Raw genomic sequence first — 71150 nt, 5'->3', positions numbered from 1 at the left:
CCTACTTTTTATTTTTTTAACTTAAAAGCTACTTTTTTTAAGCTAATCCAAACGGGCTCTTAAACATATGAATATTAAGGAAGCAAAAAAAAAAAAGGATGGGGTGGGGTAAGGGATGGTAAGTACCTAAATTTAAGATGGTGGAAAAGAAGAGAAATTGTGAATACTTTTAACCAAATGAAATATTAGTAAAAAAAACATATTTATAATGAGATCAGATGTTAAGAATAGTAGAAAAGACTCAATTTATTATGAGATGTTATGAGAAGTAAAAAAGACTCATTATATATATACATATATTTATAGTAAGGATGGCATGCAAATATGAATGGAGAAAGTACCGTATAAATTTTGTGTTTTTTTATAAATAGACAGCAAACAATTTTTTGAGTAAACAGTTAGATTAATTTTATAACAATAAAAAGGGAAAAGGAAACAAAAATTCCCTAAAAATCTATATTCCCAGACCTCTCCCCTTTCCCGCCAACAACTGAGCACAGAACTCAGAAGATTCTTCTCCTTTTCTTTTGTGACGAAATTACCCCTGCGATATCCCCAAAACTCAGCCAATAACTGAAAGGTAGAGCCGAAAATATTCCCAAACAGAATAATGGCGAGGGGCAGTCTTTGGTAACAAACTCTGTGTGTATAACGAACTATAAATACAGCTCACGTTCCTCATTCTTCTTCATCAAATTGTAATCGAGAGATTTCTATCTTGTAATCAGGAGATCTACTTGGAATCGATTCATAATGAATTTTGATTTTTCTGAATAGTTTACATGTATTACCGTAATTCTTTCTCATCTTTTGTACTTGCTTTACTTAATTCTTCAGGATTCATGATGAATTTCGATTTTTCTGAATATTTTACATGTATTACCGTAATTTTCTCTTCTTTTGTATTTGCTTATGCTGTTAGTGATAATCACACAAAACGATTGGCATAACTTGTAACTTCCTCTAGCATTTTGAGTAAAGTTTGGTATTGAAACCTTGCTCCCTATTCAGTCTTGAAAGTTGTTTTTGAATAGTTTGGATGAAATTGCATTCAAGCTTCCCAAAATAAATTCGTTTCATATAAATTTTGATGGAGGGATTAATTGTTTCATGCAATTTCTGGTTTCAGCATCTTGTGTTTGATCTTTTCTTTCTTTGCAAAACCTAGTTAGCTGGAGAAGATGCATTTTCACTTCTGCTTCCAAGTATTGGATTCCCCTTATTTCCTGTAATTGATTAGTTTGCTGAAATATAGGTATATCTTACTCTCTTCTTTGCCATGTGGAGCTTTACTTCTGGATCCTTCTCGCACTGGATATGGGAAGCGGGAGGGTGGTTCACAATCCTTTCTTCTGTAGCAAGTTTACTCTGTCTTTACTTTATATCACCATTGAGAGTGGTACGTGATCTGTGTCTTATAAATTTTCTTCCAAGTTGTTGATTTATTATTGAGGTCACTTCTTATATCGTAAATCTTCTGTCTATGAAGAGGACGAGGGTCTTACTCTTGATGATTGCTGCCTTTTCTATCGGTGCTTATGTAGGCATTTTTACCAAATATTTCTTTGAAATAGATCAAGAGTAAGACTAGAAAGATGGCAGATATTTCTGTTGTTGATGTTCTATATGGTTGCTTTTACTGCTTTCTTGTCATATCATATTATCAAAAACCTGATTTTTGTAGTCTTCAATTGTGTACAGAGAAAGGCTTGATGCTGATTGGTATATATACTTGCGATTACTTTATCCTTAATAATTAGATCTACTCAAAATCCTTACTGGAAAAAATGGTATCCTTGTAGAAACTAGTATTGTTTTTCATCTTTAATTAGAATGACTACCTACTCTGGAACTTCTTTCATAAGGACTTGTGAGAACAATGGCATTGGAGTAGATGAATTTGACATTTTGTATCATTCTTGCATGCAGTTAGCTAAAAGTGGCTTCTAGGATCACATAGGTTTTGGAGAACCTGGAATGGCAGGATTGATCACCTAGGTCTTCACAGTTCAGAATTGGATTATACTTGGCATATGAATGAGAAATATTGAGCAATATGGGTGTTGGGATGTTGGTCTGTTGTTAGGTTGTGAGCTATTGTTTTTGGATTTGTAAACGGATGACTTGTAATTACTTATATCTTCCATGGGTTTAGGGGATGTTACAGTTAGAAAATTCTATCTCACCATTAAGTGCATTCTTAGCTAGCAGTATATGTGAAGGAGTTCTGAAGAGTGCTCATAAATGAGTGAAACTAAGAAACATGACGAAATTATGAAGGGTGCACTTAAATAATTTTCCTCTGATTTCCCGAAGTCATTTCTAATATGACACAGATATTTGCTTGCTCTTTCAGTTTCTACATTTTATTGCATCTTAATGATTTCAATAGCAGTTACTTTGCTCCTTCTGTATGTGTAGTTGATTATCTCTTGTTGTTCTGTGTTCCTTCTTTGAAGAATATTTTGATAATTTGAAAAATATCTAACTTCAGAAAGCATTCCTTGCTTTCTCTACAGGCTTGTTTGCCGCCTTTTGGCACCTCCAACACTTGGCATTGGAAATATCTGGTTTGGATCCACGTTTACGAGGGAAAGGAGTGCAATCTACATGGGCAGCCTGTTCTATTCTTCTCTTCTATTTTTCTCCACCTTTAATGCTAGTAATTCAGAATACATTGACAGCCATACAGCGCATCGGATGTTAAAGNAAATAAATAACATAAAAAATCTTTACAAGGGATTAAATAAAAAATACTATAACACAATTACATGGTTAATAGTATATCCCAACATACAGCGCATCGGATGTTAAAGGTAAGCAGTTGTATGCATACAATGTGCTCACACACATCCTATAAATCATTACTTCTGTCTAATGAATGAATAATACGACTGATTTAATGATGAGTACTGCTTGTGTGATAGGTATGCATTGTGTTTGCATTGTTCATGGGATACCTTGTGCACAGTGGCGGAACCAGGATTTTCAATAAAAGAGTTCAAAATTTAAAAAAATAGACACATGAAGTAGCCGAAGGGGGTTCGACATCTACTATATATACCTAAAAAAATTATTTTAACCATGTATAAATCATATAATTTTCCGCCGAAGGGGGTTCGGATGAACCCCTCATTGTAAGGTGGCCCCGCCACTGCCTTGTGGTATATAGCCAAGAGATATTGTATGATGCTCACTTTGGAGAAATTAACTTTGTCAATCGCACACTCTCCATCTTCTTCCGTTTACCGGGTATATTGTTCCATGCTGCAAGACTATGCCTGGGTGCATAAATTGAGCAACACAAGACGGAATCACAGAATTAATGCTGATACACTTGGAACTGTAGAATAAATAGAGAGTAGATTGCAGATAGGAAACTGTAAATGATGAAAAATATTCCTTTGTGGCTACATTTTACTGATTGAATTTGAAATTCGTTAGTCTGAAGCTAAGTGCTTTGAATGTTATATTCCTTGGCAAATAGTAATTGTATATTCTAGCGTTCCCAAATTTTTCACAAAATTTTAGCTACAAATCGGTTAGCTTTATCTTGATATCAGTTTTCGAAAACCCCTTTTCAATCATTTTCAGTTGGTCTATTTTGCATTCTGTTGGTGATAAGCACTTTTGCTTAACCAAATACTCCTTTTAAAACATTTTAATTGTTTTAATAGGAAAACGTATTTTGGCGGAATGACCTAGGAGACTCTTATACTTGGCTCAAATTGTCAAATAGACCCTTCTACTCATGATTTTGCCAATTAAATACTTAAACTCAATGAAACACAATATTTTAAACCCCTCTGACCGTTGACCAATCCTATGTGGCAACTTAATAGTTGAGGTGGAACAAACGTGTGATCTCATGCGTTAAAAGAGCGTAAACAGAAAAATTTGAGACTAAAATTAATTAAAAGAAAAAATGAATAAGAAGACAAATCTTCTTTTCCCCATTTTCTTTTCTTTTCTACCCAACATCACTGTCGTTCTTCCCCCCCGCCTAGTCCCCATTTTTCTTTTTTGCTCCCTTTCCCCATTTTTATAATCTTTAATATGTTTGCAAAAAGTATTTCAGAAATTCTTTTCCAGAAATAGTTGCTTCAATCTTTGTGAGATAAAAATATATGAAGAGAAGCTATTGGGGGAATGGGGAGGAGTAATTTACCGACGGCTAAGTGATATAGATCAGATTATTTTGGAGAGCGAAGAATGATTATTGTATGTTTTTTGTAAAATTAAGTGGAACATGTATATTTATTAGAACATATTAAGATATTTTAGTGTGGTTCATTGGCATTAATGGAAGAAACAGATTCACAATGGTTCAAGTGATGGATGAAGACCTTGGTAAAAAAAATATGGCGAAAAATTATGGACGATGAAAACTTGGAGAACAATGATATTTTTTAGTTATTTAAGGTAGTAATAACTAGTAAGGAATAAGGAAGTAAGATGACAATGGTGTCTTTGGTGAAAAAAACGGAGGGAGATGGTTAATGTAAAAGTTAGTGTGAGGAAGAAACGAAGTGAAAAAGAAAATAATGAAAATTTTAAATAAGTAAAAATAAGTGAAAAGAAAAAATTTAAATTTCTTAAAATAAAGTAAAATAAGTGTGTGTCACTAAAAGTCTGATGTGGATCATGACATGTCATTTTCATTGTGTGTTTGAAGTGCACGTGAAGTCAAAAGGGTTCAAAAGATTGTGTTTCATTGAGTTTAAGTGTTCAGTTGACAATATCGTGACTATAAGGGTCTAGTTGACAATCCAAGCCAAGTATAAGGGTCTCTCAGGTCATTCCGCCACGTATTTTCAGCAAATACAGGAATGATTTGTTATCTAGCTATTTCACTTTCGAATGATTTATTATCTATTTCATTTTCTGGGAAAATATTTTCTCCATTGTCAAACACAACCAAAATACATGTCGACTTTCTTTACAATGAACTGAAATTCATTATGGGTATATTCGAGTTGAAAAGTATAACAATCAAATTAGAACTTACACATATTATTATTGCTAATAAAGTTAGAGAAAAAACACTTGTTCAACAAATTTCACCTAAGTCTTCCGTTGAGTAGTAAGCTAGGCCAAGGGTTCGCTTGGGGCCAGCAATGGTTCTCGATTGTCAGTCCCGCCCAGGATGTAGGCTCGGAGCGTGACAAATATATTAATATTTCAATTTCATACCTTGTAGTCTATGAAAATCTTGTAAGTAACATTTCATAAATATTAATTTACTGTAACACCTCGGTCTGAAAGAACTAATTTTAGCAACCAATTTGGAAAGAGCTAAATCGAGAATTTTGCAAGTTAGTCTTAAATTGTGAGTTTAGGATCAACTTCAAATGTCCATAACTTTCAGTACATGATGAGTGATGTGGCTCATGAGATATCAAATGAAAGATCTTTGAGTCCTCTTTCCAATTCCAAAGAGTTTGCTAAATTCCGAGTTCATATAAGGGAGATATGCCCATTTGCATTCATCCTGTCTGATTAAGGAAATCCATCAGAATTAAGGAGGGGTATTTTGGTCTTTTCCTTATCCCACTTGCTTAACTCATTTTTAATAATATTTTAGGGGTCTAAATTGATTGAGATCATTTTTCACAATTCAAAAACACACTTAGGGTTTTAGATAGAAGTTCAAGATGGATTACCTTAATTCGGATCGATTTCCTTATTAGGACAGGTTGTACAATATGGACCGTAAAGGTGTCTGTAGAATGTTTTTGAGCTTCTCAATCCTAAGTGTAACTTCCACGGAAGCTTCTATGAATCATACAACTTTCCATGGTCTATATAAGTGTCCGTGAAAGACAAGGTTCATGAGTCCTTAGGGGTCTGGTTCACTGACCAGTACACATCCCGTGAAAGCTTTCACGGTCCGTAATCTCATCCATGAAACTTACCTCCAAAAATTCCAGATACTAAGTTCAATCATAGATCCCTTCACGGTCCGTGAATGAGTATGTACAAGCCCTCTTCTACAACATTTCAATTATTTTCTGATTCCAAGGTCTGATATATATAATGAGAGAGATATATGCACTAAATCGTAAAATTGGGGGGGGGGGGTATATATTCCCCTTTTCCATTTAAATAATTTATACATATTTAGATGCTTATAACACAACAATCTAAAATGTTTAGTATTTAAATCTTGAAATAATATTTCTATCAATTAGAGTCAGACGTTAATCTTAATGGAAACAAATGAGACCATTGTAATTAGAATATTATTTTTTAATTATTATTGATAAATCAGCTTTTTCCTAGTCAATATTTAAATATTTTAAAGTGCTTTTCTCGTTTCTCTATGCATTAATATGTTAATGAATTAATTTCATACCTTATAGGCTATATTATATAATATTAATCTGTTTAAATTATTTTGACACACAATTTAATTGATTATAACCTATTCATTTCATTGATTTGTCTTTATATAATATCTTGTTTTTTAGGGAAAAATACATTATTTGAGATTGTCCTTCTATGTAACAGTAAATTAATTGAAGTTATGATAGATTTTCTTAATATAATGATTGTACATAATTTTATTTTACGTAGTTGCCAACAAGGTTTTGTTGAGACAAGCATTCTGCAAAAGCATCAAGCCTTAAAAAAGAGGGATGTAAGTGCAAAAGTAAGAAGTATTTTGACCTTTATGGTCTTAAATATGTAGAAATTAAATCCAAGATTTCAACCCACTTCATTGACCACTTGGTCAAACCTTTGGGTGTATAATAGATCCTACATTATATGGAGAAAATCTACGATCTCAAAATAATTGAAAAATGGCTTGATATACCCCTCAACTTTGTCATTTAGAGTTGATACACTCCTCATTATAAAAGAAGCTCACATATATCCTTACCATTATAAAAATGACTCATGTATATCTCATTGTTAATAAAGCGGCTCACATAGACCCTTTTATCTAGCGATAGTGATTTTTTTTTTATAATTTTTTTATTTTAAAACAATTCATATAGGGGTATATGTGTTCATTTTTCACACATGAATTTTTTTGACCTCTTTCATTATCGTTGTTTGACTTTTTTTTTCATTCTTTATTGTAAAAATACGAAGAAAAAAAGAAGTGTGAACGGGAAAGAGAAAAAAGTAAGAAAAAAACTTTAAAATATTTTATTTGGAATATATAGTAATTTAAATTTTGTATCTATATTAAAAATTGAGGTATTTATGATAAATTTTACAAAAAAAAAGTTAGTGAAAAATACATTTGATCAGCAAAATATTAAATCCAAACTATTCATTGAATCAAACAAGTTAACAAAAATAATAATACTTGTGAGAAGGATCAAATATACCACAAAAAATAATATTATAATTTTTTCAAATTTTTTTACTTCCATTCAGAGAAAAAAAAGGTACATGTGAGCCATTTGTGTAATAATAAAAGTTTATGAGCAACTTTTATAACAAGGAGTACATCAGCTATTAATGACAAAGTTGAAGTGAAATAATTTAAGTTAAAAGGTGCAGTATGTTTCAAATCCATTTAATTATGAATGTTTCTTTTCATCAACATAACGTAATGTATTAATTTAATGTAATGCCTTAAAAATTACTAACATATTTTTGTTTAAGGTAGTAAGCGGATGATTTCTACCTCTTATAAAAGGGTCTTCTTCACCCTTGAGAAATACACACTTGAAGAGAATAAATAAAGCTTCCAACTTTATACTTTTCATCACCATTTGTCTTACCTCCTTGTTTAAGTATTCATGTATTTTGCTCTCATTTTACAACACATTATCATCACGAGTCTCTAACCAATTGAGACCACTTAATTCGAGATTATCTTTTTTTTCCCTAAAAGTTAATCAATTTTCTTTTAGAGTAAGGTATACATTCACGTGTTTATAACATCTCTAATAGGACTTGCATTATTTTTTCATCTATAATTTAATTACTACATATATAACTTGCTTTAGGTATTATTATGATACTTTACTAGGCATAATAATCAATATGTTTCAGGTTTATATTATTATGCTATATATATGCTACTAACTTATAACTCTAAATTAATTACTAAGTAATATGATAGCATGCTAGTTAAAATAACTCGTAAGTATTTTCATACATTATGATAAGTATATTGGTGTGTGATAAAGAAGAATATTATTATATTAAATATAACTTGAAACTCTTATAAATATTTGGCGTTAATATATATTAAAACTAATAATAAGTATTGTACAACAATTAAAATTATAGATTAAATCTATTGTTCAATATGTCATTAGTTCATATGTTTTTGAGACATTCAATGTGCATGCATATAACATATAATATATTTTATAATCATATTATACTTTATTATTTGAACATCAATTTACCATTTATTATAAAGAAATCAACATCATAATATTAACTCTTTTATTTTATGATAGTTTCCATCATGTCAAATTTGTCAAAACTTGAATTTGTGACACTTCACATTTCTGGAAAGAACTATTTGTCATGGGTACTTGATGTAGAAATTCACCTTTGTAACAATCCGAACCGTCGTCATATAGAAAAAGCAAAAACTTCGGGATATTACTGGGCCACTGTCCCGCCAGGGCAAGCCAGATGCCGCTAGGGAAGCGGCGCCATGACGGGGTAAGCTGGCGCCAGAGTGGGATAGGCGAGACAGAATGTAAATAACGCGAAATCCTATTTTCTCCTTCTTTCTAAAATACTTAATTTAGACGTAAACCACCCTAGGAACCCCCAAAAAGCTGCTCTAAGCTTGGGAAGGAAGGAGAAAGAGATTTCTAGCGTAAAGAGATTGATAGATTGTGGATTTTCGGTCAAGATCACCGCCACAAAGTCCGAAAATAAGAATCAAATCCAAAAACTCTGTGCAGCTGCTTGGCGCCTAGGTAGGCTAGGTTTATTAATTTAGTAGTTATAAATCTGTGCACACTGCTTAGTATAATGACAATCAATGGTAGATTCATGCTTAGGCCTTCGTGCACCGAACAAAGAATGATTAAAATCATAGGAAAAAGCCTTAGATGATGAACTAGGGCCAAGTATGGTTGAGTTATTGTTTTAGTGATATACGGTGATGAATACTTCGTTGTGATGGTGGTGATTTCATATTAGTGTGATGTATGCTAGTAATTACTTCGTTACAATGCTTGTATGCAAAACGCTGTGTTATGGATCACACTAATCGTATATTAGAATAATTGAATGAGGTATGCCATGAATCATGACTTGATTGTATGATTATGAGAATGTACTTTGTGATTGTGATTGTGGCTTGTTAAATGGATCGGGTGTTGCGTTTCGACATACTAACTTGGATCGGTTGCCACGTTCTGGCATAAATATTGGATCTGGTACCACGTTCCGGTATGCTAACAGTTTTAGTTTGAGTTTCGTGAGAGGACCAATGACTTGTCGTAACTGTATAATTGAGAACTGTGAAACTGCACTACGTTCATGCATGATAACTGATATTGTATTCCCCGGAATTGTTGAATGATTGTGATGACCAATATCTGATTGTTCTACTATGTTGAGTAAACTTGTTATGTATCTCGTTGTTGAATGAATCAGGAAGGGCCAAGGGCTTAAGAGTATTAATGTTGAAAGACAAGGGTTGTCCGTATGTTGCAAAGGTGAGAAACGGAGGTAATGTACGCGATGTACATACTTGGGTGGAGTTCACCTTGGAGAAAAGGGGGTTTGTGGTTAGTAGTTAGAAAGCTTGATATAATGTCGCATGTGGCAAAGGTTGGGTAATATAAAAGAGGAAGTAAGGGTTTGTTATGGGTGGTTAGTCGGAATGCTTGTAGTTGTATTCATGGTCTCTTCTATGCATTATAATGGTTAGGCTATGATCAAGAACCTAGTAACTAGGTTGAATGAGGAGATGGTTAGTAGTAAGGGCACTAGTGTAATCTGAGGTATTCGAGAGAGGGTAAAGGTGGAGAAGCGAGTGGCTTATTGCATTTTCTCACTAGTTGAGTTCTTATATTATGCGGTGGGCATCGGATTGGCTGATGATGCCTACCAGTTCGTGTGGTTTTGTACTGATACTACTCTTGCTATGCCTTTTGGCATAGTCTGGATGCAGGATCGGTGATGTTGCACTAGGTGAAGACGAAGAAACCTCCAACAGCTTCTATTTTTCCTTCCGCATGGTGGGAGCTGTGTCATTTATTATTATGTCCAGCTTGTACTCTTAGTAGCTCTTGTACCTGCTTAGACTAAATCCTTGGGGTGTTAATTACTTTACAAGTTTTAACCTGAAATTTTTTTAAAGTATTATTTATAAAATCCCGTTATTATATTTATCTTTGTTTCCTCTAATTTTCCACATGTTTTGACTATTGGGATGTGAGGGTTGTCCTACTTAGGTGGTAGTATGTAGGTGCCCGCACGACCCGGTGCGTTGGGTCATGAAAAATTGGTATCAGAGCCCAGGTTACCGTCTCCCAGTACAAGAGCAAAAGGTGGACTAAACTTCTGTGGATTGGTATGTTGACGTCCACATCTAATCTACAGGAGGCTAGGAAACATTCTAGGAAGTTGTTTCTCTTGTTCTCTTCTTCGTGCACGTGTCGCTTGTGGTATGAGTTGGGTCCAATTGGTATCTCAACAAAGTGAACCGGACGTCGTGGTCACGATGGAGGTGCCACAAACAAAGCAAATTGGAACTGAGAAGGTTCCAACTGGTATCTAGCCCTAAGGATTGCGTACTTGCATGGATGATGGGAAATGGTCATCCATAGATGTGAACTAACTAATAATTTGGACTTATATGTGCATTATATCTTGAAAATTGTGAATGTGTGCTTATGTTGTCGAAAATAACTGCGAATGTGAACTTGTAATTGCTTGAATGTGATGAGGTGATTATGTGCACAATAAATGTGTGTCTGAACTTTGATATGTGCAATATGTTGGCCTAGTTGTTGAAGTTATGCAAGTTGTAAATGCTTGAGTATCGTGAAACTCGTGGTGAAAAGAAGATCTTGACTAGGTTCGATGCAAGGGTTTAGATAAAACTACGAGGTGATTTGTAAGAAAGATCTCAACATGTCATGCATTTGCATAATAACCTTGTAAGTGTCTGGGTGTATCATGGGGATGTGTGGGTTGTAGTGCTAAAATAATGAGAATGAATTGGTTCATATATCGTGGGACTAACTTGGGGGTAGACAATGATTTTTCCTAGCTCAGAGAATTATCCTAAAATTTGTTTGGTAAAGCTGGAACCTTTGTGAAATTTAGAAAAAAGAAAAACCCCAGAAAATTTTTGGCCTGAGTTCTGGTCCCGTCTTAGCCGCTGGGCGGGATTATTCCCGCCAGGGCGAGACTGCCACAGTGGGACAGAGCGAGGCAGAACCTGAGCCTGCCTCCTCTGTTTTCCCAAGTTACCCAATAAAAACCCTAAATGGTATCCTAGCTAACCCATGCAATTCAATCAGTGTTCAACAATCGAGAATAGTTTATAAAACTTAGTAATTAACTATTTACTGCAGAAAAACCAGCATCCATGTGCTACAAAAACATAAAGAAAGACAAAAAGATAAAAGTAAAGTTTTGTCCTAAATTACAAGCCCAAAAAGGGGCGAAGAAACAATTAGGGACTCTGGGACTGGAAAGTGTCATCATCAGAATCTAACTCCTCTAGGACACCAGGCCTGTCGCTGCCTCACCCAAGCAAGATAAATGCTGGAAATCCCCCTTCTCGACTACGGGAATCTCCTGTCCGGGGGTGACGCAAGTGAGCATGTTCTTCACCGCCTTCCATAATCGGACCAGAAGACAGTCCCTCTGCAGACCATTCCTCCTCTCTTGGCGCAGCTCACGACAGAGTATCTCAAGCTCTAGGGCGGTGCTGGGGGAATCGGAGTGGTGCCAGCATTAGGGTGCCCCAATCTCCTCCGGACAGCTGCCAAGTCCTCCTCTACCTGTGCACCTGAGAGTGGGGGTTGGGACTGGGAGGGACGTTTGTCGTCGCCTCATTCGTCGTCCGACTCCTCAGTCGCCTTACTGTTGGTAACACTATTTGTCCTCCTCCTCTTGCTCCTAGAGGTAGAACCCTNGTGGTGCCAGCATTAGGGTGCCCCAATCTCCTCCGGACAGCTGCCAAGTCCTCCTTTACCTGTGCACCTGAGAGTGGGGGTTGGGACTGGGAGGGACGTCTGTCGTCGCCTTATTCGTCGTCCGACTCCGCAGTTGCCTGACTGTTGGTAACACTGTTTGTCCTCCTCCTCTTGCTCCTAGAGGTAGAACCCTGCCTAGTCAAAAGAGGGTGAAAGGGGGGATCCATGGAAAGTACCTCGTCGGTGTCTAGAAGTGGCAATCACACCCGCTTACACAACGCAGTCACCAGTCCAGGCAGTAAGAACACCTTTTTATTACCCTGATAGAACATCTTCCATTCTTAAATAATTTGTGCCCCTACATTTAGCTCGATACCCTGTATAGCACACGCCACCACCAAAGCCCAAGAAAATGTCACGTCGGTGCAGTTTCCCAACGAGCGGATCCTCCTGGTAACCAAGTGTAGCCACCTCTTAGAATTAGGTGACCAATATGTGCTAGTGATGCCCTATGTCGTAGCCCAGTAGACCTGATCCCGGCGCGCAGACTCGATCAGAGTATCTCTCAACTAGCCCAGGTCCATCTCTCTCAGCTTGGCCTCATACTCTGTGTTTGATACCTCGGGTAACTCTAGCACCTTATTGAAGGTAGAGGCGTTCAGGGGGATGTCAACTCCCCGGATGCAGATGATGGGGTGAGGGTCGTCCCATTGAACAGTAGACAGGACAACGTAGAACTCCCTCACCCAGGTAAACCGAGTAGCAGGGGGAGCCTCTGTCAGTGGAGCCCAACCAAACTCCATAAGTCGAGTGTGAAATGCAGGCGCTTTCTCTTCCAAATTCAGCAAGTGAAAACCCCGCTCGCAACAAAATTTAGTGTTTCGGTGGTTATGGTATCGTTCCCGACTAGCAGCATCGGGGAACCGGACAAAAGGAAGATTTTCCTCATTGATGCCAACCATTTAAAGAAGCCTGCAAAAAGATTTATAAGCACATTAGAACATTGGGGGATTAGGCAAAAATCTGGTTGGAGGAGAAAAGAATTTTCTAGCCTTAGCGGATGCAGGCAACTAGTTTGACACATCCCGCCACAATGGCCAAAATCCCGCTATAGCAGGATGATGGAGGTCGCCATAGCAGGATGAAGGTCGCCAGAGCGGCCTTCATCTGGGACGAATGCTAGGCACGATCAAGGCGCCTCGTTGTCCTAAAATCCCTGTTTTTGATAGAATTTCAGCAGATCAGAGTATATTAACTACCCTAGGACCTAAATATACATTTATTTTCGCAAATTAACCCCTAAATGACGTCCAAATTTTAGTTTTACACCAAGAGACTTTTCAACTTCCCCCACCTGTTTTGGTACCAATTAAACCATATTTTTACGAAATCCTTACGCCCAGGACGTTGTGGAGATGTCGGGGATGTAAGGAAAGTATCCATGCTACGTTTTTCTAGCAAATCAAGCAACCTATTTTCACAATTTTGAAAACTGTCCCAAGGCTATTCTAATCAATCATTTATCGTCATTCAATCATAGTTAAGTAAGTAATGAAGTAAGACAGTAAAGAGCATGAGTATTAATGTTGAGGGACAAGAGTGTTATTGTTGAGAGACAAGGGCTATCCGTATGTTACAAGGGTGAGAAGAAGAGGTAGTGTACGTGATGTAAATACTTAGGTGGAGTTCACCTTGGATAAAGGGGGTTCGTGGTTAGTAGTTAGAAAGCTTGATATAATGTAGCATGTGGCAAGGGCTAGGTAATATAAAGGAAGAAGTAAGGGTTTGTCATGGGTGGTTAGTCAGAATGCTTGTAGTTGTATTCGTGGTCTCTTCTATGTGTTAGAATGGTTAGGCTATGATTAAGAACCTAGTAACTAGTTTGAATGAGGAGGTGGTTAGTAGTAAGGATACTAGTGTAAGTTGAGGTATTCGAGAGAGGGTAAAGGTGGAGAAGCAAGTGGTTTATTACATCTTCTCACTAGTTGAGTTCTTATATTATGCGGTGGGCGTCGGATTGACCGATGATGCCTACCAGTACGTGTGGTTTTGTACTGATACTACTCTTGTTATGCCCTTTGGCATAGTCTGGATGCAGGATCAGTGATGTTGCATTAGGTGAAGATAAAGAAATCTCAAGCAGCTTCTATTTTTTGTTCTGCATGGTGGGAGCTGTGTCATTTATTATTATCTCCAGTTTGTACTCTTAGTATCTCTTATACTTGCTTAGACTAGATCTTTGGAGGTGTTAATTACTTTACAAGTCTGAACCTGAAATTGTTTAAAAAGTATTATTTATAAAATCCCGTTATATATTTATCTCTGTTTCCTATAATTTTCCGCATGTTTTAACTATTGGGATATGAGGGTTCTCCTATTTAGGTGGTAGTATGTAAGTGCCCGCACGGCCCGGTATGTTGGGTCGTGACAACCTCACTACTAAGGGTCTTGGTGATAGTATAATTGAAGGGAATACGGCATCAAGTCAGGATAAAGCGAAGGCTATGATTTTCCTTCGTCATCATTTGGATGAAAACCTGAAGGTTGAACACTTGACGATAAAAGATCCACTTGAATTGTGGGTAGGTTTGAAAGGGAGGTATGATCACCTCAAGGCAACGATATTGCCAAGGGCACGTTATGAGTGGATGCACCTAGGGTTTCAAGATTATAAAATCGTAATTGAGTATAACCCTACTATATTTAGAATCACTTCCCAGTTGAAATTATGTGGGGAAACTATAAAAGATGAGGACATGTTGGAAAAGACATTAACTACTTTCCATGCCTCTAATATGATATTGCAGTAGCATTACTGTGAAAAGGGTTTTCAAAAATACTCTGAATTGATCTCATGCCTTCTAGTGGTTGAGCAATATAATGGCCTTTTAATGAGAAATCATGAAGCTCGTTCCACTGGAAGTGCTCCATTACCGGAAGCACATAGGATAGAAGCACACAACCAGCCTAAAATAAGACAACCGGGGTAAAAAATTGTTTATTTCTTTTGTTTGTGATGATTTGCAGGCTTCTTCAAGCAAAGCATGAATTTGAAATTCGGGAACAAAGTTTCGACTCTTTTTAGAATGTTCATTCCCTCATGATAGCTAAAATCAACTTCTTCAATGCATCTAGCAGCCTGACCTCCTGACATCTGCTTCATTCAGTTATTGATCAAGGAAACATGCATGCATTTAAGAAAATTTTTAAATTGTCATTTTTAAGAGTATCAAAAGCTCACTCTAAGTGGCAAGTTAAACCTCAAATTTAATTCAAGATCAAGATACTCATCAAAAATCAAAGTGATATCTGAAAGTTGAGACTCAACTGAAGACTCAAGAGAAGCTGCATAAATAGGATCTTGTACTTTTATTTTCTTTGTGATAATTAGCTTTCATTTTTTATGTAAGGATAGGATCCGCGAACTGGAACCTCGATGGAACCTCACTTAACTTCTAACTCATCACTTCATCTTCTTGAACTACACATGACTTGCTTCTCTTATAACCCGGGTTATGTAGGTTGTCCAAAAGAAGAACTCGGTCACATTTTTTCCCTTTCAAATAAGAGTCCGGTCAAAACTTGTCTCGTTGTCTACTTCTTTGTTTGAAAACTCTTCGTGTTTCTAGTCAAAGAGGGGCACACGTAATTTTTAACCGAACTTAAGTTTTACACCATTTTTAGAGCTTAAATATTTTATAAAAATATAAATTAATATTTTGACTTTTACCTTATTTTATTAACTTTATATTAAAAGATTCGAAAATTAAAAAAAATCATGTTTTTGGTGAAGTATTGTTTTCAGTTGTTTAAAGAGAAATGAAAATTTACAAAAAAAAATAATATATGTGTTCTTTTAATTAGATTTAATAAATAAGCCATTATTTCTTAATTATATTTTTAGATTGACTATTTAAATTTTTAGTTCAAAATAATTAATTTAATTTTTGTATGTATTTAATTTGTAGTCTATGGAAATCTTGTAAATAACATTTCATAAATATTGATTTACTTTATATTACCCTTATTTAGAAGTGGGACTTAAAAAGGACCAACACTGCATCTTTTAATTGTACTAAAGGTAGTACTAATTGTACAGTAATTTGCCCCTTTTTCATTGATCAATAAAGATGTGTCTCATTTTCCTTTCACTTTGTCTAGAAGTTTCCTAATATCATCTCACAATTTTCTAAGCCTAATTTCTCTCCTCCTTGCTAAGGTCGCTCTATTTTCTCAACTCTTCTTTGTACTTCTCAACTCTTCAATGGCGAATCCATCTCTTGCTCAGTCTCTTCTGTTTGTCTACACACTTTAAATCTCTCTCTGAAGGTTTCTCAAGACTTCTGTTTGTTTCGGATGCGCTGCGCAGGTACTTCTTCATGATTTAAGAAAAATTTACATGTTTGCTCCATCATTTGCTCTTTCTCTGATTCCTAATTTGTCTTGCGTAGAGCATATTAAGGCATATTATACTGTACTGCAAACTTGTGCTCAATAATTGCATGTATTTGTCTATTGCACTATCTTCATCATCGAACCACCAGAACCCCTCAAAACCGCAAAATTGGGTTTTAGACTTTCACTGCTTGGAAGCTTCGGGTTTCAACGGTTTGTGGGTTTCTCTTTTTTCTATTGTTTACACTTTCAATTTCAGATCTTTGTACTCTTCAATTTTGGGATGGTTTTTGCCTTTTTTCATCTGGAACTGTCTAAATCTATTTCATCTTTAAGTAAGATTTCATCCTACTGGGCATTGATAAATTGATCAAATTTATCCACAATTTTTTTTATTTGAGTTTGGTCTTAACGGACTTAGATGGAGATTCCACCATTGATGTCAACCTGAGTTTTCCTGCTTAAACATATTCTGATTTGTCACATATGTTGTATCCTCACATGTTCGGTATTCAGAGCTTTTATATGTCTTTGCTTTCATTTCCCTCAATAGTTGTCCAAAGAAATTCATTAGCAAAAGGAAAGAAAAGATTTCATGTAATATAATTAATGATTCATTTAATTTGTTCCATACATAGTTGTAACTTATTTCATATTGAATTTCCTGAAATTGATATAATTATAAATTGGACTGTTTAAATATTTTATTTTCTATGGAGAAAAATATATTCAAATATATATATGACATCTCTCTTTGATTACCTTATCATTTCTTTTTTGCCAATTAAATATCTTGAAAATATAAAAGGCATTTACATATTACACTTACATAACAGGGAAAAACTAAATAAGAAAAAGAAGCATTATAATACAAAATATAACTTTCATGTTGTCTGTTGGAGAAGAGACAATTATTATTCAAGAATACATGTGAGTTCTATTTCTAAGCCCTTTAAGTACATTCCAAATTAATGGTTCGTCCTTTAGTTTACTTTTGTTTAGGAATGTGAATTGAAAGGAGGAAGCATTGTTTAGTTGTTCTTTTGTTATTGACTTTGTAGGCCCTATATTCCTGAATAAGGATAGAAAGCTTCTACAAAGTTGGGAAGTTTTGTAGTATCTTAAAATGCAAACTAAAAAAATTTATTGGTTTTTTCCACAGATTTTCTACAACGTATTCCTTTGTGCGTGAATGATACAAAAGGTACATCATTTGTTTCTGCTAGATGTGTGTTGTTTATATATTTTTTTCCCAAGAAATACATTTGAAAGGTCTATCCTTTATTTGCATCTATTTCAATTGTAAGTTGTTGCTATTAGTTTAACTTTGTGTTACTAACTGATTTTATGTCTTAATTGACCTCTGCTAAAGGGCCCTAAGAGATTTAGACATGACTGTACTTCTACTATGAGAAGACTGTTGTTTTTGTTTTTATTTGTTGCTTATTTTGTTTTTTTATAGAACATACAAAGTTTATTATATTTGTGCAGTTTATATGTCATAGGACCGAATAGTAACAGGTACAACTCTGAAGTAGTATAGTTTGTTTGGTCATTTTGGGTCTAGGTGCTTTGTTTGTATGAGATTGTCAATCTTCTACTTTGACATTCTGAAATTGTACAGTTGTATGTCATGATTGAGAAAGAACTAATAGCACATAAATGGTTACGAGATGAAGATGGAAGCAAAAGTTAATAGTATGATACATGTTATGTAATCTTTTATGATTTTGTAATTTATGTTGATTGTTTGTTCTAACTTGCTTTTGCAAGAGTTTCTTAATGCTTTGTTACTAGATCAAAAGCTCATTTATGCGGGTACAAGGTCAATTTTACTCTGCGGTGCTGCTTTCATTTCATGCTTTTTTTCCTTTTGTGTAAACAAATGAAACAATGTAGTGTTTTTGTGGAACTTGATTGTCTAAGTTCAGTTTTATAAGTCATTATTGCTGTAGTTTTGTTTTGGATATGTGCAATGCCTATATTACTTGGGAAGGCATTCTCCAGTGTAATTAAGTACTTATGCGACCTACTTTTACATTAACGTACTGGCTTTCTGTTTTCTTGTCTACAACTTCCCCATTTTTTACATCAAATGAGTGCAAAGCAACTATTACTTTGAAATATTAAATGTTACTTGATAGACTTTTTTTTTCTCATATTCTACTGATTGTTTATGGTTAATGTATGTTCTTTTCAGTTACACAAAAGATATACAACAGAGGTTTCACTTTTGAAGCATTATTTCATTGCATTACTACAAAACGAGGTAATGAAATACTTCCCTAAGTCATTTTTCTATTACAATGTTTTCTTAAGAACATGAATCTTATAAAAAATTTAATCTGGAATGCTATTTTCATCCTTTCTTACAAAAAATTATTACATGTGCATATCAACAATTTTATCTAATTTCCTCTTGCATGTTTGAGAATAAAACTAAATACATAGATCACTTTGGATTTTTTATGCACATAGTGCAACTAGGGAGATTTCTCTGATAATAGTTTGGGTGACTTTCATTTTTTCAGTAGTTTTAGTTCAGCTACTTCGACCTGTTTCGGGGTTAAAAATGAAGTAGAGGAAGGAATTCAACATGCAAATAAAGTGTTTGCTGAAAGTCTTGATCTTTGGTATCAATTCTATATAAGTTGTGGACAGAGGAGCAGGTTAAAACCAAACATTTGCAAGAATCTCTTAAATTTTAGGTTTTATGGATTCTGCTGATTCTTGCAGGTAGGACCCAAAATATAATGATTTATATTCATGCCTCTTTGTTTGGTTCCATTTGGGAATGGAATAATTTCAGAGAATGTCGCGCAAATGTGGATGTTGACCGCATAGTAAGATGTAGGCTTTAACAAGCTACGATAATCTTAGTCTAACATTAGATGATAATGGAAGATAGTCAAAAATTCAGAAAAACCAATTGTAACATCAATAGAAAACGGAGGCTTAAAATGATAAAATTAGTATACAACAGAGTCCCAAATTTAGCAGTATAAGACCAAATGTTTCCACTGAAAGCTGAATCACTTCAACTCTGCTGATGTAGCTTCATTTTGAGAGCTTTACCAAACAAATTTCTACATTAAACACTTATAGTAGTCAAATACTCATGTATATATAGATGCATGTGCAAATGAAAACACATACTTAAAAGGAACATAGTTTAATTTTAGAATTCTTGGTAAGTTCACTGTCGACTTTTTGTGCCTTCCTCTGCAAGTTTTGGAGCTGTGTTTGTCCTAGCTCTACGTGTTGTCAGCTTTCTTCCCAATATTTAACTCATTCTCACCTTCTCCATTTCATTCCATGCAATTCTTTATGATCTTATCTAATAAAGCTCTTCAAATTGTACATAAACTACTATCAAAGTTCTTAATTTATTGGGTTTTGTTTATTTACAGGAAATTAATAAATCTGTTGTTTCTGATTGTTCAAATTTCCCAAAAACAGAGAAAAAGCAAATGCAGTTCAGGTAACAATCTTTTTGAACTTACATTTGAACAATTTATTGCTTTGTTTCTGCCATTCATTCTACAGGTAGTTTTTTCCATTATTTTTTCCATTCTTATGTTTTCTTTGGATTGTTAGGTTGGGTATCATAAACTCTATGTTATTTTCCTATATGCATCTTTGAGAATGTAAATAAATATGTATATAACTTTGCTGTACAGAGTGCATCTATGACGGTTTTTACTGACTGTCCACTTCTACTCAAAGGTCCAATAATAACAACCACAACTCTCACTTCGAATCTACTTTAAACTCTTTCCCATCTTAGTTTCTTTCACTACTTCAAATATGCTTTTGCTAAGTTTGTAAGTCTTTTGTTTTAATTGCTCTGCTGTTTTTGTTCGTTCTTTTTACTGTTGGTTAAGGATCTTTCTCCTTCACTCTTTCAATATTGGATCTGTTTTTGACAAAACAAAGTTAAATTCTTATGCGTAAAATCTCTAATTCAAGCACCCCTTATATTCAATACAACAAATGCTACAATATTGTTTGTTTCAATCATAAGAATCCACAACTTCATCAAATGTCCTATTTGTTTCAATCATAAAAACCCACAACTTCATGTGAATGTCCTATTTTGGTTACAATAAAGAAAGAAGTTGTCCTTCACGTTGATGATTACCAAGAAATTTTATCAATCAAACTAGGAATTCTTTATAGCTATTAGTATAACCTTTTTCATGATTTACACCTACCATAAAAGTAAGATTTGACTATGCTGCCACGATCTTCATCTTTATGTTTAGCTTAGTGTCAATATCAGTCTGTCGCATTAATGAGTTGGGTGAATTGGCTCATGAAAANGTTGTCCTTCACGTTGATGATTACCAAGAAATTTTATCAATCAAACTAGGAATTCTTTATAGCTATTAGTATAACCTTTTTCATGATTTACACCTACCATAAAAGTAAGATTTGACTATGCTGCCACGATCTTCATCTTTATGTTTAGCTTAGTGTCAATATCAGTCTGTCGCATTAATGAGTTGGGTGAATTGGCTCATGAAAACGTTTTCACTATCATATGCCTGAAATCCATTGATGTGGCTACACAACTGTTATAAACAGTTGAAGCTAGAGGTTAGTTATTCTGAATAGTGAAACTGGAAAGTTCGTTACACAGTTTCTTACAATATTATTTCAACTTAACTGTGGTTGAGTTAGATTAACTACATTAGAAGGTTATGAGTACATACACGATAAATAGCATACTGCCAATATTCTGTACAAATACATTCATTTTTCATCCAGGATGTAGGCTCGGGCCGTGAAACAACATTGGCAACAGAAACTACATTAGCCTTACCAAGTATCCTCTGACTTTCTTCTGCAATCACTAGAGCATAAGCCTTGTTAACACTTGGAGCTCATTCTATCATCATAAATTCGCTCCTACACTAGTTCTAGCACTTATTCAATCCCAAAAGAAATTGCATTAAACGTTGGTACTCAAAATGAACAGCATAGGTCTGTCATATAGCACAGGCACAACCAGGACAAGGCATGAGTCAATCATATTCCATCCACAACTCTTTAAGCTTGGAGAAATAGACTGAAACTAATGAGACTCCTTCATTGAGTCTACCAGTTTCCTTGTGCAAGTAGAATATATGAGAGCCATCCACTTTTTCAAATTCTTGAAGCTAAGGTTTTTTCCCCTCCCAAGTGTAAAGGATTACTACTCATTTCGGAATGAAATAGGCTTAAATGAAACGACATGATTATTCAAAACTCTTATATCTGACTTCCCAACTTGCTCGGGTAGAGCAGTATAGCTTTCCCTAGGCCTAAAGTTTCAATTCGTTTTACCTGTATCAATAGTCTAGTATCAAATAAAGGTGCTTCGCAACAAGTTCAGAATCCAAATTGTGCTCTTCATATGGACGAACAATAGTTATGTATTTTACTTCGAATAATATGGAATAATAAAATGTGCATCAAGTCATTTTAAAGTTTGGTTATTCCCATATATGTATTTCTGTTCAGTATGGATAGAACGTTGCAGTAGATAAACTCACTACATTTCTTCTTTTGGTCTCTTCTGTTTCCTGTTCAAACAGAACTTAAAATAAACCTACAAACATTACTATCTAGACAGAGAATATTACTGAAGTGTCTAAAGTTATCAGGGCAGGTTCAACTAAAAGACAACTGAATACAGATCTCAACTTCATTTTAAAACATGACTAATTCAAACGCGAAGTTAAGCTCTACCTTAGGCGTAAAATGGTTATGGCATGAGCGCCGAAAAAATGCATATCATCATTTCAAAATTAAGAATAATATGATATGTTGAACTTATGATATCACATTAGTATCCAAGACAATAACATATCAAAGAAGTAAGGGAAATCTACACAGTTACTTTAAATTTTCAGTCCTTGGATCAAATTTTATTAATCTACATAATCATTTGTCCTAGATTTCATGAAAAGCTTAAACATCTATTTTGTATGTTAAACGAAGTGTTTTACTGACTTTAATCATACTTCTTAAAGAATTTGTCTGTGTGATATGTAAAACGTTCATATGCGAAAACCGTGATAAGTTATTTTATTAGTTTCAATAGAAGAATTACAGTCCAAATATTGTTTATGATAAAGAATCATTGCGAAGAGGGAAAACTAATTTAATTAGCCTTATATAGGATGAATGTGATAGAAGCTCGATGTGATAGACATGTTCCATTCCTAATCTGTCCACCTGTTCACAAAGGGCCTATGATGGTGGCTACTCTCATTCTTCTTTCGATATATATTTATGTCTGTATGTCCTTCAATTTAAGGATAATTTGGTTCTTATCTTGAAATAATTTGCTTTTTAGCTTGAAATTGCTTCCTACAAAACAAATTACACTATTCTGTTTGTATTATTTTCATTGTAATTCTTATTTTCCCAAATGCTACATTGATATATCTCAAATATATGGTATTTACATTATACGCGTCCAACATGTTTGATCATTTACGTGAAAATTACTAACACAATTTTGCTACCTTTTTTTAGAACCTAAATATTCTGTCCCATATCAGTCAGCAACTCAAAAGGTATGTTATTACAAGACAAGCCCAGTCTCTTCTCTATTGTTTATTTTTTGTGCAAAAATATGTTTCAAATGTATGTGATTTGATCCCACCTGTGTTTCTATTGAAATCATTTACTGTTGTCATGATATGTTGGTTTGACTAGATGTGAGACAGAAACGTACACAATTGAAATACATAACATTTTCTCAGCTGCCTATTATTTTGGTTACCTTTTTCACCTTCTTATGCCCTACATTTAAGTTTCCCAAAAATAAGTTATTTAAGCTTTTGTTTGAAAGCCTGCACCAAAGTAGTTTGTTCTAAATTGAAATAGTTAACTGCACACGAAAAATAATTTGGCTTGCTTGCAACAGGGCTGATGAAAATTAAGGTCAGAAAAATTAAGAGTAGATCATTAGACACCATTCCTTAAATTCTGTCTGATAGGAGGTAGAACATGTAAAAAGTTTTCATTTAAAGAAGCAACCTTTACAGTAATATGTGTATTTGTGTGAGGACAGGTCGATATTGCTTGTGCTGGATAGTATGAGTTTTAATCCTACACTGTGAACTGATGATGATATATTGATGAGTTTATCAGTTGTAGATATGAAATTTTTTTCCTTAGCTACATGACTTTTTGACTTGGCTCTGTTAAGATTTTATCGGAGCATTTTTTGTTCAAAATATCATATTATTTTTCTGATTAGAATTTGTATAGGTTTGGTTAAAAGTTTCCATCTTAACAATGGAAAGAAAATGCCTTCACCAGTACTATCACATCTATTTGATTTCCCCTCTCCTATTTTCGGTTAGTTTTAAGTAGGTATGACAAAGAATGATTCAAGATTTGAAGTTTATAAATTGCTCTAGCGATGGATTTTTGGTTTACGGTCGCATGTTTTCTGTACATTTAATGGAATTGTTGGTAAAAATTATTGCCACAAACTCATAATCTTAATACTTGCTTGTACTCCCCCACGAAAGTGCCACTCATGAAACCTCTTTATATTGTTGTACCTCAAAAGTGCATTATAACAAGCTTTCAAGCTAGGAAGTACATGCAATCTTTTAGCAATTTTTCTTATTTAGATTTTATTTCATGAAAATGGAGATAAGATGGAACTTGGACAGTAGGAACAACTGAAGATTATCCGTATTTTTTAACCAGAATCACTTCACACGTATGAATAAAAGTTGGGTGCTTTGAAATGGTGACGAGTCATTTACAAATGCATAGAATATGTCTGATTTATTTTCCATATGGTGTCTTGAGTCTATTTTAGTGGTAATACTGACTGATGGAGAGAATATTGTTTATTCTACACAGAATTTTGGAGTACATACTATTTTTAGTTCCGGAGAAAAAACCTTTAGCTTATATTTTCTATTGACATCATGTTGCTATTTATGTGTAATTACATAGCAAATATGCTTTCTGCAATTTTGTTAGGTATACAATATTACTTTCCGTTGAAATTGACTCGTGGAATGAACTAATTACTTCGATTTTACCAATTCTAAACATGATTCAATATTTGCAATAATTATCTTGCTTTAGTGATGGTGCGAGACAACTTGAGGAAGTTATGTTTTTCCTTTCCATTCTTCGAATGATCAAAACTGTCCAACACAATAATAACAACAGAATCGTCCTTCACAGCAACATAAAGTTGTTTATATGGCTGTTGAACTACCAAACGAGCTTCGCACGGTCAAAACATGTTGTATTACATAAGTTATCTTTCATTTGTTGTAAAGTAGAATGTTATGTCTTGGAAGACAAGATATCATGTAATGATTGTAGGAAGAAGTAATCATTAAATCAATTGAAGAAGTTTTCTATACATACTTCCATCGAAATGTTGTAATACTTATATGATGTTTGTCATTAGTCCATATTGGGCTCATGCTGGCACAGGCCTTTTTTATTGTCAATTCTACGTATTTTTCCCACATTACATTAAGTTATAAATTAATTTAACAAATCATGAATTACTTGAAACAGGAATGGAAGAAAATAGAGATAATGTGTCTTCCCAAGAAACAACTTCTGACAGAAATTTGCGTCGGCGTACTAGATATGCACAAATGTCACCGGAGAGAAAAGAATTACTTTTATCCCAGCTAAGAAAAAAAAGGGCTGAATCAAAAAGACAAACACTCCTTCATCAATCAAATAGTACTGGCGCTCTTACAATTACCACTTCTTCGTTATCTCCTCAACAAGGTCAGCTAACCATATTCTTATCTTCCTTCTGTGAAATCTCTCTTCTGAATATCTATAGCTATAGTTACACGCTTCAACTGACCTACTCTTACTAGATTTATTTTGCTCATTTTGTAGTTGAAGCTTCCAAACCTACAAGCCTACCAGTTACTTCAACTAGAGGAGAACATATAGTTAATTGCTTATCTACCTTCGAAGTAGGTCAGTTCAGAAATATTACTTCAACTATTTTGACTATATTCATTTTTAATAATTACCTAGCTGTCTCTAAATATTTATATTCCTCATACTAGGATCAACATCAACTGCATCTCATGTTGCAAGCAAATTAACTTCAAGACGTACTGCAAATAAAGGTATTCTTCTTTCTACCAAAGTCATAAAAAAACATGTATTGTTCTGACTTTATATGTAACAAATAATTGCTTTTTACCATGCACAGGTAGAAATAAGTTAGAAGTAAATCTACAAAATGATAATTTATTGGCAAAAGATTACTTACTTTTAAAGAAAGTTCCAAATTGCAAATTTTGTGCAGCAAAAAGGTTTCAATATGAATCACCAGGTTTTTGTTGTGATAATGGATCAATTAGACTAACTTCTTATAACATGCCTACTGAGTTGCGAAATTTGTTCTTGGGTGACTCCAAAGAATGTCAACATTTTCGCACTTACAGTAGAGCCTACAATAATATGTTTGCCTTCACTTCACTTGGAGTACATTATGATAGAGAATTAGCAAAGAGAAATCGTGGCATCTATACATTTAAAGTCCAAGGACAAATGTATCACTTCATTGATGATTTGATACCTTCAGCAGGAAAAGCAAAAAAATTACAGTTATATTTCTATGATAACGAAAATGAGCTAACAAAATCGAATGACGTTATCAGATAATCTTAATGAGCTGATTGTTACAAAGCTCATGGATATACTAAAACTTAATCCTTATTCTACTTTTCTGAGATCGTTAACAGTTGTTCCAAATTTATCTGAATTTTACATTGCTCTAAACTCAAGTTCCAATTTAGACCAAAGAACACATAACTTACCAACTGCATCCGAAGTTGGGGTAATTTGGATTGAAGATCAATTAAATGATAAAATTCCCACACCACATATTCGAATTTACACCCATAGTAACAAAAGCCAATTGGTCAATTACTATTATGGATGTTATGACCCATTACAATATCCACTATTGTTTCCTTATGGTCAAAATGGCTGGCATTGTGGTATTAAAAAAATTAACAAGACATACAATTATTCCAAAACACAAATTTATTGTGAATATGAGCAGCTACCAAGTATAATGAACATGACTTCTATTGATAGACTCCTTCACATCGAATCTACAGTTTTATCAAAAGGATTAAGAAAAAGAGAGACTGTTTCTTGTCGTGAATATTATTGTTATAAAATTCATATAAGAGATGAAGAACCAAATGAAACTTTACATTTTGGAAGGGTATTTCAACAATACATAGTTGACCAATATATCAAACTTGAGACACAAAGATTAGATTTTGTTTCATTTAATCAAGATCTATTTAGAGTTGAAGCCTTTCAAGGAATTATTGATTTATTGAGGCAAGGAGAAAGAGATGCTTCCAATATTGGGAGACAAAAATTCCTTCCTGGTAGTTTCATAGGAGGCCCAAGAGATATGCGTCAAAGATATATGGATGCCATTGCTTTGGTACAACATTTTGGAAAACCAGACATATTTTTGACAATGACTTGTAATCCTTGTTGGCTTGAAATACAAGAACATTTACAGCCAATGGAAGAAATTTAAAACAAACCTGATTTAGTTAGTAGAGTATTCAGAGCAAAAGTAGAAGAACTTAAAACAGATATTCAAAAAACCAACATATTTGGAAAGGTTGCAGCTTTTATGTATACAATTGAGTTTCAAAAACGAGGTCTTCCACACCCATTTTCTCATTATACTTATGGATGGATATAAATTGCTAACACCACAATCATATGATAAAATTGTATGTGCTAAATTACCTGATCCCCATATTGATCATCATCTATACAAACTTGTGACCAAGCACATGATCCATGGTCTTTGTGGCTATTTAAATCCTTCAAATTCTTGCATGCAAAAAGAAGGAAAATGTAAGTTTAAATATCCAAAAGAACTTACTAAACAAACAACCAAAGGAAAGAATTCGTATCCTCTTTACAAAAGACCAAAAATGATCACACCAATCAAAGTTAGAGGACACAACATTGATAATTCTTGGACTATTCCGTACAATCCGTTTTTACTGAAGAAATTCGGTTGTCATATTAATGTTGAAATATGTTCTGACATTAAGGTTATCAAATACATTTACAAATATATTTGCAAAGGACATGACAAAATTGCATTTTCTATACATAATAATGATACTAATGTAGAAATAGATGAAATCAGAGAATATCAATCTGCTAGATGGGTTTCTCCACCAGAAGCTGCATGGCGTCTGTTTGCTTTTTCAATAAGTGAAATGACTCCAAGTGTTTGCCAGTTGCAATTGCATCTTGATGGACAACAATTTGTTTCTTTCAAAAATAACCAAACTGTCTATCAAATAATAAACAATCCAATGATAAGGAAAATGATGTTAACAGAATTTTTTCTTATGAACAAAATGAATAACGATGCTATAAATCTCAATTTACTATATAAAGAGTTTCCCCAACACTTTGTATGGTCATCATCATACAAAATGTGGTCACGTCGAAAACAACGCCTTACTATTGGACGTATTGTCACATGTCATCCAATCGAAAGAGAAAGATATTATCTTAGGTTGCTAATGAACGTAAGAGGACCAAAATCATACGAAGATCTACGTACAATGGATGGAAGATGCTACACTACATTTAGAGAAGCTGCAGAAAAAAGAGGCTTATTACATTCTGATAACAACTTAATTGAGTGTATGTCTGAAGCTGTAAGCTATCAAATGCCTTATAGTTTAAGAAGACTATTTGCAACATTATTAGTTTATTGTAATCCTGGTAACCCAAAAGATCTTTGGAAAAAATATGAAGACTTTATGTCAGAAGATTTTAAAACAATTTCAAATGTTACAAAAAATGATATCCAGCAGTTAGTTTTAAATCATATCAATGAAGTTCTACTTTCAATGGGACGTAACATAAATGAATTCAAAGATATATTTGGAAATGTTATCTCTTCTAAAACAACTAATGAGGCCAAAGAAATATATTTCAAAAAAAATATAATAGTCTCTGAAGAAGATATACTTCTACAAAGCAAATTAAATGTTCAACAAAAAAGGGCATATGACATAATTCTTGAAAGAGTATATTCCAATAAATCAGCAGCTTTTTTCATTGATGGTCCTGGTGGAACTGGAAAAACTTTTTTTGGCTGCTATAAGAACAAAAGGATGCAAACTTTGGCAACTGCAAGTTCTGGTGTGGCAGCTTCAATACTTCCAGGAGGACGAACAGCTCATTCACGTTTCAAAATTCCTATTGACATCGATGAGAATTTCACTTGCAATATTAGCAAACAAAGTTCATTAGCGACTCTAATTTGAGATTCAAAGTTAATTGTTTGGGATGAAGTCTCAATGGCAAAAAAAAACACGATTGAAGCTCTTGATACACTTTTAAAAGATCTTATGAATACAAAAACACTTTTTGGTGGAAAAGTAGTAGTTTTTGGGGGAGACTTTAGACAAACACTTCTTGTTGTTCGTAATGGAAAAAAGGAAGACTTTATTAGTCAAAGTTTATTATACTCTCATATTTGGAATCATCTCAAAAAATTGTGCTTATCTGAAAACATGCGTGCAAAAAAAGATCCAGCATTTTGTGCATATTTAATGAGAATTGGAAATGGACAAGAAAAAACTAACAACTGCAACAAAATTGAAATTCCCAATAATTTTGTCATTCCCTTTACACATGAAATAGAATCTTTGAATCTTTTGTTTAATGTAACTTATCCTGATTTTCGTACATTCTATTCTAATCCATCTTTTATAACTTTCCGTATTATTTTGACAACAAAAAATGATTTTGTTGATGAAATAAATGACATGCTTATACATAGATTTCCCGATGATGCTACAGTGTATACAACTATTGATGAAACAATAGAACCAAATGATCAGTGCCAATTTGAAGATTTTTTGCATACCTTACATCCTGCTAACTTACCACCTTATAGATTAACTTTGAAAAAAAATTGTCCAGTTATATTATTAAGAAACTTAAATCCTACTGAAGGTTTATGCAATGGTACACGATTGATTTGTCATGATTTTAAGTCACATGTTATCAGTGCTACTATTTCCAGTGGTGATTTTAAAAATAAACGTGTTTTTATTCCAAAGATACCACTACTAGCATCACAAGATGAAAAGCTACCAGTTCCCTTCAAAAGAACATAATTTCCGATAAGGTTATGTTTTGCTATGACTATAAACAAAGCTCAAGGTCAAACATTAGATTTTGTTGGAATATATTTGCGTGAACCAGTTTTTTCACATGGACAACTTTATGTTGCTTTATCTCGAGCAAAATGTTCAGACAACGTAAAAATATTAATACGCCCGCCTACAGCAGAGGACACAAATGATCATTCTACATATAATGTAGTTTATGACGAAATCATTCGAAAAGCATTCTCATGATACTTTTAAAATGAACAAATGTAATAACTAAGCACCCTCATGGTAGACATTCTTAAATTTCGAATTATTTTACTTCAGCTGTTTCTAAAGATAAGTAAGAGTTAGCTCGCAATCATATTTGAAGATTTTCAGTTTAAAATTTCACCTTTCCTTTCAGATTGTGCCTGGCCAATTAGTTAAATTTCAAATGTTCATTTTGACTAACCTAAATGCTAACATTGCAGGAACAACTTATTCAATCAAGGGTAATTGTTTATATAGTTCTAGCTGAAGGAAATGACAGGATGACCTACCTAAAAATGCAAATAAATGATGATGAGGTAGACAAAATTTACAGTCATAATGTTATACCAACTAATGCTCTTAACTTTGTTCATTGTACTTTCAATGAATTTCTCTTTCTTATCTTCTCTCTTTGTTTGTTATTTAACTTCTCACATTACCGTATTGACCTTATTATGGTGTGTTCATCTTCTCATAAATGTCTTTATTTTGAAATTGCAAGTAATTTTACCATATTTGAACAAACCATTTTCGATTTGCTTTACTTGATCTATGTTTTTTTTCTTCAATTTGCTGCATAGGTTCTTTTTCTCTTTATCCCAACGATTTGAGCTGCTTTATTTTCTAGGATATGCATTAAACAACCATTATGTCAGAGCCTTACAACACTCTCAAAAGAAGGGGGGTGGTCATGACCCTTGCATGTATAGCTATCTAATGTCAGCGTTGTTTGCAAGTATTTGGTTTTTTCCTCTAATTTTTGAATATAATACGACTTACAGTTGCTTATTTGCTCACAGTTTTGATGTGCTTATGTCGTAAAATAGTAGAACATATTGTTGTTATTTTGATTTCCTGCTCTTTCATAAGTCTAATAATTCAAATACTTAATAATTCTTTAATAAGTTTATCCACTCTAAATTTTATTCAAAATTGTTTTAGCAAAGAGAAGTCTCATAAACACCGAACACTCTTCTATAATTCTATGCCAGCACAAGCCATAGTGTCCTTTACAATTACAACTTTAGCATTATATTAGCTCAGTCATCTATTATAACTTCATTGAAAACTATTGTAAGTTTCTCTCGCTCTCTCGCCATTCCTCTTCCTTTAGGATACCGACTAGATATAGCTAATTCAGCGTGGTTCTTATTTTGTTGCTTCAGTGAACATGACTCTTAAGAGAGAAAAATTTAAAAGAGAATCATCACATGGAATAATAGAAAGAAGGTAAATACCATTGTTTAAGATAATTATTTTTAATGAATTTTCTTAAGGATGCTTCACTATCAAGTTCAATTATATCATTCTCATGATTTTGCCTTCGTGCTTCTTCAATATCTTTTATCCAACAAAAGAAAAATTAATTGTTTCACATGCTGAGTCTAATCTTTTCACTACAGATGATTGAGAGGATAAGCGACTCACCAAGACTTGTAGTCTGCCACAGATTGTTCAGTAAAATTTTGGTATGATTTTTGAGTTCTTCTAAATTTGACCCCTTTGAGATTGAAAAATGTTTTCCATACTTTGCAGTTAGTACTTTCGATCCTTGCTTGATTATTGATAATTACAGTGTAGAGTGAGGGAAGCTGACTGAAAAATATTCAAGTTACTTGTTTGACGTCTTATGTAATAGATTGCATTTTAACTTCTGATGGTATACTATGCTGGAAATAATCAAGTTTTGTTAATATTTAAGATTAGGAGAAATAAATAAGTTCATACAACATGCTTTATTTTTCTTCATTTTTGTTGTTATATTCTGTAATTTGGGATTATAGGAAGTCAAAATTTATTGTTGATTTCATTTCCTAATCAATCGAAATAAGTATTTGAATAACATCCCCTTTATAGGCAATTTACTCTAAACAAATGAGATTTTACCTGTGTTATAGTGTGGTATTTTGAGTTTTACTTTATAGGTTGGGGGCGAGGGTTCGGGGTGGTAAGGGGGTTAAGGGAGATGATGGGCGGAGAGTAGGGTCTTGGAACATAGGGATATTGATGAGGAAGTCCATAGAGCTCTTGAAGATTCTCAAAAAGTCGAGGGTAACTTGTTCGTCATTTAATACTTGCATATGTCACCTCCAAACCCGTCACAGTATTATGAGCTTTTATAATATTACTAAGTAGGTGTGTTGTTGTACTGTGTTATAAGAAAGCCTGAAAAATTTCAGTTTTTTTTTAAGCAGATAGCTGCGGAGTATATGGAGAACACAGTGTGATACTCCCTGGGAGATAAAAATGGTATTGTTCGTTCATCCCTCTTTCTTATTGTTGTATGTTCTTCTTTATTCATGCCCACTTTGTATACAATTGACGTCTGCTTTGTTTTCTTCCAGTGTTCTAGAGTAGAATTATTTACCTTATTTAAATTAATTCTTATTTAAGTTTTTTTCTCATGAGTTTATTTGGTTTATGTTCTAACTTGGTTTTGCCCCTGGCTCATTGTGTTTTCCAGTAGTTTTTTTTTCATACTTCAAGGATCTGGTGGGCAGAGAAGTGACTGTAGAATTGAAGAACGATTTCGCTATTCGAGGAACACTACATTCAGTTGATCAATATCTCAACATTAAGCTTCAAAACACGAGGATTGTTGATGAGGACAAGTACCCCCACATCGTAATTCCTTTTTATTCTTTCTCTTGTGTCTTTGTTCTTCTTATTTTTTGTTGTTGATTTGATCTGGGAAAATATCGTTTATTGCGTATATTTAGTTTGGACATGCATTACATCTTGCTTCTCTTTCACCTTCTCTATTTGTGCGTGTAGATCTGTTGAAAGCCTCTTTTTGGCCATCTCTTTCTCAATTCAACAATTCTTGAATTATTTTTTTATGCTTTTGGTATGCAATAAAAGAAGTGGATGTTTCTCTTCTATAGTACTGAGGATTTTTTAACCCAATAGTTTTGCTGGAAACTACTAATTTCGATTGGATATGTGAATCGAGCAGGTCAATTTGATGTATTAACTTTTTTGTGTGTATGTGTGATATGGGATCCTTAGTCTATATGGGGATGAGGTTTTTCTATCAATACGACTATGATTATCTGCAGCTTTCTCCTAGAAATGTTTAAGCTTTGTGTTCGTTCATAGTTTCAAATTGTCATGCTTCATCTCCAATTACCTCTAATGAGGCAAGCACATCTTCACGTATTACACTTTAGAACTGTAGTAGGCAATGCCTTCTAGATATGATAGTTGATAGTTCAATTAGACAAGTGTAGAGAATAGACATCCTTAGACCAATTTCGAGGAAGTGAAGTCCACAAAACAGAACACTTTAAAATCAAACTATAACATGTACAAGACGTGACAAAATATAATTTACAGCTAAATATAAGAAATAAAATGTTAAATTACCTACTACCAATATCATGCTTGGATGATGAGGTTGATATCATACACCAATAGTAGCGATGGAACCCCACGAAAATTTGTTCAACGATTAGAACTACTTACAAGAAACAACTACAGGAAATTATAGAAAACCACTAGAGTTGGAAATAGTGAGAATAATTTGAACAATCAGATATAATCAGTTGACTTGAGAATTAACAATTCTTATCGATTAACAAGATTTTGGGTGCTCATCTTGGAGGTGTCTTTTCACAAAACTGTTTTACTAAGGTGCACAAGTTGCATAAACATGGTACAACTAATAACACTTCCAGAATTTTGATTGTTGTCCAACAATAATATGTGCCCATACGCAAGGATGGTCAATTGAGTGCATGTCATTTGGAATCTGAAAATCAATTCAAGATGAAGCTAATGAAAATAGAATTGTCCAATACTTTTAAAATTTTCATTAACAATTTGAGTTTCTTCTCTTTGTTCTTTACTCTTTCAAATTGTTAAGTTATTTTTTGAAATCAAGAGAAGAAAATGAAAGTATTTTGCAGGGATGAAGCGTAGGAACTTCATATTCAAAATATGTGCCCAATTTCTCCATTTCTCATAGGGTAAGTTGGTGATTTCTTGGTCTACGATTTCAATATTGGAAAACAAATTACACTTTTAAACTATGTTTCATCTTCTGTAATTTGATTGTAAGAATTTCTTTTACTTTTTCCTTAGCATAACATTATACTTGCTTATATCCGATTCTGTCCATAATCAAATTATGTGTACTACCGATAATTCTATTACAATGTTTTTTGCTTTTGTGGCTCTCAATTTCATCAGGTTTTTTCTGTACCAAACATTTTATAAGTTACTACATTTCTCTATGTTGCTGTTTATCTTAGCTCTTTGTATTGGTGAGACTGTACTCTCATTGTTTATAATAACCCAAAAAAATAATTGGATTGCTTCTTCCTTTGCTGTAAGTTTGTAAAAATTGGGTTGCTTCTTCCTTTGCTGTAACTTTGTATAGTCCATTCTACTTATCTAAATATCTATTAAGTCTCTATCATGGTTAAAGTAATTACCTCATGTACCTAAACTTAGCTTGTGGATTTAGGAACCGATGAATGAATTTCTTGCTAACTGTGGTTTACTCTCATGCCGAGAAACCACAACATGACCAAAGTTCAAGGCATAAATAGGTACTTCTTTCATAAGCCACGTGTTGTTGCTTTGGGCAGCTTTCTTCCCAATACTTAATTCATTCCCACCTTCTCCATTTCATTCTAGGCTATTCTTTTATGAAGCTCTTGAAATTGTAGAAAAACTCTATCAAACGTTCTTAATTTCTTTGGTATTTTCTTTATTTTGTCTCTTTATTTACAGGAAATTAATAAATTTGCTCTTTGCCATTGTTGGAATACCCCAACACGGAGAAAGAGAGCAAGTACAATTCAGGTAACAATCTCTTTTTCAAGTTCAAATTTGAGTTGTATCATGTATGTGTGATTATTGTTCTGTTTTAGCTTTTTCTTGGGTTGTATCTTCTTTGATTGTGTGTTGTATTTTCTGCTTTCTCTTTCATCCTTTCTTTGTTATACCCATTTGATTGTGATGGGATTGCGATAGACTCTTGGTTTTCTTCTTATTTTGAATATTTTGGTCCATAAAGATTTATAATTTGCTGAATCGAATGAATTTTATTAGAAGCTCACTGATTTGACAATTGCTATGTTTCGGTCCAAAAATAGATACTTGAAGTTCATGAAATTGGTTGTCTCGATTATCTACTTATGTGAATGTGATAGACATGAATAACAAAATTGGTTAATGAATAACGAAATTGGTTATCTCGATTCTCTGCTCCAATGAAATGTGATATACATTAATAACAAAATTGGTTATCTCAATTCTCACTTTGGTGATTCACATATGTGCGCTACGAACACCACTTGGTTTAATTGTCGTACAAATATTTTTCTTCTTGTGGTTTCAACTATAACTTCGAGAAGCATATTAAAGGAGCTTTAGCAGCTTCCATGGAGAAGACAGTGGAATTTCAAAACTTACTGACATGTTCTATTCTGTGAAGGTCTACCTAAAGGTGATTGTTTCTTACTTCTTAGTATTAAACTGAGTTGTATTTGTCATTCTAGATCGTTAGGCTTTCTGTACTTTCGTGTTACTATTGAAAGTTCTTAGGTATTACAAAATTCTAATAATTGAGAAATGATATTTTGTTTTTTTATCAAGAATAGGTTGTTGTTGATTATTATATATAAAATCTAATGTAAAAATATACGGTAAAAGATGAAGAAAAAGAAGAATAAAGTGTTCTAGGTGATGAGAAACATGTCATTAGAAGAAAAGTACAAGAACTTAAATGCACCATCTCTATCTTTGAGTCAACAACTTTGGGGGAGAGGACTCAAAAGCTGAAGTGGTAAATGATGTAATTGACATAACTCACATACCTAAGGTAATACATGTTAGTGAAGACATTGATCTAGAAGGACAAACAACACCTTCTGCCTATGATGAACCACTTTCTACATGTCAAAAGCATTCAATTATAGTCTTCTTTGGGTTGTTTGTAGATACAAATGCAGATGACAATTCAACTAGCTTTTTATGAGTTTCTACACTTTCCTCCTCCATCTTGGAAGTTGGATAGTGTAATATCATCTCAAACTTTCCTATACATTAAACTAACAAACAACCCTTTTATGATCAACCCCATAAAACAAGCACATTTAAGGAAAGAATCAAAACAACAACTAACTTGTGCAATCATAGCATCCTACAGGAGGTATTTTATAGCATTTGATTGCTACATATTTTACAAGTTTACATCCAGGGGTGGATTGGAATATTCTATCCACCTTGAATGAGGGCCTAAAGTAGAGTTTATGCACTTCAGGGGATTCTGAATTTTTGATACACCTTGGCTGATGCGACACACAAATTACCGAGTAGCGTTAGAACCACCAGAGGTATCATTTTGGTGTAAATGTTAGTCATGGCAAGCATGTAATTGTTGCTTTCTCTTAACATTACCGGGTGAAGCAGTAGTAACATGTTGATCACAACAAACTACAAGATCTACCAGTTGCAGGTAATGTCGCTGCTTGGTGGAATGAATGCACCATTGCTGTGTTGTTATCAGCAGCATTGACAAGTTCTGTTCCACCTTTTGCTGTTTGCTCCAAGAGGCGAACGAGTGAGATGAATATCTCCATCCTTGTGACATCTCTGTTCACCTGTTTTTAAATAGCAAATTGTAAGTCATGCTAAATGATAAACAACCAAGAAAAAATTGTGAGAGTACAAGTAGCAGGTTACATCCAAATCTTGATTGGTTACCTCTACAACAAATTGTGCCCATATTTTGTCGTTCCTTGTTTCCATCACCTCCATCAGGATAGTCAAGCCCAATCCTCTTATAATGTCAGCTATTTCCAAAAATAAGCCCCGTTCCTCGCAAAGCATCTGCAGAGAACAGAAAGTTTAGATGAACCATCAGTCATATTTTTCCAGTAATAGATATCCTGTCAGAAATGCTAGAGAGTGAACAAAAGGATGATTTTTTGAGATGCATAGAAACTAACCTCCACAAGCATTTGACGAGGTTGATTTAGATCCTCAACTATAATAGGGCAGACCATAGACTGTGAGCCTACTTCATATGCCCATGTTGCTCCACCTTCAAGATTATCCTTTAAAAGCAATCCTCCTTCCTTACTGATAATCTGCTGGTTCAAAACGGACAGAAGTGATGACCAATTCTCACATGAAATTCAGGCCTCCTATATGATTTATTAACAATGAAACTTATAGCTTAAACTAGCTATCCTTGTAGATAAAAACCTGAGAAATTATGTAGAGTATAGTTATGTTATCATATTCTTTTCTGACTTTCTTGAACTTGGAAGCTTTCTTTTTTCATGATTTCCAGCCATAATTTTAAGTATCGAATCCCAACACAGTATATCAATAAGAAAACTCAACTTTTTCAGTATCACGAGAATAAGGCTAAATGGTTATGAGCCAACCTTTGACTCTCCAGTCTGTTTTAGTTTGTCTGCATGCTTTGTGACACTTTGCAAGAAAAGCATGTGTTTGATCGTGCGTTCGAACAGTGCATCAATGCTACACTGAAATCAGATGATCCGTCAAGGAAAAACATTAGTAAGAACAAAATTTTCATTTAAAAAATTGGAAAATAATAAAATAGAAATATCAAAGAGTAAACAGGAATTCCAAGTGTCAAAGGATGTGTATCACCTTTACCCCATTAGGCACAATTTCTCGAAGTTCCTTCACACGATCTTGGATCATTTGCCGATGTCTTGGCCTTGGCCTAGGATTCTCTCCTGGTTTAAGCCTTTTGCGACTTGTTTTGCTCATTTCATCTGGCTTTTTAGAATATCCTGTTGAAACACTGCTTGATTCCGCGCTCCGTGTTCAATTTTTTAACTATAAAAATCCTGAATGCACTCACTTGAACTTGGATTCTCATTCTGTGTAATATGTAATCACTCTCTTCATTCTTTTTTGTTAGGTTCTCTTTAAATCCTCTTAGGTGCACGTGTTTTTTAGCATTCTTCATTGGTAAAGTACAAGGAAGTGGATTATGCTTTTAATTGATCTTTCACATTTTCAAGCAACAAAATTCACGACTGTTGGCTTTAAAATCTTATGTTTTTATAATTGCAGGTTGCATGTCACAGAGGAAGAAGTTCAACACGCTTTCATTTACATGCCTTTGACATTTCAAATTGAGGATGATTTAAAATGGATCAAAACATAGTTGCGAGAAACGTTTTCCATTTCTCCTAATAACCTTGCACAGAGAGAAGACTGGAGCAGTACTACTGAACTTCTTACTAGTCCTCAATTTAATGGGACACAACCAGTTGGCAAATCTACCTCCATCGGAAGTGCAGCTGGTCGATATAATTATTCTAAAAATTGCAATCCAATTAGCCATCTAACAAGTCAACTGATATCAGAAGATAGCAACATCAATGCCAATTCAGAGAAAGAGCTGGTACGTTAGATCCTTCAAATTAATTGTGGTTTTTTGAAAATGCAAAGCTTGGTCATTATAGCTGGTAATCTGCATTTTATGATGCTTCCTAGGGTAATGAGTGTTGTAAGCAGAAAAAGTTCAATGAAGCCATTGATTGCTATTCTAGAAGCATTGCACTTTCACCAACTGCAGTCTCTTATGGCAATAGAGCGATCACTTATCTTAAAATCAAAAGGCAAGTTTAGTGCACTTCATTGTTCTTTTAAGTAACGTAAGTCAGACTTCAAAATTGGGAGCTGTCTTACCTCTTTATATGCGCATGTATTTAGGTTTGAAGAGGCAGAGAACGACTGCACAGAGGCCTTGAATCTGGATGATCGCTACATTAAAGCTTATTCTCGCTGTTCAACTACTATGAAAGAACTTGGGAAATTGAAAGAATCAATTGAAGGTATAGTTAATCTTGAAATGTTAGCATATGTGGAACTGTTATATTCAGGTTTCCTGTCTAATGCAAATGTAGCAGCACAGATGCTCAATTTGCATTGAGGTTGGAACCACAGAACCCACAGACAAAGAAGCAGTATGGAGAAGTTAAGGCTCTGTATGAGAAGGTAATCGCTCTATTTAGTTTAGATGCAATCTCTTTTTTGTTTTCCTTAAAAAGAGTTTGCATTATAATAATCTGCAATGACTTCTCTCGCTCTTTGGCCATTCCTCTCGCTTTACGATACCCACTAGAAATAGTCAATTCAACGTCGTTCTTAACACATGTTCTTTTTTTCCTGCAAACTATGTGTATACCAAAGTACTTGCCACTTTTCCTAATACCCAGATGACCACTTGTTCTCTCTCCAACTGTCTCTCTCTCTCTCTATATATATATAGATAGATAGATAAATAGATAGATATATAGATATTTTTACCCTTATTTAGAAAGGACAGTAAAACTACATGTGTCTTCTTCAAAATTAATGGGGTTTTGGTTGCCAATGAAATTGTGGAAAAAAACAGACAAAATCATTACATTTGGTAGTCAAATGTAATGATTTTGTCTCTTTTTTTACTACCAAATGTAATGATTTTGTGTCTTTTTTGGCACAATTTCATTAGCAACCAAAGCCCCATGAATTTCTAACAAGACACATGTAGTTTTTTTGTCCTTTCTAATTTCTATATTTCTAAAATAAAAATAAAAAATTAAATAAGGGTAAGGTAATATATATTTATATATATATATATTACCCTTATATATATATTACTTATACAACACAAATTTAATAGCCTTCCATTGAAGAAAAACTTTTGCTCCCTTTCTCAGGTATTATTTTTCCCCTTTTCATGTTTTCCCTCTTCCCATTTTAAACTTTTCTTCCAGATTTTGCTTGTCACCAAAAGAGAAAATCAAAATAGATCAAAATTACAGTTATTAGTTCGACGTCAATTACTCTGCTATTACATTTCTGCTGATATTGCAAATGTAAAAGCCAAAGTAATAGCCTCCCTTATGAGTTTCATGTTTGATGATTCTTGTTTCATGCTTTCTATACTATTCAATCTTTGGTAGATATACCATGGGCCCAACAGTATGCTTTTAACTTGATGCCCAACATGATAACAATATCTGCAGGATAGCTGTTTTCTTTTGTCTTCTTTTTTGGTTTCTTTTTATTGAAATTTTAAATAGTAGCATGAAAGTTTACTTTCTATCAGAATAGAAAACGTTTTTTGTAGGGCTAAATGGTGCATTTGGATATAAATGTGAGAGATTAGCTCTCTTCTGGAAACTGTATCTTCCATGATACTAAGTCATACATAAGCCATCAGAGATTTAGACACAGTATGTTACACATTTTCTGACCTGTAATAATCTGCCAAATCTTTTTCCTATCCTTCTACAGCCAGTTTACAACTTCCTAATTTTCCATGTATGTCTAAATTCACTGATAATTACATTTATGTTTGAGGGATAAGCTCAGTCACCAAAACTTTCCATCCCCTCTTTCGGTGCACTTAATTGTATTGAGATCATCTTATTTAATTTAATCCTGCAGAAGTTTGTACTAAGTCTGCCAAAATATATCTGACTTTTAGTATGTGGAGGGCAATTATGTTGTTGCATGTCCCTAATCTAATCAGCCCTGTCCATAAAAACAGAAAAAACCAAGGACTTTGACTGAATACTCATGTTATCCTGCAGATACTACTATTTGGTTAACTACATTTCCTAGAAACATGGTACTAAGATTGAACATCGACCAAATAGAATTAGCAACACGAGATTGGATTTGCAAAGTTCAAATTGTCGAAATGGGACGCCCACGAGAAAGCCTTGACAAGAAATGTACATTCCAAAATTTGATTTTGGAAGATGAAGAGGTGAGCTCATTATTATATTTTATCTTATGAATATTGCTCTTTTTCTTTTTACCTCATCTGAACATTTTTCCTACGTTTGACTGTTGGTAATCAGCTACTGTTAATCTCAACTTAGTTAATCTCAACTTTGTATAACTCTTACTTTCAGGAATGCCAAATTAACGCAGTTATGTATGCTGACGAAATTGAGCAGTATGCAGATAAGCTTAAACTTATCAATACCTACCTCATCTCTACTGCAAGAGTGAAAGTCTCGCCAGCTTCATACGACAAGCCAATATATAAATTTTACTGGATTCTTGACAAAGAAATAGTAATTGAACATATCAAACCATCTAATGAAGTTGAAAAACCACTTCCACCGCCAACCAAGCTGAATATCACAACCTTTGACCACATTCCTCATCTGATGGTTGATTCTGCTGCTGAAATTGGTATATCCATCCTAATAGCTATTATCAGACTAAAATATACATGTTTACTGCTACAGAAGACTTAGAAGAATTCATTATGTATTACATACGCAGATATACTGGCAATCGTTCTTCGTTGTGGTCCTCAAAAATACGCAGGTCGCAGTCATCATAAGTGTCGAGAAATTACCCTTTGTGACAATCAGTAAGTATAAGATTTCACATTCTATTTTCCCGTTTTCTGCAAATATTTTGAATCAGTAACCACTTTTTTGATTTGTTTGCTCGCATCATCAATTATCTTCTGAGCGTTATCATAGTACTTACTCTTCTCTCCTTATGTTCTCACACTCTCAGGAAAAATCAGTTTCTCCTCACTCTATGGGAGGATTTCGAAGAAATAGAAGGACATGAAATTGCCTCTAAAATGGCAACAGAGGCAGATCTGCTTATAATCCTCGGAAGGAGTATAAGAATCTCTACTTATCAAGGTACATATGTGCTCAACTTTTTACCAACATAATTTTAGATAATAACAAAACATTATACAACCTATATGTTATACAGGGTTGTCACTGCAGACTAGGTACAATTCCACAATACGTGTGAATCCTAATTACCCACAAGCAGTAGCACTCATCAACTGGTACTCACATTTCATAATTACTGTGTAGCTTTAATTTGCATGTAAAGAAGCTACTAAACATATTAGTTGTTCTAAGAATAGGGCAAAAGAAAACAAAACAATGTTGTTAAGTTGTGCGTCAGAGAAAACCTCAACAAGCTCATCTGTCGCTCCCATGATAGTGACTCCTGCTGGCCAGCAAGTTATCTCTATTGCAGAAATCTCATCAGCACCTTTTGTAAGTCATACTTGAAGCTGCTCATTTGAGAATATCCTTATTAATTTTCTCATTCTCTAGCTTTGCCTAAATAATCAAAACTTCCGACAGATGGGAGTGTTCTATGTTGAAGCAGAAATGGCCATATTAGATGAATTCCAAGACTTTTGTGTGCTTGAATGCTCAGGATGCAAACAGAAGAAGCGCACAAAGGATAGAAAGGATTTTAAATGTCCAAAATGCAATCGGAAAACAACATTAGTGCCTCGGTACTATACTTTTGACTTCTAAATTACACTTTGTACAAAATATAGCGTATATTATACAGAAATTTCAAACTTGCCATCATTTCAGGTGTAGCTTTCAAATTGATCTTATTGATGGTACTGCAACAACCACAACATCTATCTCTGCTGAATTGGGAGAAAAATTACTGTGCATGACAGCAGAAAACATATTTGACATAACTTGCACTAAGGTCATCTCTCATTCCCGCTGCCTACTTGTACACATGTATTGTCACAATGCATATATCTTCAGCACAAACACTTTACCATATATGCTTTGTTCTAAACTGTTTGTTGTAACTCGTTACATTTACAGCGGCAATCATTGTCTCTTAATCATGTCCATGAGATGTTGTCAAACAAAGTATTCCAAATTCAGCTAAGGAAGTCATCTTGGGCCAGCTCAAATACCACGCATGCAACTTTGTCCGTTCTTTCCTACATGGAAAAAGAACATACTCCACAGAGCACTACTGATAGGAATTCTAAAAAGATAAAGCCTTTGGAAATACGTGAGGTAGAAGTGATGGCAACAACTACTGCAGCTGGTTCTTCAAATGCGACGCTAAAATTTGAACCACCCACACCAACCTAAAAGGTGTAAAAGGTCAGTCTACATCTCACTTTCACACCAAACTATAGGTCACAATGATTATATATCAATTCCACATATTTAGAAGTATTTCAAAAAGTGCTGGTAAAAGTCTCTACTTTTAGGTGTAGTTTACTTTCTTTTATACAGGTATCCATATAGTTCCTGTGAGACATTGTAAATCTCATACTTATGTTATAGTGCTTCTTTTGCATTTGCTCTTATCTGCTTTCAAATTTCAGAATTTTGTTATGTTTATGTCTCACATCACATTGGAAAGTCTCACATTAATTGAGGGCTAAAAAATGTCTATCCATGTTCATATCCATGCTCAAATCAATTGCTTGTCAATTTCTTTTTTATTCCTCATCTGATGTTGACTGTTCAATTAGCTTATTTTAGTTATAACAATTGACTAGCTTCATTACTTCACAGTTAGCAGCAGCTCTTTTGCATAGTGAGCTCTGTGTCTTTGTCATGTTATTAAGCATTCTGATGTCTTTTATTTTTATGGAAATAAATTGTGAATTATTATCCTACCAACAATTGAATACACTTATGGAGCATCTATACTCTCAAACATTGATTCCAACTATAACTCAATTACCAACTTCCTTCAAGCAATCAAGTTTGTACTCTAATTTTTTACTCCTTGCTATTTCTACTCCTTGCAACAGCTGGACTCACATCCAATCGAACTGCCTTTCAAAACTAAAAACCAGACTTGGGCTTTTGACATTTTATTATGAGCAATGTTGCTAACATTCATATAAATTACAGTCAAAGAAATCCTTATGTCTGCTGTGTGTTTGTGATACCATAAAACTGTAGCCTCCCTTTGCTCTTTGGTTAATGTTTGTCATTTCACACTGCAATGGAAGCCTATTTACATGTTTTTCTGGATAACTTGCATTGCATGCATTCTTCTACATTTGTCTTATTCTACTTTGTTATGATGTCGTACACTATAATACACATTTATCAATAGGAAGAATAGGAACGAGGTTTGTGTTTGCTAGCTAACCTCATTCACCATAGACTATTAGGCCAATCACAAAGAGATTCAACAGGGAATCTATCACTTTTATCATGATTCCATGACTTTCTTTCTATTTGATCCCTATATTTAAATTGCTTTGCTATGTGTTGCCATATTTGCAGTTTCTAACAGACTTTAAACTGTCTAATTACAGGAACTCCCTCACTCCATTTTGTCACTTTTGCTTATAATAGGGACAATATAATGAATGACTCTCCCTATGCTATGGTTTTTTGAATGAAGAAGATTAGCTATCGAGAGGCAAACTGCAGCGTCCTCTAAATATGATAAACAATGACATGCTAATCCTATATACCAAAACTGAAACATGTACTATATTATTTTGGTTGTATTACATTAGTTAGTATTTGCAAATTGTTGAAATCGACATCATACTAATGTCTATTGTACATATTTTGAATATTTCTAATACTACATAATATAATATATGATATTATCCATCTTCTACAAACACCATCACCCTTGATTCATTAATATTAATATTTTTACAACCATAATATTTTGACTATTGGGCCTGTGCTTGCCACGGGCCTCCCCCCTAGTTTGTTCACAAGTCAAAGTTAAATCAAACCTACCAAAAACAAAATCTTGGCATCATTTGTTTGCACATAATTGGTTATCCATGCTAACTTCTCTTAATTGGTTATCCATATTAACTTCCGTAATTTGTTATCTCCATACTAACTTATCTTATACCTTGTAATATTTTGATATTTTAAATTCCTTTGACTCATAATTTAATTATAACATGATAAATTCATTGGTTTTGTCTTGATTGAATTATAGAAATTCTTACATTTTAGGAAACACATTATTTGAAATTCTTCTTTTATGTAACTGTAACTTAATACAAGTTATGAAATTTTTTTTAAAAAAAATCTAATGATAGTATGTAAATTTAATTTTATGTAGTAATGCCAACAATGTTTTGTTGAGACAAGCCTTCTACAAAAGTATCAAGCTAAAAATGTAATTGTAAAAGTAAAGAAAACTTTTGAATATTGTGGTTGTCACGATCTAGACCGTCGTGATTGACATACACACTAATCCTCCGGTGGGAGAACCATTACTACAACCCAAACTAACAAACTCAACCAAAACTAAGACATTTAAAGATACAAAAGCAGGTTTAAATGCTAAGAGAAAAATAGAGTTCCCATACACTCCAAAAGTCTAATAAAAACAATTGCGGAATAACGCTTAGAACCTGAAAGTCAATCTACTAAAACTCTAACAAGGATCATAAGTCTAAGGAAATGGGTACAACCCAATTAAACATATGAAAATCTAAAGTACTAGTCTAAGTCCGAAGATGTGGACATAAACAAAAAGATAGCTCATGGCATCCCGGACGAATTGGCTCACCCGTGAATTCGATTGATCACTAATCTTCTAGCGAGGTCTGTATTTAAAAGTCTCATTTTAATTGAGTTTAAAGGTTCAATTGACAAAGAGTTAAGTGAAAGGGTTCAGAATACAAACTCATACAAGTATAAGAGTCCATCAGATCATTTTGCCTTTAGGTTTTATGATTAGTTTAATAAAAATATACTTATTTGAAAAGTATAAATCAAGTATTTTTTATAATATTAATTAAGAACATATGTTCATTAATTAAGAACATATGTTCATTAATTAATATATTTTCAAAAGACAATATATATCCTAAATATTTAATTCAATATCATTTATAAAGGCCCTTATTTGTCTAGTACTTTTTTTTTGTTTTAAATAATTAATTTTTATTGTTATATTATAATATAATCTTATGATTGTATTTGTGCAACCAAACAGTACACTTGTAATTACACTATTATTACATTATGGCAAACAAACAGAACAATATAATTACTATACTGATAATTACTATTTTAATAATTAAACTAATTTCAATTACCAAGTGGCTTTCCAAACAGACCCTTAATGTGCTCATGGAGAAAAATAAAACAAAGGAATTGACTAAAATTTATTAGTAACATTTACAGTGGGATGGAAGATGTATTCTTGCTTTATGATCTGCTCATTATTGAAGAAGAAGAAGAAATCAAGCACAACTTAACGAAAGAAAATATGGAAAAAATTATCACCTATTATTGAACAATATGAGAAAAATAAAGAATTTCATAAGAGATCATATATTTGTTAATTTGCAATTGATCAGTTTACTATTTACTGATAAGGGCTGAAACAGCTTTCATGCATAATTTTTTACTCAAAATTTTGATTTAATAATATTGTTATTATTTTATAAAAATAGATACCATGTTACTTGGAATATACGTGCAACGAATGTACCGAAAGACTATATATATATAAATAATATTACTTAGCATAATTAGTCTTTTATATTTTTAATCTTCCAATTTCACACCAATTTGTTGCGTGTTAATATAGACGCACATATTTTACATTACCTCCACTAGGATCACTCATCCTCTTACAAAACATATATTTGAAATTATTTATTACTGTCTCCATTCCTATTTATATATCACTATTTTAGATTTCATGTCACTTAAAAAATTATGTAAGTTTACCATTATTGTTGCCTCGGTTCCTTTTTATGGTCATCCTTAGTTCTTTACTATAAATAGTTGGTTTCAAAATATTTGTCATTTTATAAAATCAATGCATAAATTACAATATTCTTCTTATTATACCCTTGATAGTTAATTAGTTTTGAAATAATATTTGATCAACCTAGAAAAATTAATAAATAATTATTGTTCATTGTAATTACTTTATACATTGATTAGTTACTCTCACCATTGCATTATTTTATAAGATTTTGAAAAAGAAATCTCAACAAACAAATTAAAAATAAAAGATATTCCTTATTTATCATTTATTGAAAGTTAACTTAAAAAACATTAAATAATGATATAATTGTAAATTTACTTAGTTTCTTAATACAAGTGAAATTTTAAAAAGTGCCATATAAAAAGGAATCGAGGGAGTATTGATCTTTTGAAGTAAGTCTTCAATAATAAATGAATATAAATTAATTTATTTTGATTAATTATATTAACCAATGAACATAAATAAATTATACAATTTCATATTTTCAAAGTTAATAAATAGAAAGAATAATGTCATTTATACGGGCGATGACAAAAAATGGACGGCGCGAATATCAATTTTCCCGCGCTTTCAACTGTTTTAGCCAACTATTTGTTTCTTTTTACAACTCTTTGCCAACTTGTGTAGTGTTTGTAGCTGCAGTCTTTGCTAGGGTTCTGCCGCTGCGCCACCACTTATACGTTATGGAAATTCATCAAATTGCTCAGCTCCTCAATCAAACTCTGAGCCCCGACGGTGCCGTCATCAATGCCGCCACCGATGCTCTCGATCACCTCTCTACTCTCCCAGAATTTCCCTTCACTCTGCTCTCTATCGCCATAGGTACTCTGCAATTCAGATTTCTCTGTTTTCGAGTATTTATAGATTCATTGTGATTATTCAACTGTCGAATTGAAGGAGTATTTACCTGATTATGATTTTGCAAACTGTTAAGTTAATTTCTGTTCTACACTTTATATTCGATCTTCATTTCCATAGGAGGTGAGAACGGAGGTCAGAAAGTAGCTGCAGCCACGTATCTCAAGAACTTCACTAGAAGAAATGTTGATTCCATTGATACAAATTCAGGAATCACCAAAGAGTTTAGAGATGCATTTGTGCGCGCTTTACTTCAAGCCGAACCTATGACTCTTAAAATATTAGTTGAAGCTGTAAGTGTTTGGGGCATAACTTTTTCTTCGTTTGCGTGTAATTAATGAGGTTGTTTTTTTAATTCTCTTTCCTCCTATTTGTTTTCAGTTTCGCTCAATTATTGCAGTTGAGTTTGTGAAGAAGGATGCTTGGCCTGAGCTTGTGCCTGAGCTAAGGTCGGTCATTCAGCGCAGTGATATGATTGATAAGAATCCGAATTCTGAATGGAAAACCATCAACGCTCTAACCATTCTTCACTCACTGATTAGACCCTTCCAGGTATTTAAATATGTGCCAGCTATATTCTGATTCCACCTATATAGATGACTTTCCCTCTATTGATATCTATTTACTCAAGTGACTTCAAATCTCATGCACCTTATGTTTCTTATTTTGTTGAATTGTATTTTGTTTGTTAGAACCTTGCTGACTGTAACGGTGTCCTGAAAAATGCCACCCCTAGCTTGCTAATTGTTGAAAATAAGCTTAAGCATTTGGCGGGTGACCAAGAAGGCTTCTTGTTGATCCATATGAAGATAGACCAACAGCGTTCTATAATCTGGTTAAAATTAAAATTATTTTTGACAGAAAAATTAGCTAAACCAAATTCCTCATTTATTTCAAATCTGTAGTTAAAATCTACCTGCTTAGGTTCTTATATTGATCTCATCTTATGTCTTGTGGCAGTACTTTTTGAATCCAAAACTTGTGAAGGAGCCAGTTCCACCACAGCTAGAACTTATTACAAGAGAGATCCTTGTACCCTTACTTGCTGTATTTCACCTCTGCACCGAAAAGGTCCACATAATTTTCTACATTCCTCTTCCTCCTAGGTATTTCCATATTAAAACATGTTACTTTAGAGTGTATGGAAGTGCTAATTCATCGTTGCATGAAACAGGTATCAGATGCCCAACATACATCAGAAGTGCAGACAGAAACTATCCTTCTCATCACATGCAAGTGCATCTATTTTGCGGTGAGGATAAATTTACAACAAATGGTGTTTGATCCATGAAAGGTCAACTATCATTTGAGCTCTAGGTTCTGTTTCGATTTTTTTCTGTTAAGAAGTTAGCAGACAGCATATTGGATATATCAGATCCTAAAAACCTTCGGGATATAGAAAATAACAAAAATGATAGGAGGAAATTGCTTGATACAGTTATCAAGCATATCGAGGAGAGGAAGCTGGTTATACGTGTAAAAGCAATTCTGCTGAAAATGGGAACTAGGCATCAGTAAACGAGTTAAAGTAATTTGTTCACAATGTTTTGCATGTGATCCTGAAGCCTTGTAACTTAGTGTATTTTGATATAGCTCTATACATACAAGATCTTTTTCTAGTCCAAAAAGGTGAATGATGAGCATGGATATTAATCTATGCCAGGACAATAGATCTTCTTTCATTCGAAACATTGGTACTTGGTTTACCAAGGAACAGTCTCATTTCCTTTATTTAACCTTTTTTTGAAAAAGGAAGCAACAGGTTACAACATACACCATTAAAGTGATCTGATGGTCAGATCAGCTATCAGTGCACTATTTTCTTCTTTTCAAGACTATTCAAATTACTAGGAGGAATTCTTACACCAATGTGTCCTTTTATGTGTGCTAGAAATATTTATCTGGAAGCATCTTTCTTCCTCTAATAAGGTTTCTGTTGTGAACCTTCTTTGAGCAGTACTACAATCTAAAGTCTATCAATTTTATAGGTGAAATCTCACATGCCGTCTGCCTTGGCTCCTCTGCTTCCTTCTATTTGTCAAGATCTGATACGAATCCTGAATTCTTTAAGTTTTGATGGTGGCTTGACTTGCAAAGATGCGTATTCTCTGCGGATGAAGACTGCAAAGCGAAGTCTGCTGATTTTCTGTGCTTTAGTCTCCCGGCACCGGAAGTTTGCTGACAAGTATGCTGTCAAAATGCAATTTATTTGCTCCAAAATGAAAATACAGATATCCTGGTTTTTCCTTAAATTTCTTCTCATCTTACAATGACAGACTGATGCCTGATATGGTGAAATGCGTTTCAGAAATTGTCAAGCATAGCACAATCATAAGTGTAAGTCTTAGGAGTATTACTTGGTAGTTCTATAAATATGAACTTTCATATCAGGTGTTCCATAATCTTATTTCACTGGAATGCCTAGTAAATAGATACTTTTGTTCAGCATGCTGCCGTCGGATTCTCCTTTCTTTAACTACACTAAAGTTGTGTCGTATAAGTAAGAATCTATGCTTAGTCTCAATATCTGTTCTGTCAAGAATGTCTCATGAACTTTTATGTTGTTTCTCATAAGTGCTTTTCCCACACACTATACTCGTCTTTCTTCCTATGATAATTTTTATTTTTATCTTCTCTCTTCATCTACTTATTCTTTCGTCTCAATATCTGTTCGGTCAAAAATGTCTCATGAACTTTTATGTTGTTTCTCATAAGTGCTTTTCCCACACACTATACTCGTCTTTCTTCCTGTGATCGTTTTTATTTTATTTTTATCTTCTCTCTTCATCTACTTACTCTTTCATTGCAGAAACTGGATCCGCTGTCAGAAAGGACTGTATCGTTAGCCTTTGATGTTATTTCTCGTGTTTTAGAGACAGGTCCGGTAAGTTTGTTCAGTTGTCTTCATGGTCAAAAGTTTCTCTTTTGCTTGACTATTTTTTTGTAGCTTGAGCAGGCAATGTTTATTTATTTTCATGCTTGTTCTTTCGCCTTCCTAGCTTCTTTCTCTTTTTAGGCATTTCTGCTAATTCCTTGGTTTCTCCTCTATCGGGAAGGACTTTTATGGTTAGTGCCTGCTACTGTTCAAGTCTCCAAGCTAAAGTATATTATCATCATCATCTGAAACAGGGATGGCGACTGGTTTCACCTCACTTTTCTTCCTTGCTTAATTCTGCAATCTTCCCAGCTCTTGTGAAGAATGAGAAGGTCAGCTATTCCACGAATTTGCCTTCCAGAGAGCTCTATGCCTATGTTCATGAGTTTCTTTCTTTTGTTGTGACATACTCTTGTGAAGTTCTGATTAAAGGCTTAAATGCCTGCTAAGTAGGACACAGTAGAGTGGGAAGAAGATCCGGATGAATACATAAGGAAAAATCTTCCGTCTGACCTTGTATGTTCTAATCTTTGATCTTCCCTATAAGTTGTATACTCTAAACATTCGCAGGATATTGTCTGATCTTTATGATACTGCAGGAAGAAATTTCTGGATTGAGAGATGACTTGTTTACAGCAAGGAAAAGTGCTTTAAACTTGCTTGGTGTTATTTCATTATCTAAGGTTAGTTTTCTATAATTTATATTGCTCTAGCTTCTTCTATTAAAATTCACATAGTTATCTGTGATTTATTCTTGGGCTTCTAGGGACCGCCAGTCAAGACTTCTACAGCTTCATCAAAGCGTAAGAAAGGAGAAAAGAACAAAAGAAAAGGTTACAGCTCGATGGGGGAGTTGTTGGTGCTTCCATTCTTGTCAAAGTTTCCTGTTCCAACCGATAATGGAGAAAACACAGTAAATGAGTGAGTTAAAAACAGAATTATGATATCAACTCCTTTAACTTTGTAATTTATGGTCATATATCACTGTACTTCACAGCAAGTTCACCATTTAAAATTCAATAGGATTAATGGTTGGTGCTATTTATTTATATTACTTTAAAAGCATGAAGGTTTGATCGAACTTTTTACCCTTCATTAGAAGACTCTACAACAACAACATATCTAGTGCAATCCCAGTAAGTGGAGTCTAGGGAGGGTAGAGTATACGCAGACTTTACAACTACCTCGTGGAGGTAGAAAAGTTGTTTCCGAAAGACCCTAGGCTCAAGTGCATCAAACCCAAGTAAAAAAGAAGAAAACAATGAAGAAAACACAACCGTTAGCAAGAAGATCAGTGTTAAGTCTACATGAAAGAAACAATAACAACAACAAAAAAATAATGTGATAATCGAAACACAATAAACAACATATGACAAGAACTACAAGGGTACGACTAGTTTTACGACAGATACTAAACAAGCCTAAACCTACGCACGTTACGACAACACACCACCTCTATTAACCTTTGTTGGCTGATAGAGGATTTCCAAGACGATATTCTTGTCATCAAAGATGTGATCCTCTAAGATGAGAAGATATTCTTCATATCAAGATATGATCCTCTAAGATCTTAGTATAATTGTGGTAATCTAGAATATCATATCTCTGATTCTTTCTCTTAATGTAAAGATTTAGGTGATTCTTTCCACAATCTTTTATGTATATATAAAGCCATGTACATGACATAGAAAGATATGAATGAAATTATTCAATAATCTTATTCCACATGGTATCAGAGCTTTAGGCTTATTCCTGGCCAATTTTATTCATCCTATCTTGAAAAAATCCCATTTTGCTAGCTTTATCTGCCCAAACCATGTCTGAAAATGGTACTGCCGCAAATATTCCAGTCTCTGAGAATGTTTCTGCAACCGTAGAGAATAACTCTACAGTTTCAATTGGAGATTTGCAACATTCAGCTTCAACAGGTAGTTGTTCATTGGCCTTCACAGGTATTTCTTACTCTTTTATTACTAATGTCTCAGACAAACTTTCTCCAACGTGGGTGGTTGATTCCGGGGCAACTGATCACATGACCAGTCTCTTTCATCTCTTCATATCATATTCCCCTTGTCCTAGTTATAAAAAAATAACTATAGCTGATGGTTCAGTTATTACTGTAGCTGGGCAAGGAGACATACCACTTGGAAAATCCTTGATACTTAAAGATGTCCTTCATATCCCAAAGTTATCTGCAAATCTCATTTCTATCCAGAAACTCACCAAAGATTCCAAATGCCAAGTAACTTTCTTCCCTTCATATTGCTTATTTCAGGAACAGAACACGAAGGAGATGATTGGGCGTGCTAGTGAGAAAGGTGGTCTTTATTGTTTGGATTTCCACAATGGTGAATATATATCTAAGAATTCCTTGTCTAGTTCATTCTTGTCTGAATCTATCATGTCCAATAAAGAGAAAGTATGGCTTTATCATCGTCGGTTAGGTCACCCTTCCTTTTATGTAATCAAAAGGATGTTCCCATCTTTGTTCAAAGATTTGATTGTTGAGTCTTTTCATTGTGATGATTGTGAAATTGCAAAACACAAACGTACTTCCTTTCCAATTAGTCACAAAAGATGTCAAACTCCATTCTCTCTTATTCATAGTGATATTTGGGGACCCTCTCCCATTCCTAATATTTCTGGTGCTAGATGGTTTGTGTCATTCATTGATGATTGTACAAGAGTTACGTGGATCTATTTGCTAAAGCAAAAATCAGATGTCAGTCAAATTCTTCCTACCTTTTTTAATATGATCAAAACCCAATATGATGTGCCAATTAAAAGATTTCGATCCGATAATGCCAAGGACTACTTCAATCAAAACCTCTCTGTTTTCTTCCAAAAAGAGGGAATTATTCATGAATCTTCATGTGTCAATACTCCTCAACAAAATGGGATAGCAGAGAGAAGAAATGGTCTGTTACTTGACATTACTAGATCATTATTGTTTCACAAAAAGGTGCCAAAACAGTATTGGGGGGAAGCTGTCCTAACTGCTGCACATCTTAGTAACAGAATGCCATCAAGAATTCTGAACTTTCAAAGTCCGCTTGATACTCTTAGGAATTTCTTTCCAAATTTTGAAATTTCCAATAAATTGGTTCCTAGAATCTTCGGAAGTGTTGCCTATGTTCATATTCATTCTCAAAATAGAGGCAAATTAGACCCACGTGCTCTTAAGTGTGTTTTCATAGGATATTCTCCTACTCAAAAAGGTTACAAGTGTTATCAACCATCATCAAAGAAATTCTTTGTTTCCGCAGATGTCACATTTGATGAGAGTGAATCCTTTTTTAATCATTCTTACAATCAGGGGGAGTCACTGAAGGGAAAGGAACCTCTAGACTTGTCACTATTTGATTTGTCCATTTCTAGTCGTGCCAAATCCTTGCCTGAGTCACCATTTCTACAGTCACCTGAGTCTCTAAATCCAAATGAACCCATTGAGTCTCCTAATCCAAATATAGATAATGGAATTCTAGAAAATAATCTACCATTGCAGGTATATTCCAGAAGAAAGAGACTAACTGATCAAACTACTCGGTTGCAATCATCTCCACAGGTTACTGCTCCTGATACCCATCCTGAACTTGTTGAACCGTCAGAAACACCAAACCAAACTGATCATGAAGAAGAATTTAACCAACCTAATGTCCTTGACCTTCCCATTGCAATCAGAAAAGGAACCAGAACTTGCACACAACACCCTTTGAGCCTCTCCATGACATATCAAAATCTATCCCCAAGTCATAAAGCTTTTCTCTGTAACCTCCACACAATTCCTATCCCCAGAAATTTGTCTGAAGCATTAGGAAATAAAGAATGGGAGAAAGCTATGAAGGTAGAAATGGAAGCATTGGAGAAAAACAAAACTTGGGATATTGTGGAATTACCAAAAGGAAAAAGGTTGGTCGGGTGCAGATGGGTGTTTACTGTGAAATATAAGTCAGATGGGTCCATAGAAAGATATAAAGCACGTTTGGTAGCAAAGGGTTATACACAAACCTATGGAATTGATTATTTGGAGACTTTTGCCCCAGTGGCAAAAATGAATACAGTGAGAGTTTTATTATCATTGGCTGCAGTTTTTAATTGGAACCTACAACAATTTGATGTAAAAAATGCCTTTTTACATGGAGACTTAGATGAGGAGATCTATATGGAGGTGCCACCTGCTTTTGAAAGCAAGAAGGGAATGGTGTGTAGACTGAAGAAGGCACTCTATGGATTAAAGCAATCACCTCGTGCATGGTTTGGAAGATTTACAAAGGTTATGATCAAGCTAGGGTATCGACAAAGTCAAGGAGACCACACCTTGTTCATACGACACTCAAAAATAGGAAAAGTGACAGCATTGTTGGTTTATGTGGATGACATCATAGTAACAGGTGATGATTCAGAGGAGATACAAAATTTGAAGAAGTGTTTACTCAAGGAATTTGACATCAAAGAGCTTGGGAAATTAAAGTATTTTTTGGGAATCGAAGTGGCACACTCAAAACAAGGAATCTTTATTTCCCAACAAAAATATGTGCTTGATTTGTTGAAAGAAACAGGAAAATTAGGGTGTAAACCAGTGGCTACACCAATTGAATACAATCATAGATTGTGCAATGCTCCAGAAGATTCAGTGGTAGATAAAGGCTTGTATCAAAGGCTTGTAGGGAAATTGATTTACTTGAACCATACAAGGCCGGACATTGCATTTGCTATAAGTGTTGTTAGCCAATTTATGCATGATCCTAGAGAAATGCATCTTCAAGCTGTCAACCGGATTCTACAATATCTTAAAGGAAGTCCAGGAAAAGGAATATTATTCAAAAGAGGAGGAAACATGGTTTTAGAGGCTTATACAGATGCGGACTATGCTGGTTCATTAGTGGATCGAAGGTCAAGTTCTGGATATTGCACCTTCTTAGGAGGAAATCTGGTGACTTGGAGGAGTAAAAAACAAAATGTAGTAGCTAGATTAAGTGCAGAATCTGAGTTTAGATCCATGGCGATGGGAGTTTGTGAGTTGTTATGGCTAAAGATAATCCTTGATGATTTGAAGATAAGATGGGAAGGACCTATGAGGCTATATTGTGACAATAAATCAGCAATAAGTATAGCTCATAATCCTGTACAACATGATCGCACTAAGCATATTGAGGTAGACAGACATTTCATTAAGGAAAAATTAGATAACGGACTCATTTGTACGCCATTTGTATCTACAAAAGATCAGGTTGCTGATGTTTTAACAAAAGGATTGCCAAACAATATGTTTCCAGATCTAATAAGCAAGCTAGGAATGGAAGATATCCATTCACCCGCTTGAGGGGGAGTGTTGGCTGATAGAGGATTTCCAAGACGATATTCTTGTCATCAAAGATGTGATCCTCTAAGATGAGAAGATATTCTTCATATCAAGATATGATCCTCTAAGATCTTAGTATAATTGTGGTAATCTAGAATATCATATCTCTGATTCTTTCTCTTAATGTAAAGATTTAGGTGATTCTATTCCACAATCTTTTATGTATATATAAAGCCATGTACATGACATAGAAAGATATGAATGAAATTATTCAATAATCTTATTCCACAACCTTCTACCCTAATACTTGACCTCCACTCCTTCCTATCTAGAGTCATGTCCTCGATAATATGAAATAGCGTCGTGGGAGTCTAATCACCTCTCCCAATAGACAAAATTTTCATTTACTATTTCCTCAAGTAATTGTCGTTTAATTATCATCCCAATATTTAGGACTTTTGAAATTGAATAAAAGAAAAACTGTTAAATCTTTACTTATTTGTAATAGGTAAGAACTCCTAAATATTTAATATTTTAAAATTGATCAAAGTTTTGCTTCTTAAATCTCTAATTTGAACTATATTAATGTCCTAACATTTAAGACTTTAAAATCAATGCTGTTACCTTACATAAATATTTACTTAAATTATGGTAAGCAAAATAAATAAATAAATTAAAAAAATTAAAGAAAGAGGTTCATGTTTAGTTAAATAACTTTTTAACCTTCCTATATGAAATTCTTATCATTTTGAAAGATATAATGTTTACTTTAACGTCAATTGCTATTTTTTTATAATTTTGTTCCTCTTGTATCTAGGTTTACCGATTGACGCGAGACACACATGCAAAAACCTACACTAAACTTGTTCTGTTAAAGTTCTAAGATACATTATATTACTCTATAATTCCTTGAACTCTAAGTTTGCTCAAGACATAGAGTGCTCATTCTAATGTCATGCCGTTAACTAAATTATCCTACTTTATTTTTCCATTTATCCAGACTTTTTTTTTCTTTTTTCTGACCTTCCTTGATCATGCTTGCATCCTGTGTACGAGATTTACTTTCATTTCCTTGTCTAAACTTTCACAGATATTACGGAGTCCTGATGGCCTATAGCAGCCTTTTAGATGTAAGGATAGATCATTATTTCAAATATTATTTTTCTTAATTAAAAAGTTCTGTACTTATGTTACTTATGTGGCATTGTATTCTCAGTTTCTAACAGAGCAGAGTCCTGGATTTACGGATACTCTAGTTAGGAATCGGGTGCTACCACTGTATGAAACACCAACTCCTCAACCATATTTAATTGCCACTGCAAATTGGGTCCTAGGAGAGCTTGCTTCATGCCTTTCTGAAGTGAGATAATTGTCTTGATGATACTTTTTAACATCTTGTTTGCTATTAGGCATATTTTTGGAGTAAGTTCCTTTTTTCTCTTTCCACAACAGGGTATGAGTGCTGATATTTATTCTTCATTAGTGAAAGCATTACAAATGTCAGATATAGGGGATGTTTCTTGTTATCCTGTGCGGGTGACAGCTGCTGCTGCGATTGCCCAACTCGTTGAAGTAAGTGGGTATGGCTAACCTATTTTATGGACCTGAAGTATGATAGTTTAAATAATGCTTGACCTTTTGGTACTGCAGAATGAGTACATGCCACCTGAGTGGTTACCACTTCTTCAAGTGGTTTGTCATAGGATTAGTGATGAGGAAGAAGATAGTTCCATTTACTTTCAGCTTCTAAGTACTATGGTCGAGGCTGCAACTGAAAAACTTTCACCGCATATTCCAGATATTGTTTGTCTGTTGGTTAAAGAAACTTCAAAGAACTTGCCTTTAGATCTGGAGCCATGGCCTCTGGTATTTTCTTATGTGTCTGACATACTTGTATTTTTATTCTTTAGCAAATCATTTGATGATTCTAATTACCATTTTGGTAACTGGCATGAAAATCAGAACATTTTTTGTGCACATTTCATGGAGATATATTGTTCACTATTCATTGTTTATAGTTTAAATGGAGGTTATATAGGTTGGTTTGCTCGCCCTTTAGTTCAATGAAACCTCGTCTCTCCCAGTCCTGTTGATATCATGTCACATGGTCAGGGATTCAAGAGTCATTACTTTGATAGGAATAAGACTAAACTATACGATTCCTTCTTGTAACTGAGGTACCTTGAGACAAATTCTTAAATCACCTTTTATGTTCTAGATGAGTAGAATCAACCTCGCTCTTCACCCAAATATGAAATTTTAAAAAATGAACTCATCCACATGTATAATTGAAGGCATATTGAGATCTGAAATTACTGACTTTCGTCTGATAGATGGTGGAACAGTGCTTTGCAACACTAGCAGTGATGGCTCAGTGTTGGGAAAACTCAGCATCGGAAGAAAATGAGCAGGATGATTCTAGTCAATTGTGGCTTTCTGGTCAGACCACCATGATGAGAGCATTTTCAGATCTCCTACAGCATGCGTGGCTAAGATCTGCTCCACTGATGGTTAGTCTTGAGCCATGTATCAAAATTAATTTTAGAGTAAATGGATAGGTCACAACACAAGCGTGTATGCATATATATTCCATTATTTACTTTTTGTGTCAATGAATATACTCAGCACTTCAGTAAAATATTTCCTTTTTATGCCTGTAACATCAAGCTTGAAGCCTGTTCAAGCTCATTTTTCTATATTGAAAATGCAATCACCTTAGTAGTGGATGCTGCTTAAATCTAGTGTTTATACTGCAATAGATGTTTGTTTTGTGTTCTGAATTCCATACCAAGCTTAACTAGATCAAGTCTTTTAGCTTCTCATGCATAAGGCAAAGCTGTTCATATATTGATGGAAGCTCAGACAGAGCTGTATGAGGCGGAAGACTCACGTACGGTTCTCTGAGAAGGGAATGACTACCTACTGGATCTTCAATCATACACACAAAGTAATCCAGATACTTTAGATCTTTCTCTTCGAATAAGATGTCCATTTTGGTGATGCTTCCAGTAGATATCTTACAGCTAGAGTCTCTCTTTTTGATTCAGTTCCTCCACCAACAAGAACCCGAGTTAAATTCAACTGATACTTAACTGGTCGCCGTCAACATTCCTATTTGTATTGCCTCTGTATTGGGTACCAGAGTGTACAGATCATCCTATATATAATATCTACTCTAAAGATTAAGAAGATAGAGGTCTCCGTTTCATAGATTCAACTTGGGATAACAGAGTGATAAGAGGATTTTAATATATCTTTTGGTTTTGATATACTCAAATCTCTTGTTATCTTTTCATATATATTTTCCAATTATCAGGAACACGAGGTTGCCTTCTCAGTGCCCCCTTCATCATGTGTTGATGACTGCTCCACATTGCTTGGTTTCATTTTGCAAGGAATTACCCAAGCTGACGATCTTTTGAAGCTAAAAGTCTCAGAGCTGATGCTGGTCTGGTCATATCTCATAGCTGACTGGCATGCATGGGAGGAGATGGAGGATTTATCAGCTTTTAACTGTATCAAGAAAGCAGTTAGCCTAAACAAGAAATTTGCTGTGAAGAACTTTCTTGTGGGGAAGCTGCTGTTGCCTCCTGCTCCACCTGTTCCCCAAAAATCCATCCTTGAAGGAATTGGTGCATTCATTACTGAAGCTTTCTCACAATATCCATCTGCAGTATGGAGGGCATCCTCTTGTGTCCACATTCTGTTACATAATCCCAGTTACTTACCTGAAGGAGAAGGTGTCAAGCAATCTTTGGTGATTTCCTTGTGTCAGGCAGCATTTTCTCGTTTTAGAGAGATTAAAAACCAGCCTGTCCCACTATGGAATCCTTTGTTGCTTGCAATAGCGTCGTGTTATTTGTGTTTTCCTGATATTGTAGAGAAGATTATAGAGGGCATTGAACATGAAGGCTTTACAAGCTTTCTATCCGCTTTGGCAATTATCTCAACAAGCAGATTTGACCATAGTTTGTCCTCAGAGGCTGAGATCAAGTTGGTAGGTTAGTATTCTATTTCTTTTTCCCCTACTACTTCTTAAGATTTTTAGCTCAATTAGGAACTTCCCCACTTGACTTTCTCTCATGGGGCAAGGGATATTTTGGTGATGGGCTCTACATTAGTCCTTTTTGTTTGTTCTGGAAATGCTATTGTGTCTATCTAGATCTGTTTATCTGTCCACAACTACGATGCTTGTTAATAGATTGCAAGCTAACACTAATTTTGATTATACCTTGTGGTTAACTTTTGTGTTTTTCCTTGCTTTGCCTTTTAAGTATTCAATTTTTCTTCTCTTATTGGGTGTAGAAAACTTTCTCCTAAGAATCTCATCAGCACCATCTCCTTATGTCTGTTTTTTTCTATAATAATTTTACCAGTGATGGCACTGGCACAATCTCTTGACAAGCTGATAGGACGGCAAAATGAAGGGAGTTTATTGCTACATGATTGCGTTGCATCACTGATGGAGGCATTTCTGAAGTTTAAAGAAATGGAAGAAGAAGAGGAAGATGAAGATGAAGAAAGTGAAGATCAGGCTTCTGGTGATGAGGAAACTGAAGATGATGATGATGAGGTTAGGTCACTGAACTAATTCTGTCTTGTTTAATTATCTTTAGCTTCCCCCTCCCCCACCCACATATTTTTTTGGCTGTCAGGTAGACATTGTTACATGGTAATCATATTCATACGTCCTACTTTTCGTTATGGCCAAGTGTGTTCTATTTGTAGAACATACATTATACTCCATTTTTTGGGTTAGTGAAATAATAGTGACTAATGAGTCTTTGCGTTCACGATAATTCCTTAGCCTTCTGACATGAGCTTTGTCTCATTAGTAAATTATGGCTCTTAACTTAATTGTGGTCCTTCCACGTAAGTTGAAATTTTCGCACATTTCACCAGCTTTCTTGATGGTAACACATTTTTCTTTTCATAAAAAAACACACTGCGACTTGAAAACAATGATTATCAGAGCCTGTTTCTTTTTTCATAACCACCTTCTCTAGTTAAAATAGTCAATGTTTATATATAATAATTACAGGAATTTTCTTAAAAGAAAAGATATAATATCACAGGAAATTGTTGATGACGCCTGCCATATTGTTGTCTTTTTGCATCATTATCCATGGTTTTTGTTTGTTGGCTCTGTTATACATACATGAAATGCTTGTGGTGGAAGGAAGGGGAAGAGTGCATATGCTATGCATTCATCATATATTCCTTTAGTAAAATGGAGATGTGGAACACAAACCCCGAATCTCCTGTGTGCAAAGTGACTACATTCATCATGTAAATGTACATTAATACCTTTGGAATAATGAACGCTGACTGTTATTGTTCTTAATTCAATGCTAGGACTCTGAAGATGATGAACGAGAAGAAACTGAACAAGAGTTCTTGGAGAGGTGTGCCAAGACAGCCGCGGAAATGGAAAATGGAACCATTGTGGAAGAAGGTGATGCGGAAGATCAAGAGCTAGAAATTGAACTGGGTAAGCCTGCCAATGCTCTCAATTTTCAAAATACCAGACGTTTGAACATTTGATGTGCAGGGTGGAAAAATATTACCTACTTGAACTGTTTATAGAAATAAAGAAAATTAATCTCTTCTAGCTGTTTTAAAGGAGAAATCACTCAAACCTTTTCATTTCTTTAACTTACAAAAATAAAAAACATGATTTTGCTTACTTTGGAATCCTAATGATTTTATCTTGGGATGAGATGATCTGCTTGTCAAAGTTTGGAATCTTAAATTGCCTAAATGTAGCAAACAGACTTAGATGTCAAGTTGACACTATCTTCTGTGGGTTGTCACATTTAAACAGCAATTTCTACTTCAGCACTGATGTCTTTTCTCTCTAGTTTCAATCAATAAAGTATACCCCAAATCTTATGTTGGAGTTGGCTTATGGCCACATGCATCGTTTATTTCCATTCAGCTCAGATATCATAATTAAATTAGGATAAATACATCCTAGTTGACTTTACTTGAATAGTTGCATCTTCTTTTACTGCCTTTATGTGTTTAATATCTTCAATATTGATGTTCATTTTCTAAGAATTGCATTGCTTTCCCCTCCTCATATTTATTCAATTACTCCAGGTTGTTTGGAAGATGTGGATCTGGAGAACACCGTGCTTTTGGTAATTGAAAGATATCACCAAGTGCTTTTACGGCTACAGTTGCCACCAGAACTGATTTCGAGTTTCTTGGAAGCCTTGCCTGAATGTAAATTATACTTCCAACAAGCTATATAGAATGTGATACATACGCTGCTCTTGGCATTCTTATTTTTTAAAACCTCTGATTGTTGTAGTTGTCCAGTGTGCTGTTGGTGGCTGATTATTTTGTTTATTCTTGTAATATTTGCCTTCTTGTTGTGCTGATGGAAGTCTTGTGTTCCATCTTAATGTTCTCCTTTTCATCAGGTGTCTTTGTTATGAGAAGAAAAAAGTTAAGCAACAATTATAATACAATTTGAATTCAATATATTATAGGTATGTTTCAATGCATGCGGTGAATATATAATTAAAATATTTTTTAGTACAAATATGTTTTAAGTATTAAATGCTAACTTCATAGATTCTAGTACTATTTAAATGTATTACATTTGTTCAGGAATAACAAACCATCAAATTCATAACAATGTATAATATTTAATTCTAATTGTTTTACAGCTATTGTTTATATTTAATACAATTTAAATCTAATTTTAATACAACTTTGCGAAGCTTCACTTTTTCTTTGATAAATCACCACTACCGAACTATTGCCAGACTACTAGTAGGTCCAACGAACCCAAAAATAAATTACCATGCAGTCCACTCGCTATTGGAGAAACCTGTTCCATTTAACAACTTCTTGTACTATGAAGGTTCTATATGAAGATCGAAAGAATGATTCTTTTTTAATATTGGCTATCGTCCTAATGTGGACGGAAGACGATTGTTACAAAGCTCGTGGTTTTTGGTTGGAATTCGATGGTTTTTCGATTTGGTTGTTGTCTTGTGTGTTGTTATTGGATCTATTTGGTGGTGTTGTAGAGGTGAACAAGAAAAATGAGAATTGTGAAGGTTGTTGTTAGTTGTTTTGTTCTCCCGAGAAGCCATCTCCGACGAGGTTGGATGGAGATGAGGGGGAGCAATGAAGTGATTTTAGCTATTAAAAGTAAACATATTCAATAGATTATGATAAAAAAACAAGCACCCCAATAAAGGATAACAATCAATATAAAAGAGTTCATTTATATAAAACCTCCTTCATAAAATACTACCAATGTTAACAATTATACTTAAAATTTTACATTTATTTAAAATTCAATTGGGCCTCAACCTGTTTTTATTAGGGAAAAGAACACGTGTACTCTAAAAGGGAAAACTATTTATTAGTGGCTCCCCTTTTACTTTTGATGCCTTTTTTTTCTTTCCTCAGACCTAACATTAGCGTGATGTCAACACTTTTTGTATTTTGTCCTTTTTTTGGGAAATGTTCAACCTTTCTTTTCATGTAAAACGTTGTTTACTTCCTTTTTGCCCTTTTTGTTTATTTTTTAAATATAATAATATTCAAAAATAAATATAGTAGCTAACTTTTTTAGACTAATAAAAATGAAGGAAAATTAAATAATTAGACTACAACAAGAAGTAATTATAAAAATACCAAAATCACTAACTTATTTATTAAAATCAAAACTAATAAAAATATATTTTATATTTTCTTCGTTTTATTTTTTTTCTCATTTATTTCTTTATTCATTTTTTCCATTATTTTCTCCCATTTCCACTTTTTCTCCTCTATTGGTTCCTTTTATTTTTACATTTCTTATTTCATGTTCCTTTTTATTATTATTATTATTATTATTATTATTATTATTATTATTATTATTATTTTTCTTCCTATTCCATTTTTTTTTTCTTAAATCATGATATACTTTATTTATTCGTTGAACGTTACTTCAATCCTTTAGTGAGACCTTCATGATACCATCAAAATATATCTACGTGGTGTCATGGTATCATTGATGCATACTTTGATCCTTTAGTCCTTTAGTGAGGCATCCATAATACTATATATCACACTATATCTATATATTGTCATGATAACATTGATGTCTGCTTGAATTCTTCAGTGGGACCTTGATAACACTCAAATGTAATCTTCAAAATCAATTAAAAGAGACATCAATCGTCGTCAATAAAAAATACCCAACGAAAAGTTGGGATCTAATGCCACAGAGAATGGTATATCTTAGAAAATTCTATAAAGAAATTTAAGTTGTAAAATCATTCATTTGTAGTTGTAAGAACAAGTGGGTGGATGATTCCACCAATTTAATAAATGAATTTGGTTATCAATAATCACAATTAAACTAAAATTTCAGAAAATTCAAGAAGTAACAAGCAATCTAGGGGTGCGGGGATTGGAAATCAATGTCACACAAGGGTAATTGTGTTGCTCTATAGTGATGAACATTCATGAATAGACTGGGTGCTATACGCGACAACCTATTAACTTACTCTATTCTCACTTTCGATGCAGAAATAAGGCAAATAGATCCGACCCATAACCTCTATTTTCAAGCAAGTTACAAATATCAAACCTAAATTGCTAGTATCAAACTAATTACCCACTACAATCAATCTCTTTCGAGCATCGACCGAAGATCAAAAGTAGGAATTAAGTTTGCAACCTTAACCCATAAATTAACCCCATGCTAATTAGCCCAAATTCATGTATGAGCAACAACAAAATAGAGAATAACACAGTACCCACTACATTAAATCAACACCCAACTTCATAATTGCACCCCTAGATCTTGAAGTTTTAGCTACCCATCACAAAAGACAAAGAAATTATACCTTTCATGAAAGCAACCATGGGTCACATGAAATTAAGCAATTACAAGAACATCCACTTTTAATTCAATTCAATTTGTCAATTTCAAGAACAAAGTTGAATAACCCCAAAAACTAGATGTGTTCGTGAAGTGTTTTTCTCCCTTCACTTGTTTATACATCAAACTCTATTGCAACTCACGTGTCTCCCATTTTTCTCTCTTCTTTGAGCTATTTATAGTTTCTCAAAATTTGGTCCAAAACTCAATACGCTACCCATTAGGTGACATTAGTCGGGCTTGCCGATCACAATGGGCGGATCACCGATTACTCTCTAGCTCATTTTTTCTTCCTCTAGGCTTCAGGTGTTTGAACATCAGTCGGCGAGCTCATTAAAATTTGTCTTTCACAATCGGCGTATTGCTGAGTACCACCTTAGTTTGCCTTTCGAGCCTTCAATTTTTCTCCTTGTACTGTCGCCTTCGGCTATGGTCAATATGTTCGCCCTTTCTCATTTGGCGATTTGCATTTCCATTTGGAGTTCTACGACCTGCCTCAATAAATACAAGTATTGTGAACTGTCACTTTGGATGAGGTCATGCTCACTAAGCGATCCGCCTTTCTTGTTTGGCAATCATCAGTGTATTGTTTACTCTTCTTTTTACATTTTTGGTCATTCTTTTAAACATTCATCATTTCCTTGTCCTTTAGCCTTCATAGCTGCAAAATATCAAAAATATCATTAGAATAAGACATAATTAAGCATTGAGGACACTAATTGTTGAACTAAATATGCCTCAAATGAGTGAAAATATACCACTCATCAATACCCCCAACTTAAACTTTTCCTTGTCCATAAGTAAATTAAGAACACAATTAGCTTAGGAAGGGTGTCTAAAACAGTACTCACTGAGAGCTAACATGCAAGTTCCATTTCAAGACTAGTCTCAACAACACGCTACACTAAATCATGATAAAAAAAGCTTCTAATGATGACTAGCTGGTTTCAACACAAACTCAAGCTCACTATAGTATTTTTTTCTTATGCAAGACCATGTTTGAACAAATACTTTCAAGTTCCCTCACATCAAGAATGATTCCATGCTCTCACAAAGAAAATCAACAAAGAAATAAGAAATCAATGTAACTCTCACTCTCTCAAAAGAGAAATACATGCAAGCTTCATCCCATAGGCTTGCCCATATTTTTCAATCATCACACAAGATCTCAGGGGTCTTTTAGGATTTTAATTGGGTTGGGGGTTAAGGTATGGTAAATTTAGCTTGGTGACTTCACAAATTCAAAACATTTTTGCAATCATCTTCACCTCTTCTCAAGTTCTTTTCATTCCTTTTCATTTGAGGACTCAAACTTTGACTTTTCACTTACTTCATTCGGAATCCCCTTTATTTCATCAACTTCTCATTTTCATTTTAACTTTCAATACTTTTCATCACAATGTTTTTCTTTTTTTAAATAAGAATTCTTTTTGTAACAAACTTCAAATTTGAGTCTCATTTTATCTTTGTTTGCCCTTCACTTGGCTTTCACTCCTCCTTCCTTTCCACACCCCCAACTTAGGCTTTTGACCTTAGTTAGCTATTTAAACATAACAATGCTTCAAAAAATATTTTGGGTGAGAAGGTGGGACAATTTGTCTCAAGAGGTTTTAATTTGGTTTTGTGAACAAATGGTTTAAGCTCAAATGGTGTCAAAATGGATGCACACCCTCACAGGTAGTCACAAAGATATGAGACTTTGAGTTCCCTCTTAGAATTGTTGCCCAAGATCATGCCTTATATTTACCAAGGTTTAGACAATTAGACTAACAAGAAAAATTCTAGGACCACTCACATGCTTTCAAGTCAGACCTCACCACACATGTAACTTTGAAATACACTCATTTAGCACATCCTGAAAAAGATCAAAAGCGTATGTGTGATGTTCATTGCAAGGCTCACATCAAAACGAAGGTAGTGAACAAAAGATTCAAAGAGATCGCTCAAAAGTGCAACCACATCAATTTCATTATTGCAACACCAACACTATAAATCATTCTCATCATGAGTACTATTCAAGACATCGATATTGAATACAATCAATCCTTGAATTATTATCAATGAAACTCAAGCATTTCATGATTTTCAAAACTCATGGAGTAGTTACATATTTGAGAAAAAAACAAAGTAGCCAACAAGAGCTACACCAAATTAAGGAAAACACCATAATATAAACAAAAATACGATACTACAATCATCCAAAACTTAAAATAACAAAATACAAAGAAAAAATGGAATATTGGCACAAAGGCCCTCACCCCACAAAAGATAAATATGTTGTGTCTTCAATGCAAAAGTAACAAGTACGGGAGGAAGAGTAAAAATGTCCCCTTGATAGGCTAAGCTTGTGGAGTGCTATCAACTGGAGGAATCTCTAGAGGAGTAACATCATCCGAGGCATCAATTCCCGGAAATAGTATCACTTGTGGCAGCAATGTGGCATCAGCTTGGGCATTAGTGCCCTGCACATCACTGGGAGGAATGGTGGAGTCTGAAGAGACTCCACTAGTGTCGATTGCGGAGGTCTCCTAGAGGGATCTCTCTAAGGTAGCCTGGACAATCATCTCCTTGGTGTCCTCCAACTCTGTGAGTGTTTGCACAATACCATGCTCATCCTCGTCTCTCCTCAACTCGTCCTCATCAGTCTCCTTGACCAACTCATCGACAACCCTCTCATCCTCATCAGTAGCAACTCTTCCATCTATCCCACTCTGCTGCACACTTAGAGGTGGCTTACTCTTGGGCATCGTAGTGGAGGCTGGAACATTTAGTAAGGGAACATCGCCCCATAGCATTAAAATATCAGTAGACCTCAGCTGGTCTACATCTACTCGCAAGGTAGCAAGCTCACCTCTCATGGTGTCAAGAGCACCAGAACTATGATAATGCTCAACTACACGTCATCTAATTTTAAGTTTAGGCGGTCACAATCAAGTATAAACCCAACAAAGAATTGGGGTCGATCCCACAGGGAATGATACAAAAGAGAATTCAATTACGAAGTGAAAGAAGTGTCCTAATCGATTGTAGGATTAGACATTTTTGAAAAAATTAAAGTAAATGTCAGGGGTTTGACAGCTAGTGTCAATTGGGGGGATTAGAGTGAGCAAATAACAACTATGAAAATACGGGAGTAATCAAGTAGAGAGAGATCCTTGGGGATGTGATCGATTACATGTCAATTTTGTTGTACGGGTGATTATTATTTACTAAAAACCGTTGAATCTTAGTGGGTAGGCTAGGCTTTAGGTGTAACAGCTATTTCTCAATCAACTATTACGAATCAAGCAAGTTCTCTCGAACCTCGATAAGCCCAACAAATATGAACAACCCAAAACCTCAATTAATCTACTCTCTCAAGGTAGATTGGTTGGATCAAATTCAGACCCACTTTCTCAAGCTGAATGTAAAATAACCCAATCACTACAATCATCAATTGATAACCTTAATTCTAAAACATCTTTTCAAGCAAGTCTAGAATACTAAACTAGAACTGTATTTGCAACTACAATTCATCAATTAAAACTCAATTACAAACTAAACCCACTTCAAATCAACAATCAAATTAGTAAATACTAGCACTCATAATCTAATTTAAACAATTAATCACCTAATCACACCCCCCAAGAATGGAGGTTTTATCCAAAAATCATAAAAAGCAAGAAAATGTCACCAACTATGTTCTCCATCAGTTTGGGTAACAGATTGTAGATCTTCACAATGCTCAAAACTAGTTCCAAATAAAAACAACCCTAAATTCCTACTTGAAAAGACTAAAAACAATGTTCAGAGTGCTTTAGATAAAAATACCCAGAGTTAGAATGTGTGGGAACTTCTTTTCTTCTTTTCAAAATTTTATTTTTAAGTTCCCAGATTTTTGGCTTCGGAGCCATTCAGCAGAATAAGTGGAGCATCGCCGACTTGCGCCAAATGTCCCCTTCCATCTCCTTCTTGACTTGACTATTCACCATTTCTCTTCTATGACTTTAGGCAATCAGGATCTCCACTGTTGATCCAGTCGGCGCTTAGTCAAAATGCCATTTTCCATCGTCAAGTTGGCTTTCTCCCAGGGCTGGACTGTTGTATCTTTTGGCGAGCTGAAGAGTCAGTCGGCGACTCGCCAGTGGTCTTGGTGATCATCAGCCTTTCTTGTCTTCAACTTTTTCAGCTTTTTCACCCCATTTTTCTCGGTAATGTCCTTGCCTTGCTCTTTTGCCTTCATTGTTGCAAATTAGCATTTAAACATTAGTTTAGAGCATAAAATAGGCATTGAGGACACTAAAACTCTAGATATTAAGTCCTTAATGAGTCGAAATTCCTGACTCATCAACACCCCCAACTTAAACTTTTGCTTGTCCTCAAGTAAAACACAAGATCAATCAGTTCAACAGAGATGTCTACAAATAGTGCTACTCAAGACTCAACATGAATGCACACAAGAGATTCAAACTATGCATGCAATGTTCAATTGTGCACTACACGTTTCAAACTATGACTAGCCATCATCAAATAGAATTCAAGCTCACAATGCTTGCTTTAAATGCAAGTTCAAGCTTAACAAAAGTATTCGAATTCCCTCACACCAAGAATGATTTCATGCTCACACAAGGCTCATCAAAATTTTAGAATTAAGTAGTCAAAAACAACTCTCACACTCTCAAAGATAAATACATGCATGATTCTGCCCATATGCTTGTCCGTATTTTCCAATAAACATGACATTAAGCTCAATCAAGATCACAAATATCTTTCAAGGCTTGTAACGAGGCTGAGGGTTAATGTATGATCATTTTGGCTTAGTGACTTCTACCTTCATGAAGCATGACCTGCATTTCACTTTTTCTCATTTTCTTTCACTCTTTTTTATTTTCACAATCCACCCTATGCTCTTTTAAGCATGACTCATTGGACATCCCATTTATTTTATCCATTGTACAAACTTTATTGAACCAATTCTTTTCTTTCTCAATCTTCTTCTTTTTTTGCTTTTCTTCTTCTTCTTTTTTTTTATATGGAGGGGTTCCAATTTTTTCAACACAATTCTTCAAGAGTGAATTTCTCAAAAGGATCAATGTTTCGTGAAGGTTTTAGGTGGGAAGGAAGGAGTTCAAATGTGCTCAAGTTTCATCCAAAGAAAATGGTAGGCTCAAACGGTGCCATACAAGGTTCACACTCTCACAAGGTGATCAAAAGAGGTATAATAGCAATTTTGGCTCATCTCTCCATAATTTTACCTAAGATCATCTCTCTCATTCGCCTACATTAGTCAATTGACTAACAAGGCAAATTCTAGGTATTACCAAGCATATTTCAAGGCAATCTCACCACACATGGCATTCAACACAATCATCAAACAAGACTCTACAATTTTAGCTCGCGCGTAACGATCATCACAAAATTCATTTCGACAACTCACCAATCACAATGAGATGCTAAAAGTTCACATATGACTTATGCAACTCAAATTTGCCTCATTGGAATCGCACACACATATCATTCAATCAAGAGCACTATTCAAGTCATTGATATTAATCGCAATCGACACTCAAATTTGTAAGAGAACAATCACATTCACAAATATCAAGAGGTGACAAATTTTTAATTTGGGTCAAAACCAACATTCACATTAAAAACCAATGGATCAAAAACCAATAGTGACAAACAAAATCAAACATTCTCAACAATCGGTCACAACAAGAAAATTATCCATAAAATAGCCCAAAAGAGGTAGGTATAAATATACCTCACCCCGCCAAACAAAACTAGCAATTGTCCTCAAATACAAATGAAATAAAAAGTCTGAAAATAAAGCTGAAAAGAGTTAAGATCCCGTTGTCAGGCTAAGCCTGAGGTGAACTCTCCATATCTGTGACTCCCTCAGTCGGGGCATTATTGCCCGACTCAGCTCCATCATTTGCTCCACTAGATCCCAACATCGATGTATCCCTAAGAGATGCCTCCACAACTGTCTGCACCATCGCACCCCCGAGGTCCTCCAGGTCATCACATAATGCAGCATCTCGTGCACCAAGATCCTCATCATCAGTCTTGGGAGCATCTGAATCAGCATCCTCATCAGCCACAACAACATCTTCGATCGGAGTAGCCGGAAGGATCTCAGAAATGGCTGGGAACTTTGTACTCGAGACCTTGGGAAGGTCCACTATGCCGAATAACATAGAAAGATCCACAGATTTCAGCTCATCCACATCACGCCTCAAACCATTAATATCGACCTTCAAGACCGTCATATCCTCAGACTGGCTCCTACCCTGCTCACATGCCTCTACTCGCACTATGAGGGCATCCAAAGCCAATCCATGTGCATAAATCAACTCTAGGTGCTCTCTCAACTCAGCCCAGATAGGAGCTAAGGCAGCAACAATGGCCCTCTCAATCATCCTTCGTACAACAACCTCTACCTAGGAGGCACGTACATCAGCAAATTAGGCCATATGGCCCATCTTAAACAACATAGTCTGGGTCAACGGGGGCCAGGAAGCAGCAACAGTAACAACAGTAGTGGAAGTAATAACATCTATAGCAGAACTAGAAGAAACAGAAGTGGAAGTGCTAGGGGTACCTGAAGGCTCACTGGCCTAAGTAGGAGGGTCTGTGTCAGTCTGTAACATCTCTACATCAATTACCGAGGAGGTGTCCACCGTGTAACTCTCCTCCTCTCGGCCTCATCCCTAGTGTACTCGACCTCGATCTTTCGAATGTCAGTATAGGAAGTGGGAGTCACTTTCACATTCGTCTT

At 34.5% G+C, this 71150-nt stretch overlaps 6 protein-coding genes across 9 annotated transcripts; 5 read left to right on the top strand and 1 right to left on the bottom strand.

The window, feature by feature from the left end:
- The first annotated feature begins 610 nt into the window (after positions 1-610).
- On the top strand, positions 611-3293 carry LOC125877269 (bax inhibitor 1-like). Its single transcript, XM_049558634.1, has 7 exons — positions 611-630; positions 1035-1137; positions 1256-1399; positions 1490-1581; positions 2520-2707; positions 2926-2959; positions 3158-3293. Exons 1-7 carry the CDS (start codon positions 611-613, stop codon positions 3291-3293), a joined length of 717 nt encoding a protein of 238 aa, XP_049414591.1.
- A 21754-nt stretch (positions 3294-25047) lies between these two features.
- On the top strand, positions 25048-30243 carry LOC125846588 (uncharacterized). 2 transcript variants are annotated; one of them, XM_049526130.1, is made up of 4 exons: positions 25048-25256; positions 25380-25457; positions 25550-25612; positions 30148-30243. In XM_049526130.1, exons 1-4 carry the CDS (start codon positions 25118-25120, stop codon positions 30192-30194), a joined length of 327 nt encoding a protein of 108 aa, XP_049382087.1. In that variant the 5' UTR covers positions 25048-25117; the 3' UTR covers positions 30195-30243. The 2 variants fall into 2 exon arrangements, with proteins under 2 accessions (XP_049382087.1, XP_049382078.1); XM_049526121.1 differs by having other exon boundaries at positions 25374-25457.
- Positions 30244-36289: 6046 nt separating this feature from the next.
- LOC125842847 (transcription factor LHW-like) lies at positions 36290-37826 on the bottom strand. The gene is made up of 4 exons (XM_049522141.1): positions 37562-37826; positions 37330-37431; positions 36886-37026; positions 36290-36766 (listed from the first exon to the last, which is right to left on the bottom strand). Exons 1-4 carry the CDS (start codon positions 37682-37684, stop codon positions 36563-36565), a joined length of 570 nt encoding a protein of 189 aa, XP_049378098.1. The 5' UTR covers positions 37685-37826; the 3' UTR covers positions 36290-36562.
- Positions 37827-38178: 352 nt separating this feature from the next.
- LOC125877188 (uncharacterized) lies at positions 38179-40111 on the top strand. The gene is made up of 8 exons (XM_049558562.1): positions 38179-38192; positions 38264-38327; positions 38420-38544; positions 38639-38779; positions 38833-38923; positions 39688-39801; positions 39877-39895; positions 40044-40111. Exons 1-8 carry the CDS (start codon positions 38179-38181, stop codon positions 40109-40111), a joined length of 636 nt encoding a protein of 211 aa, XP_049414519.1.
- Positions 38192-42825, top strand: LOC125843219 (replication protein A 70 kDa DNA-binding subunit B-like). Of its 3 annotated transcripts, none has more exons than XM_049522433.1 (12): positions 38192-38327; positions 38639-38760; positions 38841-38923; positions 40510-40688; positions 40837-41122; positions 41216-41306; positions 41459-41592; positions 41669-41747; positions 41829-41964; positions 42055-42212; positions 42298-42421; positions 42547-42825. In XM_049522433.1, exons 4-12 carry the CDS (start codon positions 40545-40547, stop codon positions 42823-42825), a joined length of 1431 nt encoding a protein of 476 aa, XP_049378390.1. In that variant the 5' UTR covers positions 38192-38327; positions 38639-38760; positions 38841-38923; positions 40510-40544. The 3 variants fall into 3 exon arrangements, with proteins under 3 accessions (XP_049378390.1, XP_049378396.1, XP_049378402.1); XM_049522439.1 differs by having other exon boundaries at positions 38836-38923; XM_049522445.1 differs by having other exon boundaries at positions 38833-38923.
- Positions 42826-47030: 4205 nt separating this feature from the next.
- Positions 47031-61890, top strand: LOC125872255 (uncharacterized). Its single transcript, XM_049552973.1, has 21 exons — positions 47031-47284; positions 47441-47613; positions 47702-47872; positions 48281-48391; positions 48495-48572; positions 49309-49505; positions 49597-49657; positions 50130-50204; positions 50450-50527; positions 50649-50711; positions 50795-50878; positions 50962-51116; positions 56588-56627; positions 56714-56857; positions 56950-57069; positions 57148-57363; positions 57831-58007; positions 58814-59498; positions 59874-60070; positions 60853-60988; positions 61600-61890. Exons 1-21 carry the CDS (start codon positions 47146-47148, stop codon positions 61752-61754), a joined length of 3255 nt encoding a protein of 1084 aa, XP_049408930.1. The 5' UTR covers positions 47031-47145; the 3' UTR covers positions 61755-61890.
- Positions 61891-71150: the final 9260 nt, after the last annotated feature.

This window comes from Solanum stenotomum, chromosome 1 (assembly GCF_019186545.1).
Source record: "Solanum stenotomum isolate F172 chromosome 1, ASM1918654v1, whole genome shotgun sequence".
In the NCBI taxonomy this organism is placed as follows: domain Eukaryota; kingdom Viridiplantae; phylum Streptophyta; class Magnoliopsida; order Solanales; family Solanaceae; genus Solanum; species Solanum stenotomum.
Note: the sequence above shows the minus strand (reverse complement) of the source record. Positions and strands in the feature narration are given on the sequence as shown.

What these genes read in the sequence shown, in the direction of transcription:
- LOC125877269 (XM_049558634.1), top strand. Translation starts at nt 611, where the DNA reads ATGGCGAGGGGCAGTCTTTG. An exon ending in ATGGCGAGGGGCAGTCTTTG is followed by an intron (nt 631 to 1,034) that starts GTAACAAACTCT and finishes GTTTTTGAATAG; the next exon opens with TTTGGATGAAATTGCATTCA. An exon ending in TTCTTTGAAATAGATCAAGA is followed by an intron (nt 1,582 to 2,519) that starts GTAAGACTAGAA and finishes CTTTCTCTACAG; the next exon opens with GCTTGTTTGCCGCCTTTTGG.
- LOC125846588 (XM_049526121.1), top strand. Translation starts at nt 25,118, where the DNA reads ATGTCACCGGAGAGAAAAGAATTACTTTTATCCCAGCTAAGAAAAAAA. An exon ending in CTTATCTACCTTCGAAGTAG is followed by an intron (nt 25,458 to 25,549) that starts GTCAGTTCAGAA and finishes TCCTCATACTAG; the next exon opens with GATCAACATCAACTGCATCT. An exon ending in AAGACGTACTGCAAATAAAG is followed by an intron (nt 25,613 to 30,147) that starts GTATTCTTCTTT and finishes CTAACATTGCAG; the next exon opens with GAACAACTTATTCAATCAAG.
- LOC125842847 (XM_049522141.1), bottom strand. Translation starts at nt 37,684, where the DNA reads ATGAGCAAAACAAGTCGCAAAAGGCTTAAACCAGGAGAGAATCCTAGG. An exon ending in TTGTGCCTAATGGGGTAAAG is followed by an intron (nt 37,432 to 37,561) that starts GTGATACACATC and finishes ATCTGATTTCAG; the next exon opens with TGTAGCATTGATGCACTGTT. An exon ending in AACAGACTGGAGAGTCAAAG is followed by an intron (nt 37,027 to 37,329) that starts GTTGGCTCATAA and finishes TTGAACCAGCAG; the next exon opens with ATTATCAGTAAGGAAGGAGG.
- LOC125877188 (XM_049558562.1), top strand. An exon ending in CCAATTCAGAGAAAGAGCTG is followed by an intron (nt 38,328 to 38,419) that starts GTACGTTAGATC and finishes GATGCTTCCTAG; the next exon opens with GGTAATGAGTGTTGTAAGCA. An exon ending in TTAAGGCTCTGTATGAGAAG is followed by an intron (nt 38,924 to 39,687) that starts GTAATCGCTCTA and finishes CTTTTCTTCCAG; the next exon opens with ATTTTGCTTGTCACCAAAAG.
- LOC125843219 (XM_049522433.1), top strand. Translation starts at nt 40,545, where the DNA reads ATGGTACTAAGATTGAACATCGACCAAATAGAATTAGCAACACGAGAT. An exon ending in AAATCTCATCAGCACCTTTT is followed by an intron (nt 41,965 to 42,054) that starts GTAAGTCATACT and finishes AACTTCCGACAG; the next exon opens with ATGGGAGTGTTCTATGTTGA. An exon ending in AAAACAACATTAGTGCCTCG is followed by an intron (nt 42,213 to 42,297) that starts GTACTATACTTT and finishes CCATCATTTCAG; the next exon opens with GTGTAGCTTTCAAATTGATC.
- LOC125872255 (XM_049552973.1), top strand. Translation starts at nt 47,146, where the DNA reads ATGGAAATTCATCAAATTGCTCAGCTCCTCAATCAAACTCTGAGCCCC. An exon ending in GTGTTTTAGAGACAGGTCCG is followed by an intron (nt 50,205 to 50,449) that starts GTAAGTTTGTTC and finishes CATCTGAAACAG; the next exon opens with GGATGGCGACTGGTTTCACC. An exon ending in CTCTTGTGAAGAATGAGAAG is followed by an intron (nt 50,528 to 50,648) that starts GTCAGCTATTCC and finishes CCTGCTAAGTAG; the next exon opens with GACACAGTAGAGTGGGAAGA.